Source organism: Ipomoea triloba, chromosome 10 (genome assembly GCF_003576645.1).
Source record: "Ipomoea triloba cultivar NCNSP0323 chromosome 10, ASM357664v1".
In the NCBI taxonomy this organism is placed as follows: Eukaryota; Viridiplantae; Streptophyta; class Magnoliopsida; order Solanales; family Convolvulaceae; genus Ipomoea; species Ipomoea triloba.
The window spans coordinates 18113546-18185192 of record NC_044925.1 but is presented as its reverse complement, the minus strand read 5'-3'; the positions used below and the strand labels follow the sequence as shown (position 1 = coordinate 18185192).

Here is a 71647-nt window from a genome sequence, read left to right as displayed (position 1 = left end):
TAATAGCTCTTTGAATGTGATTGTGTTATTTATGTCTAATGAAATGCTTGAAATATGTCTTGCAGGGAGATGCAGACAGTGCTCTTGATAGGCTGTGGCAGAAGAAGAAAGTCGAAGCCCGCCAACAGTAATGTCTTTTGGTGGTTGTGTTTTCCGTCTTTTACTGTTAGCTTATCTGCGCATTGTTAGGAGCTAGTATTTGGTTTTACAACGTTGTACACTCTAATCATATCCTTGATTTTGAAGTATGAGCTCCGCACAAATATTTGCCGCCTTTTGTGTTATATTCAACTTGAGACTGTAATGCAAACTTTGAGATCCTTGTGTTTTTATCAACTCAGTAGAGGTATGGAATACTAATTAAAGTTTCTCCTAAGAGCAAAGAATGAATATAAGTATGGTTAGTCAAGCATTAGAACAAGTAGAAGAGCTATTCTTTAACCAGATATGCCCACACTACATTGTCAATTAGAAGATGATTGGGGCACTGAAAGGAACTGAGGACACCATGATTGAAGCCTGGAGTTTGTAGGCAGCCTCAGAAATATGGAGCTGTGAATTATTGGTTCATATTCTGGTGCAGGTGGTTCCTATGTTTGATTGGGCATATGTGAGATCAACAAGGCCTATGAGATACATGCTTATTTTAAAAGAAAGAACTAAGAAGTTGGACACATGCACAACAGATAGAATTCAATAGGACAATTAGAAATGGGAACATTTTGTTTGAAAATGTAGTTCTTTAGTTCATATCTTGTTTTTTATTTTTCAATTTTTCATTTCTATAGTTTTTTTATTTTTAATTGTTCATGTCTCCAGTTTTTTATTTCTTCAATTTTTTATTTTATTTTACAAATTCAATTTTTAGATAAAATTAAATTCAATACACTAATGGAGAAGCTAACAAAAGTCAATAAGAATATATGAGTAAATACCAGTGGAGGTTCTCTGATTTTGATGACACTGTCACTTTTAGTCCTCAACTTTTAAATTAACCACTTTTAGTCTTCCGACTTTGATGACATTGCCACTTTTAGTCCTCAACTTTTAAATCAACCACTTTTAATCCTCTTACTTTTTGTTTCTAGCCATCTATGGTCCTTCCTTTACAATTGGACATTCAAGCTTAAGATGAAAGGCAAAAAAAGGAAAAAAAAAAAAAAAAAAGACACATGAATATAATAATTTGTTTAGTAATTGTTGTACGAATAGTTATATATGTATGCAAGTTTGTAGCAAAGGGCGATGTCATATGAATCTATGTTACCTTTATTGTAGTTTATTATGCTGGTTAAGTTTATTTTTGTTGTTAGATTTAAGTTATCTTTTGTTGTAAAGTGATTTCATCTATGGTGTGTAAGCATGGGCAAATCTAGAGCAGTTGTCCCCCCTCACCCCTCCCACCCCCTAATATATACATGTGTATATATATAACTATCAAAGTTTAACCAGCCATGGTCCTTCCAAGAGGGCCACAACTAGTTAAATTTTCAGGAGGACCACAATCATGGGTATATGTTCAATAATTATGTCAACTCTGATTGGGATGTAGTTCGAACCTAAGACATTCCTTATGGAAATCAATAAGTAAGCTAAGAATAATTAATAATTAATGAAATATTTCGTTACTAAAGTTTACATTGACGGAATGCAGGGCCGTTCCAATAAAAATTGGGTTCATGTGCAATATCTTAAATTGGATCCCTTTTTTTCAAGTAATTTGTATATATAAATAATAGTTGAAAAGCCGAAGGACAAGGGTTGCGTTTAAGGAGCTAAGGGCTATATTGGCTAATGATGTTTATCAATTAATTGATTATGCCTTATATACTATACTGGGCCTAAGGGTTGCGCTTAAGGACCCACACACACATATATAGAGGTTCCGGATCGGGTGAGGACGCTGTGAACTAATCCAGATCATCCATTTGGACTAATCTAACGGCTATGAATGCAACTGCACAACAAAGTGGGCGAGATACACAACATTCACACTATGAATGCACAACAAAGTGAGAACGAATGCACAACAAACTAAGAACGAATGCACAACACAATGAGTACAAATGCACAACAAACTGAGCGTGAAAAAGTAAATCTATTGCATATAATTAATCACAACCATTGAATTATCTAAAACAAAGGATCAGATAAGTCCACAAGGTCCTCACCTAACTATAGGTCCTCATTTTTTTTTTAAATAAGGGGGCCACAAATTTTGGGAGCCTTGTCCAAAAGTCCTGGGCAGACTTGCCCAGGGCCGACCCTGCTTATGGAAATTAAACACGTCATTTTTCCTGAGCATATTATATATTTAGGGTATTAAAATAAAATAGCATTTTTAATTGAAAAGATAGCATTCAACCAAACAAATTAGAGTTAATTTCATTTTTGGTCTTATATTTGTAGGCAGCAGCCCACTTTAAATCATTTTTTTTATAAGAACATCCACTTTTGGTTCTATATTATTATTGTGACATAACCATTTTGTCCTTTATGAACAAAATAGTTTAAATATCGTTTAATAGAGTGGTATTTCGATCTTCAATTATGAATTTTTTTTTAAAAAAATAACATAAAAAATATAGTGGGTCAACCTACTTTGTATAAAAAAAAAGATCAAAATGTCTTTGTATTTAATGACATTTCAACGGTTTTGTTGACACGAGACTAAAAATGGTTATGCCACAATATTACTAGGACCAAAAGTGGAATTAACTCAACAAATTAATATTACATTTTCCAAAATATTAACCAAACATAAACTGAACACATTCCTAATTAAATGAGCTAAGGTAATATTTTAGAGGTAATATGATGACTTAAGATCGGACGACCCTAAGTCCTAATCAAGATGGTCAAACGGTTAGCTTGGTAACTATAAGGTTCCAAGTTTGACTCCCACTAGGAGCGATCTATTGACCTTTTTGGTTGGCTTGTGTCACAAGATGATGTTTATCCAGTGTACACATTCGAATAGCGGCAGCATGTTTCCTTCGTCACCCAAACCCAAATTGAAAGTCTTGGTGGTAAGAGATATATTTTGATCTGTGTAGATGACTTTTTTTAGATTCTGTTGGGTTATGTTTCTTAGGAACAAATCTGAAGCATTTGAAGAATTCCAAAAGCTGTGTCTAAAGTTTCAAAAGGAGAAAGATACACATAAGATTGTGAAAATCAGGTTTGATCACGGAAAAGAATTTGAGAACCAAGATTTCAATTCTTTTTGTGACAAGCATAGTATCGGTCATGAGTTTTCAGCACCCAAAACTCCTCAATAAAATGGAGTGGTGGTATGTAAAAATCGATCCATTCAGGGAAAGGCAAGAGTAATGATAAACATTAAGAACATTCTACAGTTCTGCTGAGCAGAAGCCATATACACAGCCTGTCATATTATCAATAGAATTTATCTACGACTAGGCACCTCACAAACACCCTGTGAAATTTGGAAAGGTAGAAAGCCCAACTTGAAATACTTTTATATCTTTGGAAGCAAGTGCTATGTTCTAAATGACAGGGAAAGACTCGGAAAATTCGAACCAAAGAGTGACAAAGGAATCTTTCTGGGGTATTCACCTACGAGCAAAGCTTACAAAGTCTACAACAAAAAGGCTCAAGACTGTTCAAGAATCTGTAGATGTTGTGATTGACGATCAACCTCTTGAACTAACACCTCTACCAAGTACTGAATCAGTTTCAAGTACTCCAAAAGTTGAGAAAGTTTATGAACAAAAAGACGAACCCGATTCTGAACCTAAAGACACAGATGAGTTAAGTGTAGATAATACTCCCAAACCTGTTCCAACACATATACAGAAAAGTCACCCATCTTCAAATATCATTGGGACTCTAACAACATGTGTAAGAACCCGAGGGATGTTATGGGGCAACCTAGTTGAACTAGCAGGTTATCCATGTTACACTTCACAGATTGAGCCTAAGAACTATAAAGCAGCACTGAACGATGAGCATTTGATTCGTGCCATGCAAGATGAATCGGCACAATTTAAGCGGAATGACGTATGTGATCATGTACCATGTTTGCCAAATGTGAATATTGTTGGTACAAAATGGATATTTAGAAATAAGATAGATGAACAAGGGAATGTGGCAAAAAACAAAGTAAGATTAGTTGTCCAAGGATACTCACAGATTGAAAGAATTGACTATGATGAAACTTTTGCTCCAATTGAGTCAATCCACCTTCTCTTAGCTGTCTCATGTGTACTAAAATTTGGACTACATCAAATGGATGTCAAAACAACATTTATGAGTAGATTCTTGAACGAAGACATCTGTGTAGTTTAACTAAAAGGCTTTAAAGATCAAAATCATTCAGATTATGAGTTCAAGTTGAAGAAAAGATTATATGGACCTAAACAAGTACATCGCGCCTGGTACGAGAGACTAACACTCTATTTACTTAAAAATGGCTATGAGCGAGGGGAGCAGACAAAACTTTATTCGTTAAGTTTCAAGGTAGACACATAACAATAGCTCAAGTATACGTTGATGATATAATCTTCAGATCAACATCAAGAACTAGAAGTCCAAACTGTCTTTGTTAAACCAGAACCTCTAGACATTGACGACATTGACACTGATTATCTTGACTGACTTTACTAATTCTCTTCTTATGAAATATGCTGAGTCCCAACCACCACCAATTGAAACCCTGAAAGAATCCTCCTCAAGTCCATTCCCTCTATCAAAACATGAACTCCATTCTATTCTAAATAACTTTATTCAAACAGGACAACTTTCATAAGTTATTAAAATTTCATTACCCTAAGAACCTGAAGAAAGCCCCTCTACATAAACTTCTCATCCAGATTTTACTCTTTCTGTTGATCTCCCTACTATTCCTGATATCACACCAAATATTGAGCCTCTTTAAATGAAAATCCTTGAGGATTTCCATGTAAGGAATCTGCCAAGAAATCTTGATATAGGTGACATAGAAGAAACCTTGTCTAAGTTATTGGCTGCTAGGGCTAAAAAGAAAGGAAAAAAGCAAAGGGACTGATGAAGATACATACGAATCCTATCCAAAAGATCCAGGTGTTTCAAGATAGTCCTCAAAGAAGAAGAACTAGATCCTAGTAGTAGTCTAATCTTGTCACAAAATCAGTCCCTTAATCATCCCCTGGTTCAAAGAGAAAATAAAAAAGGAAGATTACCACTTAAGAACCAGAAACTAAAACTTGTTCCCGCTCAAATCAAGAAACAAAAGAAAATGCTCCTACATAACATGTTGCTGCATCTGAGCAACATGAAGACCTATAAGTCCAAACTGTCTATAGAAGAAATATGGGACTCAATTTCAAAGAGATAGATCCTAGGCGAAAGGACCATTGATATAGAGGAGTTCAAAGCAAAATGCCATATTGTCTCTCTTCTTAACAAAAATGACTTATTGAAGATTGTCACACAACTCAAGCCCTATCCTTCCACTGTTATTAAAGAGTCATATGCTAACCTACTCTCAGAAGTCAATAAAGCAGAACCACCACTATATGCGGCAGAGTCTGGATAAGAAATTGTTGGTATGACTTCAATGCTAGAAAAATCAACATGTATTTGGACATCTATGATGATGTTGAGAAAGGTGAGATCTTTTCAAATGTCATGACAAAAAGGCTAATCGGAGGGGTTATAAGCTACTAGCCAACGTACAGAGACTAATGTGCTGCAAGCTAAATCATTTGCAATCCTGCAGAAATTGGTTCTCACAAATTGGGTAACAGGAGAACATAGGGGAGACCTGTACCCACAAATGGCAAAAGTTGTCTATAAAATTGGACTACCTTAGTTTCCTTGAAGCCAAGGATCCAAAGGTAAAACTTCTCTATCCTAGCTTGATCTATGGCACTACTAATAGCACTACATGCCATCTGAGCACAAGGTGTTTGGCTTATTATTATTTTATATAAATTTCACAAAATCTTATATTTGAGATTTAAAAAAAAAATTAGATATTAAATGTCTTTAAATTAAAAAAAAATCGAAACTTTATAATAATTTCACAAAATCTTATATTTGATATTTAAAAAAAAAATTAAATTAGATATTAATGGCATGTTTGGTTGAGTGTAGTTTGGGAGGAATTGCAATTCATTGAATTGCAATTCAGTGAATTCCCAAATTACACTGTTTGGTTGGAGGGAATTGCAATTCTGCGGAATTGCAATTCCCTCCAAATGATTAATTGCAATTCATGGGGTACCCCATGAATTGCAATTCGGTGGAGAGGAGGGGCAATTATGTTGGTATAAAGACAATTTTGCCCCTCCTCCTATACCCTTTGTATTTTTTTTTAAATTAAAAAAATATTATTATTATTATTATTCTTTTTTAAAGAATTATTATTATTATTACTATATATTATTATTTTTTTAAAGAATTATTATTATTATTATATTTATTATTATTGTTATTATTGAAGGAATTATTATTATTATTATTATTACTACTACTACATATACTACAACATAAGGGTAATTTAGTCATTTTGTTGCTTCTTACCTTTCAATTCCCTGTACTCCTATTCCTGCATACCAAACACTGTAATTTCAATTCCTATTTTATTAATTGAATTTCAATTCCACCGAATTACAATTCTTTTTTCCTCCTAATTCCTTCGTCCCAACCAAACGTCCCGTAAATGGTTTTAAATTAAAAAAAATCAAAAATACAAAGTTAAAATGTTGGGACACAATGCTCAAAACCTGGGTCATTTTTGTCCATAAACCTTCTGATTTAGCACTTCTGATTTAGCACAATTAGGGTTTTGGCTGTGGCAGGAATATAAACGCGCCTCCACTCTTTTCTTCACAGTCGCAGACTCGCAGCTTCGCCATCTTCTTCGCAGTTCTCGCTCCCGTCAGCGGTACTTTTTCTCTCTATATATGCATCATATATTCACGCGTGTGCTTTTTAGTCTTTATGTTCTTCAATGACATATCCATCGCCGCAGGCAATTGTTATCAAACGGTGATTTACTAGTTAGGTTTATGTGTTTTTCATTTTGCGGTTTTGATCTAAGGCATGAAAATCTTATTTATATTCGCTTATTATTTTCCGGTTAATCACCGACTCGACTAAAGTATATCGTTTTGGGCATGTCTTATTTTGTTCAATTGGCCCAAATGTGATTGTGATTTGTGAAAGATGCAGCACAATATATAAGAAATTGATAAGCCATATTATCTCAAATGATAGGTAATATTATACAAAATGCGGCTCAATATACCAGTTAGAAGTTTTCTGTTTTCAGAATGCTTAGGTTTGGTGATTAGTTAGTTTTGGTGAAAAGGACAAATTAGTTTCTGTTGTTTGGAGCTCAGTTGTTAACTTGAAATTAGCTAAATTGGTTATGTTAAAGTAGGTTCTTAAGAAAGATTTATAATAAAGCTTAAGTTTTGAATTTGTGCGGTTCAAGAGCTTAAAAGCTTTTAATTTTAGGGGAGTAGACACTTTGATTATATAAATTGGGTAAGAAATATTGCAATACTTATTTCAAAAAATTAGGAAAGTATGGGATCTGTGGTATTAGTGCATCAGGTTTGTATTTATATCAAAGTAAATTATCTGACACTGAATTCGAACTCCTTAATTAGAAGGGGAATACTTTTTGCTCTTCTACTAACCGTCACTGTTTGTTGCTGTACTTAGGTGCTTTAACCTTTTAAGTTTTGCTAGTTCCAAATCACGTTGCTAAGATGCAGAATGATGAGGGACAAAATATGGATCTCTACATCCCGAGGAAGTGGTATTTATCTCTCTGACCTCTTTTTGATTGGATTGAGATGTTCTGTTTTGAATGACATATCATGATATTAAGCATAAGAAAATATGAGAAAACGGGGAACTACTTGTGGCTGATTATGTCATGTGCACAAGTTAACAATATTTTGTGTCAATGCAGCTCCGCCACAAATAGGCTGATCACTTCTAAGGATCATGCATCTGTCCAGATCAATGTTGGTCATTTGAATGAGAATGGTGTATATGATGGAAAGTACACCACTTTTGCCTTGTGTGGATTTGTTCGTGCACAGGCAAGTTAATGTTTTTCTTCAAGTTTGCTTGACAAATTAATGGTTGGGTGTTTATTGGGACTCTAGTGCTATAATTTATATGAGTTTGGTTTTATAATTCTCCCTTGTAACTACACTCTCACAATTATCTAGGCATTTCATCAGATTAAAATTAAAGATGTCATCTAATCAATATTCCCTTATTTTTTATTGGTTGTTTCACATGACTTTGCTATACTGCCCTATACTATATGGATACTGAAATTTCTATCTCTGTTTCTCTCCGCATTTTTCACACTTGAATTACTTTATTGTTTTTGCTGGTGCATGTGCTGTGTTTCTTTTTGTGTTCATTGTATTAAGCAGGCTGATATTTGGCTATTTGAAATTTTGTGAATTCCAGTCTTTGTTCTTGATGGTTTTGATATGCAAATGTGTATTAAGTCTTGTGCAAGTCCGACCGTCTCATGTGAAACTAAAAAAATGTAGTACTTCTCCATTGGTTCGTAGAAAAGTATTATATTTTAGTTAAAAATATATTGCACGTCTTACTTAAAACGGTCTCACATAAGACCTATTCCTGTATTCAAATAGCAACTTAATGAAATTTGGCCTTTCAGTTTTTTCCCCTTGTAAAATTGCTTAGTGGATGAGATATTATATTGTGCAGTTAGATATGGTGTCTAGTACAACCCTAAACTAACAATTCTAGCCTAATGATACACACACTTGAATTATGTTTTGCAGGGAGATGCAGACAGTGGTCTTGATAGGCTCTGGCAGAAAAAGAAAGTTGAAGCCCGCCAACAGTGATGTCTTCTGGTGGCTGCGTGTTGCACATTGTGATGTGCATTTGGTCTGGTTTTACAATGATGTACACTCTAAAATCATACCCTTGATTTTGAAGTATGAGTTTTGCACAAATATTTGTTGTCTTTGTGTTAGAGTCTACTCTACTTGAAACTATTATGCAAACTTTGAATCCTTAAAATTATGAAAACCATGATCTGCTCTGTCTGTTTTCAAGTCCTACGGTGGGTCTGTTCATCACTATTCATGTGGTAAACATACATTTCCAGCTTGCTTATGGCATATACCTATGTTTTCTTTGACTTTCTTATTTTCCTAGGGACATATCAATATTTTCTTGATTCCCAAAAGTTTAAGGTTTTCCTTGTTACCCAAAATAAATAATAAGATCCCTATCTTTTATAAGTCGAAAATCTCTGTAAAGCCTAACTCCTTTAGTCCTTTGTGATGTCGACCGACCGATTCCCACGTTTATTCGCACAATTTACTATATTTAGTTTATGGCTAGATTCATAGGAGTATAAAAAATTTATGGTGTAGCTCTTTAATAATTTCAAAAGACCTTTTAAGTTCTTTGAAGGCTTTTTTTTATTTAATTTTATTGCTCTCTCTAGTTCTTTAATAACCTTTCCAGCATTAAATTTCTTTATACTAGTTATTTTAATGAGGATATTCTAAATTTTTAAATATTTGTGTTTTAATATTTTTTTTCCTTTTTTGTACTGCTAGTTTTTCAAGTTCTAAGTCTCTTGGAATTTCAGTTCTTCAAAATTTCCGAAGGTCACCTAGGTATTTTACATTTTGTACCATCAGGAAGAAAGAAACAACACATTGAACAATATTACTATATTTTAATCGTTGTACAAGTGATTTATAGTATTTTTTTTTTCTACTAGCCAACCATTGAAAATTTGAAATACGAAATTACATTTATTCAGTTTCGTGAAATTTAACTTTTATTTTTTATAATTTTCTTTTTGGACCAAGCTACATGAAAAAAAAATTACCAAAATTCTTTACCATCTAACGTGACAATATAAGTAGATTTATGGTTGGATCCCAGCCCATGTGAATGGAGCAAACTATTTGGCCAGTCCCCTACCACTTAATGTGCTAACAGTTGAGATGGAGAATTAGTTTTCTGGCTATCGGCGGGAGAGATACATTTGGTGTGTGGTGAGATAAGTCAATTCATGATAATTAATAACAGGAATTTTATTACCATGTCAAATTTTAGTGATAATTTTTTGTCTAGGTAACTTTTATCATTTTTGTTTACCTAATTAAATGGGCGGTTAAGACTTTATGCCTTACGCATGAATGTTTCTACTTTTGGTTGTCTATTGTCATTGTGCAACACATACTATAGAGTAGAGAATGATTTGGAAAAAAGAAACTACTATACACCAGCAAGTCTTTTTCTCAAAACAGAAACCGTAACATTAAAATTAAGCTGCTGTTCAACCATCTATTTTTATATCCTATATTTGGTTGGAAGTTGGGACTAGCCTCATATCCTCTTCACCACACAATAATATATCTCCAACTCCAAATTAGGTCACTTTTTTTTTTTTTTTTTGAAAAAAAAATTAGTTCACTTTTTTACTGTGATAAATGATAATCTAAATTAGAGTTAATTCCATTTTTATCCTAGATTTATATGTGGCAGTCCATTTAAGTCTTTTTTATTAGAGTTTTTTTCCAAAATAGTCCCTCGACTATTGCTCATTCTCAATTTTGCATTTCGACTTTCAATTGCACCTAATGTGGTCCCTCGACTTTCAAAAACTCACCCAATTTGGTCCTCCGTTACATATTCCGTCAAATCAGTGTTAAAATGGAGAGTATTTTCGTCTATTTACCTATTGTTAGCCTAATAAACATTGAGAAATAGTTGAGGGACCTTTTTGAGAATAGTCAAGGGACCATTTTGGAAAAAACTATTTTATTTATTTCATTTTTGTTTATTTTCATTTTTTACACTCTCTAAAATTAGGATTTCTATACATTTTTTTCTTACAAATATAAATAGTTAAAATCGCACAATCCAACCTCAAAATTTTTAACTTTCTTTACAGACTTTTCCCCTCTAAATAGTAAATATACATTTTTTTTTTTAATGTTCATAGACAATTAATCACTATGTATCACATTAAATATTACTTTTACCGTTGAAAATAATATATATTTTTTCAATCGTAGACACCCAAAGAATGTAAAATGTAGGGAAAATATTGGACCAAAAGGTAAATTTTTCTAGTAAACTTCTCAGGTGAGCCGAAAGTAAAATCTCGTCAATGTTTCCTGCAATATTTTCTGTATTTGATTTCGAAGTAATTATTAAATGTTATATTAATTTACATTATTTAAGATATTGTATGACATCTTTTATATGTTTTCTCTTGTTTTTTTTTTTATTAATTATTAATTATTAAGGCAAGTATAATTTATTTTGTAATGTGGAGACATTATTTTTAATAATTTTGATTTAATTAAATTATACCTTAATTATAAAAAGCCTACCTAATAATTTTAGTATATTACACAGGACACAATAATTATTATAAATAATGTTTAATAATTGTCAATTTGTATTCAACAATAAAATTTATAGTTAATTTTTAAGTCAATCATAAAATCTTTTGTGTTGTGGGCACATTATTTTTAATTATTTGAGTTTAATAATATTATATCTTATTTATAAAAAAAATCCAAAGTAATATATTTAGTACTACGGATGTGACTAAGAATTATTTTACTCGGTGCTTAAAAAATGAGTATTTATAAAATTTACGAAACTTATTGTAAATCTGCATAGGAATAGTTTGTATATTTAGATAGAGGGAAAAAGTCTGTAAAAAAGTTAAAAAATTTTAGGATGGATTGCACGATTTTAACTATTTATATTTGTAAGAAAAAAATGTATAGAAATTCTAATTTTATAGAGTCTAAAAAATGAAATAAATAAAATAGTTTTTCCCAAAATGGTCCCTTGACTATTTCTCAATGTTTATTAGGCTAACAATAGGTAAATGGACGAAAATGCCCTCCATTTTAACATTGATTTGACGGAATATGTAACGGAGGACCAAATTGGGTGAGTTTTTGAAAGTCGAGGGACCACATTAGGTGCAATTGAAAGTCGAAATGCAAAATTGAGAATGAGTAATAGTCGAGGGACCATTTTGGGAAAAAAATCTTTTTATTATAACAACCACTTTTGGTCATAGTATTATTCTGGTATGATCATTTTTTGTCCTTTATCAGCAAAATAGTTTACATATCGTTAAATACAAGGACATTTCGATCTTCAATTATGGATGTGTTAAAAAAACATAAAAAAAATATAGCGGTTCAACATATTTTGTATAAAAAAGATTGAAATGTCATTGTATTTAACAATATTTTGACGATTTTTTTTATGGAGGACTAAAAATGGTCATGCCGCAATAATACTAGAACCAAATGAGGATGTTCTAATAAAAAAAGACTAAAAGTGAATTGTCACCTATAAAAATAGGATAAAAAATGGAATTAACTCATCTAAATTAGGTCACTTTTCTATGACTCTAAATGTCTATAAGTGAAAAGAGTTAACAAAATAATAATTAAAGGGTGAAACATGATGGTATGAAGAATTTAATGATAAAAAATGTCATCCTCTGTAAGTTTTAAAAACTTCTTTTAAGTTGTAATGGTTTCATCCCGTTATAAGTGAAAAGAGTCACTAAAGTAATAATTGAAAGATGAAAAGTCCTTATGGAAATAATTCAAGAACTTGGTCAACTAGTACGAAACAATTCAAGGGTTAAATTAAACACGCCATTTTTCTTGAACATATGTATATATTTAGGGTATTAAAATAAAATAACGTTTTTAATTGAAAATATAGCATTCAACCAAACAAATTAGAGTTAATTTCATTTTTTATCTTAAATTTATAGGCGGCAGTCCACTTTAAGTCTTTTTTTTTTTATTAGAACATCCACTTTTGATCCTAGTATTACTGTGACATAACCATTTTTTGTCCTTTATTAACAAAATAGTTTAAATACCGTTTAATACAATGATATTTTGGTCTTTAATTATGGAATTTTTTTAAAAAAAAAAACATAAAAAATATAGTGGGTCAACCTACTTTGTATAAAAAAAATCAAAATTTTTGTATTTAATGGCATTTCAACGATTTTGTTGACGCATGACTAAAAATGATCATGCCACAAAAATACTAGGACCAAATGAGGATGTTTTAATAAAAAATGACTAAAAGCAGACTGTCACCTATGAATTTAGGACCAAAAGTGAATTAACTCAACAAATTAATATTACATTTCCCAAATATTAACCAAACATAAACTGGACACATTCCTAATTAAATGAGCTAAGCTAATATTTTAGAGGTAATATGATAACTTAAGATCGGACAAACCTAAGTTCCTAACCAAGTTGGTGTGTTTATCCATTACACACATTCGAATAGTGGCAGCATGTTTCCTTCTTGACTCAAATCGAAACGCAGGGCCGTATCTGAGCATGTCTAACATGTGCGACCGCACAGGGTCCTCAAATATTTTTTTTTTTAAAATTAAATGTATATATAGTTTACAAAATTTTAGACTAAATGTATGAAGATTAGACCAATTTGTGACAAGATGAAATTTAGCCCAATTGACAATTGTTTTAAAAACTATATATATATATATATATATATATATATATATATATATATATATATATATATATATATATATATATATATATATATATATATATATTTCCAATTCCAATATATATATATTTCCTAATTCAAAAACATTGCCAATTCCGTTTGGCAATTATATTGCATAAATCATAATCTCACATCTCAATTAGACAATTAGCAAATTCTCAATTCCCAACCCTATAAAATATGACAATATCGTAACGAAATTCGACAATTCTCAATTCACAATTCGGTAATTTCGTAGATCGCATACCGCAACTCAACTGATTCTTCAATTCTTCTTGATCACACAAACTTTCAAGTCTCAAGTTCTTCAATTCTCTTAACAGGTAATTAAAATTATGTATTTTTCATAATTTTTGTTTATTGTTTTAAGAACTTGTTTCTTGCTTAATTATTTATTCATAGAGTTTCTAAATAAATTCTTTTTTTTTTCCTTAGGATTTTATAATTATGTCTTTTAGAAAATATACATTTGGGTCTGAGAAGTGTAAAAAGAAAAGAAGAATTGAGCAACTAACTCAATCTAAAAAATGAGCTCTTGAAAAATTCATTACAAAACAAACTCAAATAGATGAGCAAAAAGATGATGCCAAGGAAAAATTGTTAGATGATAATCTTCATATAGAAGATCAAGATGATTGTGATATTGAAAAACTTTTAATGATAGTGTGCACAAAGATGATAGGCATTGTGACAATGAAAATAATGTGAATGTTGATAGTTGATGTTTGTCACAATGATAAACCAAGTGATTCGCTTTTATTTGACATATATGATCCAAGAAATTGGGATGCTCTTGATTCTAAATTAATAGATATTCTTGTGAAAGATGGTCCTAGAATAGATTTATCAATAAGTAAAGGTCCTAAAGATAAATTCTCTAGAATATTTTTGTCACCATTTTACACAAATATTTGAAAATGAGCTTTTGGAAGAAGTTGATATCAAAAGTTTGATTGATGATTTTGCGTCTAAATGTGCACGACGCATGTCACTTTTTAAATAAAATTTTATATGTATTTTTTATACAATATTTATATTTTGATACAATTTTTTGAACAACTATTATTTATATATAGAAATTACTCAAAAAATGCCCAAATTAAAATATGGCACAGGACCCCAATTTTTATTGGAACGGCCCTGCCAAAATGTCTCTTGAAAATATTTTGTTTTGGGAAAAGGTACAAATAGGCCATCGAACTTTTTGGGGAATAGCAATTAAGCCATCGAACTCGAATAAGCTTCAAATTCATCCATGAACCTGTAAAAAAAGAGTAATTAGCATTTTTAACAAGTTACCAACAGATTTTTGCTGATTGGGATGTTATTGGAATGCCACGTAAATTTTTTATTTTATATTTTTATTATTATTATTATTTTCCTACTAAGCATTTGACCCAAAAAAAATTTAAAAAAAAACTAAGGATAGCTTCTTTATTTACGCTTTTTCTCTTCTTTATTTATGCTTTTGCTCAAATCTTTAAATTTTTTTTTGGGTCAAATGCTTAATAGAAAAATAATAATAATAAAAATATAAAATAAAAAATTCACGTGGCATCCCAATCAGCGAAAACATGTTTTGGAGCTTATTCCCTTTTGTTTTTGAATGCTACCGACTCTATTCTCTTTCCCTTTTGTTTTTGAATGCATTGTTCTCCCTTTCGTTTTTGAATGCTACCGACTCTATTCCCTTTTGTAGTATCTGTTCTCTTTCCCTTTTGTTTTTGAATGCATTGTTCTCCCTTTCGTTTTTGAATGCTACCGACTCTATTCCCTTTTGTAGTATCTGTTCATACATAATCTTGCTTTCACTGAGACTCGATCTCATGACCTCCCATAGAGGAGAGTCACTACATGCCATTTGAGTGCAAAGTGTTTGGCTTAAAAATATATTTAATTCAAACTATTACACTTCTAATTTCGCATTCTTAAAAATCTCTATCACACGTGTAATATCACATTTTTTAAAATCTTGTATTATCTTTTTTTGAAAACAAAATCTTGTATCATCTCAGAATTTAGAAGGTGGAGTTAAGTCAAAATTAACTGATAAACTAACTATGTTACCGAACAAGGCCAATATTAAATTGGTAAGTACATAGCCAAACACCCCTTAATGCATGGGATGGATATTGTCATAATTAATCTAATTGTTGAGATCACATGAGAAAGTGATGGACCATTTCTGTCCCTTTGTCATTTCCCATAACAATAAATTCCCATCCTCTTCCTAAGATTCAAGGGCAGTCCAACCAATTTGGACCCACCAACCAAAAACAAAGTGCAAGAAAACACAAGCACTTTTAGGTTGGTGATGACTAATCAATCAAATTAAATTTCTAGATCATAAGAAACTTTTAAACACTCCATTTCAGCTATACAAGACATAAAAACCCAACCTCAATCTAATCACTATGTCATCTGCTAAGAAAAAGAATTCTTTTTTAAAAATAAAAAACAAAAATCTGTTAAATAATCACAAGTACCCAAAACAAAATATTATGAGGCAGGAGAATTAATGCAGGAGAGAAGAAAGAAGAGGACAAGAAGCAAAGAGAAATAAAGAAGGCCCCCCCAGTTCACCTAAAACTGCCATTCAGGCAGGCTCAGGGGCTCCTTGGAGTAGCTTTAAAGCCTACCTGCATTTTCTTCTTATTCTCCATTTTCCCTCTTACCATCCAAAAAGACCCAAAAAATTTAAAAGATTCTTCAAGGAAGACAAAGAAGAAATTGGAACAAAATGTAGAAGAAAAGATGAATGATATCTGGGCTCAAGAAATGGGAGATCATGCCATTTTCTCCATCATCATGGCCTTTTTGCTTGTATCATTTTTCAGTGCCCACTTATCCAATGTGGATGCCTCATTGAGTAATGCCCATTCTGCATATCACTTGCCATCTCTTTCTCCTCCTCCGAGTCCATTGATTCACCCGCATTCTCCCCCACCTTCACACAACCACAACCCATCAATCCCAGAATCACCCGAGGCGAAGAAGAAGAAGAAGAAGAAAGGAGAAGGAGCTAACAGAAGAGTTGTGAGTGCAGTTCTCATCTCTGCTGGGATAACATGTTCTTTATGCGCGATTGGCGTTCTCTGGGGATGCCAAAAATTCAGAACGAAACGAAAGAATTTGGTGAGAGCCTTGTTGGTGCACTGCATTGAAGGAGAAACCAGAGGTGAATCATCTCAGAAATCAGTTGAAAAGGTAGGGCTAGTTACCTTACAACTTTCAGAGACAAATTTCCTTAAACAAGATCCTGAAACTGCCAATGCAATCTCAAACCAAACAACACATGATTATACATTGAGTGAGAAATCATCCCCATCATCGTCATCATCAGAAGTGGGTACTGGAGAAATAATCTGTGTTCCTCATGAGAACATAGAAGCAGTAAACTCTGATCACCATTCATCAGATGATCAATCTTTCCATTCCATATGCAATTCATTCTCATCTGATCATACCATCAGGTTTTCCAATGCTTCTGCTAGTAGCCTTTGTGAGATCATATCCCAAGATGTTTCCAAACAACCTCAAACTTCTGTGCCCTCCACAATCATAAATTCCAATTCAGAATCAACCAAACTTCCACCACCGCCGCCACCTCCACTTCCAAGACGGATTACTAATTCTGCGAAAGGTGGTTCACCTCCTCCTCCTCCACAACCATCTCAGATTCCTGCACCATTAGGCAAAGATGGAACTCCGCTCCCAAAACTGAAACCGCTTCACTGGGACAAAGTCAGAGCAGCTCCAGAATGCTCAACCGTGTGGGACAAGCTCAAAGCAAGCTCTTTTGAGTAAGACAACATTAAATTGAAGAAGCCGAGGGCTAGACTTGACCCTTTACTGGCTTCTGCCCAATAATTCTCTGACACTAATTGATGGACGGACTGGTCTTTTATCAGCCTCCGCTCAACAATTTCCCTTTTCAGCACCCGCCAGTCTTGGAATTGGCACTTTATTGGCCTCTGCCCAACTCAACACTTTGCATGCTATATTTTACTTCACCTCAAATTTGTCTAAATTGATAATGGATTGGTGCAGATTTGATGAGGAGATGATAGAGTCACTTTTTGGGTATAGCCTACAAAACCCATTAAAGAATGAGGAGGTGAAATGCAAATCCTCATCCCCATCTCCATCTAAGCATATTCTTGAGCCAAAAAGAATACAGAACATAGCCATCCTATCCAAAGCTTTGAATGCCACTTCTGAACAAGTATGCGAAGCACTATTGAATGGTAAGCTACCTATATATATATATATATATATCCCAAAACTAATGATTTCCCTCATTATAGTTAACTTGAAAACATACATACAGGAAGTGGGCTGTGTTTGCAAGAATTAGAGGCACTGGTGAAAATGGCACCAGCAAAGGAGGAAGAGGCTAAATTGTTGAATTACAAAGGGGACACCAACGAATTAGCATCTGCAGAAAGGTTCGTTAAGGCAATGCTAAAGGTGCCATTTGCATTCCTAAGAGTAGAAGCCATGCTTTTCAAAGAGACCTTCGAAGACGAAGTTTTTCTTCTCAGAAGATCCTTCTCAACCGCAGAGGTAGGTAATCCACCCAGCAATCCCCGGCTTTCATAATCCATATGATACCAACCTGGTTGGCAAATCTTCTCTTCACACTCAGTTTATTATGGGCTTAGTGTGATTAATTTGTAGGTTTAATTTTAGGTTACGTAAGGGATTTGTTTTTGGATTTTGAGTTTAATTATAGCCTTACCCCCGGGTTATAGAGGACTATAAGAACGATTTTGACGCTAAAAGTGGATTTCACACTTAATAAGTGAGAAGTGCCATGATCTATGAGAAAACTATTTCAACTTTTAATTTCAAAAATTCATCTGGAATCTATATTTCAATTGGCATGCAATAACTTTAAATAGCTATTAACTAGCCGATTACAATAACATAAATAAGATAAACTATTAAGAATATATAGGATGTATTATGTTCCCATGCAGACAGTGATTCTTCACTAATAAGTACGCATAAATGAACCATAAAGTGTACAGAAATGCACCATTAGTTGTGGTGCATTTCTGAACATGGTGCATTTTTACATATCTAATAGTGAATCTACACTGGCTACATGAGAAACATTGTCCACATTTAAACCAGTATCTATATAAACTAATCTTAACCAACAAACTAACGTGCAGGAAGCTTGCAAGGAGCTGAGGTCGAGCCAGCTCTTCTTAAAACTGCTAGAAGCCGTACTGAAGACAGGGAACAGGATGAACAATGGAACAGTTAGAGGAGGAGCAAAAGCATTCAAGCTGGACGCCCTTCTTAAGCTCTCAGACATAAAGGGAAGCGATGGAAAAACCACTCTGCTCCACTTCGTGCTCCAAGAAATGACGCCACCACAATTAGGATCAACAAACGCTCATCATCATCATCATCTTGTTTCTGCAGCTCTAAGCACTGAGCTGTGCAATGTGAAAAAGGCCGCAGCTTTAGACTTAGATTCTCTCATAAGCTGTGTCTCAAATCTGTCAGGTGGAATAGCCAACACACAAAATCTTCTAGTGCTCCTCAAGGATGATGATGAAGATAAGTTTGTGGATGCAATGCGGGCATTCTTGAAGCATGCAGAGAGGAATTTGAAGGAGCTGAGAGAAGATGAGCATAGGGCTCTGTTAGGTGTGAGACAAATTACAGAATACTTCCATGGAGATGATGTGAGCAAAGAGGAATCCAATAACCCATTAAGGATTTTTGTAATTGTTAGAGATTTTTTGGGTATGTTAGATCGTGTGTAAAGAGTTTATTACTTATTAGCAGCTCAACATCACAATTAAGTAGTACGTACAAACCACTTATCTGTTGTATTCTAGTAGCTAGCTTAGTGTTTTTTTTATTTTTATTTTTTATTAATTTGGTTTGGTATGTTAGTAATTTCTCCCTTTTTATCTGTGCTCGGGAAAAAACTGGCCGGACTTTCTTTGTATTCCAATTTATACCTGTACATAAAGATCCAGTTTATTGGCTATGAAGGGGAGAGGAGCTCTTGAGATGTAGCTAGTATTTCTAAGATTGATTACAATACATTTTTGCAAACTAGTTTTGCCTCACAATCTTTCAGTTCCAAAAAGTGCAATAATCAAAGTTTTTTGTGAGATATTTAAAAAAACAAAAACAAAAAACTCATTAGCCAACTGCACTCAGCTGGCCCGTGCCTTGCTCATCGCTATGCCTGTATAACAGAACTTTAATTTTTTTTTTTTCTAATTTTTGTCAGTGCTATAGAATATATAAGTAATATGGAATCTATATATATTAGGCAACTTGGATATATATAGGGATTTGAGTAAGTAGTCATTTGGAAACTTGTTTTCTTAGGACTGTTCATTCTCTTTTCTAAAATACACAATACAATATACAACTTATTCAAAAACTTTCTATTTACTTTTGTAACATGGTACATGAGCCTTTTCCATAATTTTTTTCGACTTCGTTGTCGTCACCACTGACCTAGGAGTACAGTGTTGGTGTCCGAAGACTTTGCTTGGAAATTCCGACGACGTTTTGACCCGCACGTGAGCCTGATGTGCCACCGCCCTCTACTGACACTCTCCCACAAGCTGGCACGTGAGGCTCCTCCGTCGATCGGGAAACATTTTGGTCGACTACTCCTAAGTTGCTTGAGTCCGTTTAGGTTATAGACTTGGTTTGGACTATTGTGCTGTTAGTGATTTTTGCTCTATGATCACTTTTTCTCTTACACATTCAGGCTTGAAATTTGTGCACTTTGTGATATGGTGTTTTTTTTTAAAGTCTGATACATTCACTTTTTTTTTTTGGGATGGCTCGATCTGGTGATGAGTTTGCTAAGTTGGAGTCCGTTGATTATTTTGGTGTTGTCACTCCTTTTTTTTTTTTTTTTTTTTTTTTATGTTCATTGTCGTTTGGAGCATGCTTCCCTTCCGTTGGTAAAGAAATTGTGTCCTCTTTTTCCGAGTTTGTCTTCTTCACTTTGTAAGTCATAGCTTGTTCGGCCCACTTTGTGTTCACTCGGTGTTTGTCTGTGGTATTGGTAGCATTCAAGCTTCCGGTTCAGGGGGGAGGGTTAATCCCAAACTTGTCCGACCCACTATATGTTCATTCGGTGTTTGTCTGTGATATTGGTGGCGTCCAAGCTTCCGGTTCAGGGGAGGGTCCAATCCTGACCTAAACTTATTTGGTCCACTTTGAGTTCACTCGGTTGTCCGCGGTATTGGTGGCGCCAAGCGTTCGTTTCAGGAGAGTGCACTAAATAGGATTTGAGTTAGTTATTTGTGTAACAAGTTGGGCATGATTTATATCTATGCTGAGGGGAAGTGTTATGGAATATATAAGTAATATGGGATCTATATGTATTACAGTATTAGGGAGCCTTGGAGATTTATAGAGGTTTGAGTAAGTAGTATGGAAACTTATTTTCTTATTAGAAGTCTTCTAACATGCATTTATAGAGCTTGCATTCTCTTTTATAAAATACACAATACAATATACGAAGTACAACTTATTCAAAAACTTTCTCTTTACTTTCGTAATAGTCACTCAATCATAATCTTTTTTTCCCCTTGTCTTTCTCTCTTTTGTTTTTGTCCTAACTGGCAAAAATTCTGACAAAAACTCCAATCTAATGGAGTTGTTCATAGGGACCTCATGGAGTAGGAAATAAAACCCTCTAGGTCTTCCTTTCATAAAATTAGGCATAAAAGTACGAATCAACTTTCTTTATCATTCAACGAGACTTTTATGGTAATTTTAACTGTAATTGACTTAAATTATATTCTTAAAATGCATTGCACCCTAATCTTGAGCACCACCACTTCTACCTTAGAGATCAATAGAAAAGTAAACCGCGTGCAATTATACAACTACTGAATTAAATAGGCTAAAAGAGGACGCACGTCGGAAAGCTCTCTGGCAATGACCGGCGAGACTCCTCCGGCGAGTTTGAATAGTGAAGAGCAAGATCAACTCGACAGAAGCAATAAGAAGACGAAAACGTCAACGGAATCACCAATGGGGGAGGCGATACCACCGACGGTGGCTACGGGAACGACAGCACCGACAAGTACACCTTCTTTCAAACAGATTGTGGCAAATGAATCGGTTCAGAATGATCCGCGGGTGGTGGATGAGTTAGACCTTGTGTCTGACGATGAAGAGGAGGCCGATGATGATGTTGATCCAAACTGTCCGGTTATCAGATTAACCAAGGAGGAAAAGGTCCGATTGCGCAGCAAGTGGAAACAGACCCTAATAGTGAAAGTGATGGGCAGAAGCGTCGGCTACGATTATCTTCTTAGAAGACTCACATCGCTTTGGAGACCAAANGTTGATTATTTTGGTGTTGTCACTCCTTTTTTTTTTTTTTTATTTTTTTTATGTTCATTGTCGTTTGGAGCATGCTTCCCTTCCGTTGGTAAAGAAATTGTGTCCTCTTTTTCCGAGTTTGTCTTCTTCACTTTGTAAGTCATAGCTTGTTCGGCCCACTTTGTGTTCACTCGGTGTTTGTCTGTGGTATTGGTAGCATTCAAGCTTCCGGTTCAGGGGGGAGGGTTAATCCCAAACTTGTCCGACCCACTATATGTTCATTCGGTGTTTGTCTGTGATATTGGTGGCGTCCAAGCTTCCGGTTCAGGGGAGGGTCCAATCCTGACCTAAACTTATTTGGTCCACTTTGAGTTCACTCGGTTGTCCGCGGTATTGGTGGCGCCAAGCGTTCGTTTCAGGAGAGTGCACTAAATAGGATTTGAGTTAGTTATTTGTGTAACAAGTTGGGCATGATTTATATCTATGCTGAGGGGAAGTGTTATGGAATATATAAGTAATATGGGATCTATATGTATTACAGTATTAGGGAGCCTTGGAGATTTATAGAGGTTTGAGTAAGTAGTATGGAAACTTATTTTCTTATTAGAAGTCTTCTAACATGCATTTATAGAGCTTGCATTCTCTTTTATAAAATACACAATACAATATACGAAGTACAACTTATTCAAAAACTTTCTCTTTACTTTCGTAATAGTCACTCAATCATAATCTTTTTTTCCCCTTGTCTTTCTCTCTTTTGTTTTTGTCCTAACTGGCAAAAATTCTGACAAAAACTCCAATCTAATGGAGTTGTTCATAGGGACCTCATGGAGTAGGAAATAAAACCCTCTAGGTCTTCCTTTCATAAAATTAGGCATAAAAGTACGAATCAACTTTCTTTATCATTCAACGAGACTTTTATGGTAATTTTAACTGTAATTGACTTAAATTATATTCTTAAAATGCATTGCACCCTAATCTTGAGCACCACCACTTCTACCTTAGAGATCAATAGAAAAGTAAACCGCGTGCAATTATACAACTACTGAATTAAATAGGCTAAAAGAGGACGCACGTCGGAAAGCTCTCTGGCAATGACCGGCGAGACTCCTCCGGCGAGTTTGAATAGTGAAGAGCAAGATCAACTCGACAGAAGCAATAAGAAGACGAAAACGTCAACGGAATCACCAATGGGGGAGGCGATACCACCGACGGTGGCTACGGGAACGACAGCACCGACAAGTACACCTTCTTTCAAACAGATTGTGGCAAATGAATCGGTTCAGAATGATCCGCGGGTGGTGGATGAGTTAGACCTTGTGTCTGACGATGAAGAGGAGGCCGATGATGATGTTGATCCAAACTGTCCGGTTATCAGATTAACCAAGGAGGAAAAGGTCCGATTGCGCAGCAAGTGGAAACAGACCCTAATAGTGAAAGTGATGGGCAGAAGCGTCGGCTACGATTATCTTCTTAGAAGACTCACATCGCTTTGGAGACCAAAGGCCAGGATGGAGCTGGTGACCGTAGATAATGGGTATTTTTTGGTAAAGTTCGCGTCCATTGATGACTATGAGTTTGCCAAGTATGGAGGACCCTGGATGGTGTTAGATCACTATCTCATTGTCAAGGAGTGGATGCCGAATTTCGATCCTTTCACAGCCAGGACTGAGAGCATGATAGTGTGGATTAGATTTCCATGCCTTCCAGCGGAATACTTCGACAGACAGTTCCTTCTGAGAGTGGGAGAGAAAGTGGGGAGACCAATCAACATAGATACTGCAACGAGCCTAGTCTCGAGGGCAACCTTTGCGAGGGTCTGTGTAGAGGTAGACATCACAAAACCGCTATTGGCTAAGTTCACATTGAGGAATAGGGTGCGGCCGATTGTGTATGAAGGTCTTCACCTTATTTGTTTCAAGTGCGGGATGTATGGGCATAGTGTTGAAGGTTGTAGTCTGAATCAGAAGGATGATACCACTCAAGGGTTGAACGAAGATGGTGGTGGCCAGCCGGCGAACAGCGCCGGTGGGGGTAATGGTCCAGTGGAGGGTGTGCATGGCAAGAGAAATAATATTATGGAAACTACCATAATAAGGCTGGAAATTACGGAGGACTACGGTACGTGGATGATAGCGCCTAAACACAAAAGGAACTATACCAAGAATCAAGGAAATAAGAATCAAGGCGGTAGAGATTATGGAAAGAAGGATCAGAATGACGCTGGAAAAGGAAAACAGATGAGCGTGCAATCGGGGTCAAGATATGCGCAGCTTGCTAAGACTCTGGAAGCGGAAAATGAGCAGTTAACAGCAGAACCGGTCTGTGACCAGCCCGTAAGTGAAACACAAGCCCATGGGCAAAGAAAAACAGGCCCGGCTAAGGGGAAAAGACCAACGACTCAAGTTTCAGAAAAGCAGATTAATGGAAACAACAAGCATGGTCTTCATAAGACGCATGTTGAGGTAGGAGAGACAAGTCGCAAGAAAACCTCAAGTAGGAAGACAATGGGGACGCAAGCTAACCAAGCGAGAGTAGCCAGTGAACACACTCTTGTCATGGGGGATAAGACTGGTTCCACTTCAGTCCGTGTGTTCGAATAAGAAACTGAGACCGAAGGGGAATGCATGACAGGTGCGGCGACTCTCACAGAGCATCATGGGGATCCACCGAACGACAGTCATGTTGATGAACTGGAGTTGATGGACGCGATGGGTGATCAAGGTGGTATGGGAGCTTCAGGCGTCGAGGCCGTGGAGCTTGAGTTGTGAGTGTTTTCTCTCGTTGCTTTCCTTTGGCTTTGCCTCTGCGATTTCCTCGTTGTTTTTCTTGGTGTTTGCTTTCGTTTTTTCGCCCTTTTGCTTTTGTTTTTTTCCATGAAGGTTTTTGTTTGGAATTGCCAAGGAGCAGCTTCTAAGGGGTTTATTAGAGCTGCGAAATGGTTTATCACACAACATCACCCTAGCATTTTCTGCCTTGTTGAGACTAAGGTCTCGGGCGAGAATGCAGACAACATTTGCGTTAAACTTGGTTTCGAAAAATGGGNGTTGATTATTTTGGTGTTGTCACTCCTTTTTTTTTTTTTTTATTTTTTTTATGTTCATTGTCGTTTGGAGCATGCTTCCCTTCCGTTGGTAAAGAAATTGTGTCCTCTTTTTCCGAGTTTGTCTTCTTCACTTTGTAAGTCATAGCTTGTTCGGCCCACTTTGTGTTCACTCGGTGTTTGTCTGTGGTATTGGTAGCATTCAAGCTTCCGGTTCAGGGGGGAGGGTTAATCCCAAACTTGTCCGACCCACTATATGTTCATTCGGTGTTTGTCTGTGATATTGGTGGCGTCCAAGCTTCCGGTTCAGGGGAGGGTCCAATCCTGACCTAAACTTATTTGGTCCACTTTGAGTTCACTCGGTTGTCCGCGGTATTGGTGGCGCCAAGCGTTCGTTTCAGGAGAGTGCACTAAATAGGATTTGAGTTAGTTATTTGTGTAACAAGTTGGGCATGATTTATATCTATGCTGAGGGGAAGTGTTATGGAATATATAAGTAATATGGGATCTATATGTATTACAGTATTAGGGAGCCTTGGAGATTTATAGAGGTTTGAGTAAGTAGTATGGAAACTTATTTTCTTATTAGAAGTCTTCTAACATGCATTTATAGAGCTTGCATTCTCTTTTATAAAATACACAATACAATATACGAAGTACAACTTATTCAAAAACTTTCTCTTTACTTTCGTAATAGTCACTCAATCATAATCTTTTTTTCCCCTTGTCTTTCTCTCTTTTGTTTTTGTCCTAACTGGCAAAAATTCTGACAAAAACTCCAATCTAATGGAGTTGTTCATAGGGACCTCATGGAGTAGGAAATAAAACCCTCTAGGTCTTCCTTTCATAAAATTAGGCATAAAAGTACGAATCAACTTTCTTTATCATTCAACGAGACTTTTATGGTAATTTTAACTGTAATTGACTTAAATTATATTCTTAAAATGCATTGCACCCTAATCTTGAGCACCACCACTTCTACCTTAGAGATCAATAGAAAAGTAAACCGCGTGCAATTATACAACTACTGAATTAAATAGGCTAAAAGAGGACGCACGTCGGAAAGCTCTCTGGCAATGACCGGCGAGACTCCTCCGGCGAGTTTGAATAGTGAAGAGCAAGATCAACTCGACAGAAGCAATAAGAAGACGAAAACGTCAACGGAATCACCAATGGGGGAGGCGATACCACCGACGGTGGCTACGGGAACGACAGCACCGACAAGTACACCTTCTTTCAAACAGATTGTGGCAAATGAATCGGTTCAGAATGATCCGCGGGTGGTGGATGAGTTAGACCTTGTGTCTGACGATGAAGAGGAGGCCGATGATGATGTTGATCCAAACTGTCCGGTTATCAGATTAACCAAGGAGGAAAAGGTCCGATTGCGCAGCAAGTGGAAACAGACCCTAATAGTGAAAGTGATGGGCAGAAGCGTCGGCTACGATTATCTTCTTAGAAGACTCACATCGCTTTGGAGACCAAAGGCCAGGATGGAGCTGGTGACCGTAGATAATGGGTATTTTTTGGTAAAGTTCGCGTCCATTGATGACTATGAGTTTGCCAAGTATGGAGGACCCTGGATGGTGTTAGATCACTATCTCATTGTCAAGGAGTGGATGCCGAATTTCGATCCTTTCACAGCCAGGACTGAGAGCATGATAGTGTGGATTAGATTTCCATGCCTTCCAGCGGAATACTTCGACAGACAGTTCCTTCTGAGAGTGGGAGAGAAAGTGGGGAGACCAATCAACATAGATACTGCAACGAGCCTAGTCTCGAGGGCAACCTTTGCGAGGGTCTGTGTAGAGGTAGACATCACAAAACCGCTATTGGCTAAGTTCACATTGAGGAATAGGGTGCGGCCGATTGTGTATGAAGGTCTTCACCTTATTTGTTTCAAGTGCGGGATGTATGGGCATAGTGTTGAAGGTTGTAGTCTGAATCAGAAGGATGATACCACTCAAGGGTTGAACGAAGATGGTGGTGGCCAGCCGGCGAACAGCGCCGGTGGGGGTAATGGTCCAGTGGAGGGTGTGCATGGCAAGAGAAATAATATTATGGAAACTACCATAATAAGGCTGGAAATTACGGAGGACTACGGTACGTGGATGATAGCGCCTAAACACAAAAGGAACTATACCAAGAATCAAGGAAATAAGAATCAAGGCGGTAGAGATTATGGAAAGAAGGATCAGAATGACGCTGGAAAAGGAAAACAGATGAGCGTGCAATCGGGGTCAAGATATGCGCAGCTTGCTAAGACTCTGGAAGCGGAAAATGAGCAGTTAACAGCAGAACCGGTCTGTGACCAGCCCGTAAGTGAAACACAAGCCCATGGGCAAAGAAAAACAGGCCCGGCTAAGGGGAAAAGACCAACGACTCAAGTTTCAGAAAAGCAGATTAATGGAAACAACAAGCATGGTCTTCATAAGACGCATGTTGAGGTAGGAGAGACAAGTCGCAAGAAAACCTCAAGTAGGAAGACAATGGGGACGCAAGCTAACCAAGCGAGAGTAGCCAGTGAACACACTCTTGTCATGGGGGATAAGACTGGTTCCACTTCAGTCCGTGTGTTCGAATAAGAAACTGAGACCGAAGGGGAATGCATGACAGGTGCGGCGACTCTCACAGAGCATCATGGGGATCCACCGAACGACAGTCATGTTGATGAACTGGAGTTGATGGACGCGATGGGTGATCAAGGTGGTATGGGAGCTTCAGGCGTCGAGGCCGTGGAGCTTGAGTTGTGAGTGTTTTCTCTCGTTGCTTTCCTTTGGCTTTGCCTCTGCGATTTCCTCGTTGTTTTTCTTGGTGTTTGCTTTCGTTTTTTCGCCCTTTTGCTTTTGTTTTTTTCCATGAAGGTTTTTGTTTGGAATTGCCAAGGAGCAGCTTCTAAGGGGTTTATTAGAGCTGCGAAATGGTTTATCACACAACATCACCCTAGCATTTTCTGCCTTGTTGAGACTAAGGTCTCGGGCGAGAATGCAGACAACATTTGCGTTAAACTTGGTTTCGAAAAATGGGCTAGAGTTGAAGCCATCGGGTTTAGCGGTGGCATCTGGATTATGTGGTCGGATATCCTGCACATTGATATTCTCCATTCACACCCTTAGTTCGTACATATGAGCGTCACTGAACATACAAGGCGGATGTGGAATTTCTCGGTAGTGTACGGTAGCCCGTCTCTTCAGCTCCGTCGGAGGCTTTGGAACTCTCTATCTAGAAATAAAATTCCCATTGAGCACCCTTGGTTGATTGCAGGGGATTTTAATGCTATTGTGAACAGTGAGGAATCCTCAAACCCCAACAATTCGGGTCATCACAGAAATGTAGCTTTCAGAAATTGGATATTCACTGAAGCACTAGTTGATCTTGGATTCGTGGGTCCGAAGTTCACGTGGAGACTGGGAAGGGAGGAAGACACTTTTAAAGGTGCCAGACTTGACCGGGCTCTTTGCTCCATGGATTGAGTGGAGACGATGTGTGAAACGAGGGTGATTCACCTTACGACCATTGCATCGGATCATTGTCCTATTCTCATTGAACTCGACACTAAAGACAATAAAAGGCAGCACAGGTTCATGTTTCAGGGTGCCTGGGCTACTCATCACTCATTCATGAACCTAATCAAGGATAATTGGAACATGGATGACACTGTGTGGAATAACAGGGAGCACATGGCGGCTACATTCAAACAATGGAACCGCAGTGTGTTTGGCAACATTCATCACAGGAAAAACAAATTGCTAAGACGCTTAAATGGGATCCAAAGGCAGCTAGATCACGCAAATCATGCTGGGCTCATCAAACTGGAAAGGAAAATCCGAAAGGAACTAGAAGATGTCCTCCATCAAGAAGAGATCCTTTGGTTCCAACAAGCAAGAGAGGAATGGATTGCTTCTGGTGACCGGAATACCAAATTTTACCATGCTTCTGTCAAGAATAAGAAGGCTAAAAAAGAGAGGCATAATTTCCTGAATGAGGAAGGTAACCTTATGACTGATGATCAAATTGAAAAGACCATTCAAGAGTACATCACTGGAATTTTCACCAAGGATACTGAAGTTGACACTACTTGTATTACGAAAGGCAAATTCCCATCTCTTGGTGAGGAGGAATGGTTGTCTTTTAACAGAATGTTTTCTAGTGAGGAGATCAAGTTAGCACTATTTGATATGAGCCCTCTGAAAGCCCCAGGTCCGGATGGTTTCCATGCGTCTTTTTACCAGAAGGCTTGGCCAATAGTTGGAAAATCAGTAGTCGAGCAAGTAGATTTGTTTATGAGGACTGGAAAACTTGAAGAGGGTATCAATGACACTCTAATCGCCCTTATTCCTAAAAACAGCTGCCCCACCAGTGCCAGTCAATATAGACCGATTAGCTTGTGTAATGTGATATTTAAAATCATTACAAAAGCAATGACCAATCGTATAAAACCGGTGTTGAGGAGGTTGATTGGAAAAGAACAGAGCAGTTTCGTTCCGGGCAGGCAGATCAGGGATAACATTTTGATCTACCAAGAAGTTGTTCACACTATGCATACGAAGCAAGGAAAGAAAGGAATAATGGCCCTCAAAATTGACCTCGAAAAAGCTTATGATAGACTCAACTGGATTTCATCCGGGACACTCTCAAGGACGTGGGAATGTCATATGAATGGGTTCGGAACATTATGGCCTGCGTTGAATCCCCCAGATTGAGTATTTTATGGAAGGGAAGGCAACTGGACCAGATTATACCTTCTCGGGGTATTCGTCAGGGCGATGCTATATCTCCCTATCTGTTCGTTCTTTGCATGGAACGCCTCAGCCATACAATTAAAGACGAGGTTGCACAAGGACGACGGAATGGTGTGCGGCTCTCCAGGCATGGTCCTAATCTCGCCCATTTATTTTTTGCTGACGATCTTGTTTTGTTTGCTGAGGCTTCACAGGAACAAATCACTACCATTGCCCAATGCTTGGATCGATTTAGTAAGGCCTCGGGCCAGAAAGTAAGTCTGAGCAAATCACAAATTTACATTTCCAAAAATGTGGATGGGGAAGAAGCTCGTAAGATCTCTGACATTGCCGACATTCCGGCATCCACCAACCTTGGTAAGTATCTCGGGGTCCCCACCTTTAACGGTAGAGTTACAAATAACATGTTCTCACCGATGCTGGATAAGATGGATGAGAGACTTAGTGGCTGGAAAACTAAGTTCCTCACGCTAGCTGAGAGGCAAATCCTAGCACAATCGGTCCTCCAAACAATCCCTTATTATGGCATGCAAACAATTTTCATGCCAGCTGGTATTTGGGAGGAAATTGATAAACGTATTCGTCGTTTTATCTGGGGAGGCACCTCGGAGGTCCGAAAGTGTCATCTTGTGTGCTGGGACGTTGTCACTAAGCCAAAGAGCGCGGGAGGTTTGGGAATTCGATCTGCAAGGGATATGAACATGGCTTTCATGGCCAAACTTGGATGGCAAATTGCCACCAATGCGGAGAGCCTTTGGGTTAAAATCCTTAAGGAAAAGTATGCACATGGAAAATCAGGAGTTGAAGCCTTATGCTCGAAACAATCCTGCTCGAATGCTTGGAGAGGGATTGTAGCTGCCACGCCCATTGTTAGGAAGGGAATTAGAACCCAGGTCAGAAATGGCAAATTTACTCGCTTCTGGACCGACGCTTGGATTCTTGAGGAGCCGCTTGCTAACATGTTCCCTAACCATGCCAATATGCACAACACTGAAGACAATGTCTGTGACTACTGGCACAACGATGGGGGATGGAAACGAGAGATAATTGCACAACTACCGCTTGAGATCAAACACAAGTTGGAGGCTTTGTCGCTGCAAGATGGAGAGGAAGACGATGAAAGCTATTGGAAGACTGAGGCATCAAGTAAATTCTCTGTCAGCTCTGCGTTTTTTCTAACTCATGCCTTTGAGACTAATGTGCAGGAAAGTTTCTGGAAAAAACTATGGAGATTAAAGGTCCATAATAAAATCAAAACTTTCTTATGGACCGCTATGCATGATCGTGTCATGGGAAATGCGGAAAGAAAGAGAAGGGGCCTCAGTTTGGAAGACGGCTGTGTGGAGTGCCCGGGGAAGTCGGAGACAATCGAACATATCCTATGGAGATGCGAGAAAGCCGCCGAGCTCTGGAGGGCATTTGCATGTGCGACAAGACGAAGACGCTGGAGAAGCTTACAGTTTAAGGACTGGATGATAGACAACATAACCAACGAGCATGGGGAGCGGGGTGATACCATGTGGCCTAACCGATTCGCCATTATTGTCTAGTGGATTTGGAGATGGCGTTGTGACAAAATCTTTAATGATAAAGAAATGACTGTGCAGCATAAGATAAATTGGATCAAGGAAGCTGATCATGAGATTAGCAAAGCCTCTACTCGACCCGAGGACAGTAACACTACAGTAGGAAGGAGCAGAACAATTTGGCTTAGATGGAGGGCATCTACGGACCACTGTTTCACACTAAACGTTGATGGCAACGTGAAGTATGGGACTCAGAAGGCTGGAATCGGTGGTGTCATCAGGAATGACAAGGGAGAGTGGATTGGGGGCATCATGTGCAGAACATGTTATGAAGACCCTACCATTGTTGAAGCAAGAGCCATTGTTGAATGCTTAGATTGGGCATGGAAGAAAGGCATTTGTGACTTAGAGGTTCAATCGGACGCTAGTCAAGTTGTCCAGTGGATTCAAGATGACTTGGATGGTCGAAGACCCATCCGTCAATGTATTGAAGAGGTCAAACGGTGAAAAAGTAGAGACTGGAAGATTTCTTTTCGAGCGATCTACCGTGAACAGAATAGAGTGGCCGACCGCCTCGCGAGGAAGATAGTGATATTTGCCCCCTCGTGAGCGAGGAAGCTTACCTCGACGACCTTGCGCATGTAGTGAATTTGCGCAGAGTGATGGAACCAGCTTAAGAGGCGGTTCCACTGGGGTCCCCCCCCCCTCCTGTCTGATATAAAAAAATAGGCTAAAAGAGCTTAATCGTTGTACAGAAGTCTAGTGGTTGGTCTATTGAACCAACAATACTTAGCAACCTGAAAAATCCTAACCCATCTCTCTAAAAGAAATTTGAACTCAAATTTATAACACCAATATTTATATTTTTTTCAAATTTTTTAAATAAATGTACACGTTCATAAAGTCACTACTGCTAGTTCGTAAAATCATTACGGTAGATTCATAAAGTCATTATAGGTTCATTACATCATTATTACATGTTTATTAAGTTACTATTGTTGTACGTAGATTGTTGCTTTCGTTGGTCTGTTAACTCCTAAACGATCAAGTTGAGAAAGTGATAATATCGTGAAGAAAGATGAAAAGTATAGAGAACATGAATCAAGGAAAAATCTCAACCTTTTATTCAGTCAATGTATGTATACAATACAATCCAGCGAGGGGATTAGTCACTGTGTCCGACGGTGGAAACCCTGGGCTATACCAAAAAATGTATGTATACAATATATATAATACAGCTGTTAAAAAGAATGTAATCAATATGATAACTGTCACAAACTTTATTGCCATGAATAGCCATAATGTCCATATAGAAAATTCTTTATAACAACGACGTGGAACTACTACATATTCATAAAGTCATTACTTCAAGTTCATAAAATCATTACTGCAAGTTAGTAAAGTCACTATTGTAGCTTCATTAAATTATTATTATAAGTTCATAAAGTCACTATTATAGATTCGTTAAATTACTGCAGCATAGTAATAACTATTGTAGCTTCATTAAATCACTACTGCATAGTAATTAACTATTGCAGGTTCATGAAGTAATTAACTATGCAAGTTCATCACACAATTATTAAAATAATATGTTAAAAAATATCAATATAGGTTTAATTTAAAAGATTTCAACGAACATTTTTTAACATGTTTTTTATACATTGATTTTATTTATATAAAAAGAAATAAAAAATATTTATTTAAGTAATGATTAATTAATCAAATGGAGTCATTTTTATGAACACACATTTTTCTTTAATGAATCTTGTGTAAGACATGTAATACTTTTTTATAGGTTTATTATAAAAAGGGGAGTTTATTACCGAAATGGTCCCTCGACTATTGCAAAATTATCAATTTAGTCCTCAATAATTTTTCTTGCCCAATTAAGTCTTCGACTTTGAAAATTTTAACCAATTTGGTCCTCCGTTTATTTTGGTGTTAAACATCCGTTAAATCGGGATCAAATTGGTAATTTTGCTATGGTCAAGTGACCATTTTGGTAATTAATTTTTGACTGAAATGGTCCCTTGACTATAATGACTTTACTAATTTGGTCCCGATTTAACAGATATCATGTTGGAAAAAATGGCAATAAATGGCATTTTAAGTGGTCATTTTGTGGTATAAATATATGTAGGGTCCACATCCGATTTGGGTCGGGTCAAAGTGGATTCGAATTCTTCGTAGCGAGACGAAGAGATCGATATATTATACGCTCAAAATGGATAATGGGTGAATGAGAAATTGGTTCTCAAAGTAGACCCATTTAGATGGAAAAATGTGGGAAAAGCTTTAAGGAAAGCCTTTGTCCCACATCGGTTTGGGAAGGGGATTTCACCCACTATATATACAAGAGGCTTTTTTAAGCTAATTGACTTGTATGGCATAGAGGCTCTCTCTTGCGCGCAGGGGGGGCGGTGCAAATCAAATCCCAAAAATGAGTTTGAAAGGCTTGAACTCGTGTGCGCCGGCACCTGCTACGAAGGTTCCATTCCCAGAATTGAATGCCATGTTTATGATGATATTTATTCCTTAATCTCCTATATATTTCCAGGGGAGCAGTAGCATTTTGCGTGAAGCCGTACACACTTGCGAAAATCTGGTTTTGCACCTCGAAACTCGTTTGTGTGCTCAAACGGCGGATCGTAGTACGTTTTATCCTGGGAAACCTAGACCGCAATGCTCCAGCACCCCGGGAGGCGGTAAATAAGGTTTTAAGGACAGAGGCAACTCGACTCATACTTACAACTACCCCAAAGTCCGTTCTTCACCGTCCCTTGTACTCCATGTTTATCTGACCCTTGTTGTAGGTTTAAATTCCTGGAATTTCTTGTAATTTTGTTTTAGAGGATTTTCCTTTTCGTCCATTTTCTTGGGTCTTTCGAGAATTGTTTCCCAACATATCAAACGATAAAATAAACTGAGGACTAAAATGGTTAAATTTTTCAAAGTTGAGGACTTAATTGGGTAAGAAAAATTGTCGAGGACCAAATTGGTAATTTCACAATAGTCAAGGGACCATTTCGGTAATAAACTCTCGAAAAGGGATAATTGTTGGAGATGGCCGCCATCTCCAGTCGATTGGAGATGGAGACCAGTTTGGTTGCCATCTCCAACAGAACGCAACGTCGCCGATGATGATATTTTGACTTCATTTGTCGAAATTTAGTCAGATGTTCGCCGGAGGTTCACCGGAGTTTGCCGGAACTTTAGTTGATCTGCAATTACAGGTCACAAATAGGTTAGAGGGTTTGATTGCTCCAAATTAACAAGTTTGAGGGCCTAACTGGAACTTTTTGAAGTTGAAGGACCTAATTATATTGCACAAATCAATATACTTTGAGGGTCTATTTGACCCTTATTCCAATATATATATATATATATATATATATATATATATATATATATATATTACATTTTAATTTAAAAGTATTAATTACACATTTCACCAGAGATAGTTTTACACAAGATTTATCTACCTCATTTTTAATGAACCTAGTATTAATTTTATAAACATGATACCATGATGTAACGTGGACTTTGGTCCAATATGATATAATTTGTTTTGAACAGTGCAGTGGGATATTACCCCATCTAATTAATATCTAAGTGGACATTATATTCATATCACCATCTTCTTGATGGTGTGAAGAAACCAGAAAAGACTTTGGATATGATTTGTCAGTTGTTTGAATGAAGACCTTGTAACCAAAATACCTAACTTCAACGTCATGGATAGATGTATGACAATTTCAAACATGCCAAAAAAGATGTGAATAGCTAACCATAATATAATGTTGGGTGAAATGCCCCTAGCAAAGGCAACACACAAAGAAGGGAATCACCATATCCGATAATCCTTCTGTAAATACATGCACAACATATATCATCTCATCTCCACCTAATGTACCACATTTAGGATTGCTGTTGGATGGCATGAGTTCATAGCTAGACCTACTAGACAATGCACAAGAATCAACATATATATATGTTGAGCATATAATGTATAAAATATAAAAATACATCTAACCATCAATTTAGACTTTTAGTTGAGACATAATATACTCCGTATCATTTAATTTGATATTACAGCCAAACTAATGCAAGGTGCATGTCACCCGATTTTTTATTTTATTTTTTAAAAACTACAAACCACTCAAAAAGTATTGAGCATATAATATATATATATATATATATATATATATATATATATATATATATAAAATCCAACTATTAGATTAAACTTTTATTTGAAACGGAATACATTCTTTAATTATATAGCTTTAACTACATTCTAGAAACTCATAACTACAAAGCATTAACCCCCAACTAACCAAGATTCATGAAATTAAATGTTGATGCAGCCACTGAGGAGCCCCGCATGGGATTTGGGTGCGTCCTCAGGAACGATCAAGCTAAGGTCATTTTGTGGCAGCAAGAGGATCCCAATGGCTGGATATCTATAACTCCAGAGAGGCGGAGGCAGTAGCAATTAGAGGCTCAATTTCCACAACTTTGACAATGTGCTTATTGAGACAGATGGACTCACTCCAAGTTGTGCAAGGTTTCAACTCTTCCAGGGGTGATTCTTCCTTTCACTTAGTATTAAATGATATTAAAAGCTTGATGAGTTTGTTTACTAATGTTAGTTTGTCATTTGTTAAGCGATCCACAAACCACACACTTATTAGGTAGTCTGTTTCAATGTCGGATTGCTCGGAGTGGTTTTTAAACCCGCCACATATCATTTGTAATGTTTTATCTTCGATCGGAGCTTATCTAATTATATTCTTCGTTTTCTTAAATTTAAAAAAAAAAAAAAAAAAAAAAAAACCTCATAACTACGATGGTGACGTTTCAACACCTTAACCAAAGTACCGAACAAATCCTGATGGTCCCAAAGGATGGCTTGGCAAACTGAAACATTCTTTTAATTCATGATGTTCATCTTCCAACAACTGTCTTAACAGTTTGCCATATTAAGTAGTTAGTCTCAAGTTGAAAGAGTTACCAAATTAAATATGCCAATGCCTCATTGGGTTACTGCAAATTATGTTAGTCCAGCTTTTGATTGTTAGTGTGCCTAATAATTAGTATGGAAGTAATTTTTCAAAATGGTATTTGTTGCTTAGAATCACAATTTCTCACTTCTAGAATTACTAATAGAGTCACGAATGCAAAGTACAGGTATATATATGAATGTGAAAAATAGCTTGACAGTATAATGGACTATAATGAGCTTGGAACATTGGAATTATTAGGGTTTCCTCTTACTCATAGGGTATGTCATGAAGGTTAATTACTATTGGTTTACACAGCTGAATACAGAGGCCCTAGTAAGACTCAATTTCAGATCATTGTTCCCAAACTTTACATCCATGTGATCAATTGAGCTACCAATGCGGTTGATGAGAATGCCATTTGAGGTTGATGAGAATGCTTAAATACATGCCAAAAAAAAAAGTAAAAATTTTCATGCAATCATACACAATTGTACACCACTACATTAGACCTTACTCATCTTTAGTGGTTCAAAGAAAAAGGGTCATGTACAATAACTTAATTTCCATTTTTTTATAAAATAAATAACATAATATTTATTAAATTTTTTGTCATTAATATGTTAATAGATTAATTGATAGATTAAATCTTACTTTTTAAATAATTAAATTCTCAACCATTCAAGATTATACCATGTTGAACTTTTGAAAGTCACATTTTAGTTGTTAGAGTTCTAGTTGTAAAGTTTGGGAAACGTTATATAAATTGAATGGTTCTATTGTGAAACTGGATGTATCCTCGCATGAATAACGATATAGATAAAACTCTTAAAGTGAACCTTGCGCACTATGATATTTAGAAGTTCAACCCTCCAAAACTCTAAATTGAATATACTCTTATTCAAAAAAAAAAAAAAAAAAACAAACTTCTACCTAAATATATATATATAAAGTAAAAGTATTACATTTTTCTCATATATATATATATGTGTGTGTGTGTGTGTGTGTGTGTGTGTGTGTGTGTGTTGGCTCCTATGAGAACCAACTCCATGTGAGAATTGTGGATTGATATGGACTATAGATTTTACAAGATCAATGGCCAAATGTGGCTCCCAAATTTACAGCTGGAATCCCAAAAATTCAATGGCGCATGCACAACTTAATAACTAACTAAGGGCAAATCAGTAAATGAGGAGCACATAAACTATCCCAAAAATATGTTGCAGAACCCACAAAAAAAAGGGTGCACAGTGCAACTCACATGCAACAATGGGTTGCACAACCAACACAAGCGAATACGCAATCTTACCACTCGTAACGCATGCTCCATTACAAGGGGTTCAATACCTAAACACAAGAAGATTTGAAATTGAAATATGTTGCACAACCCACAACACTGAGAAGAAATGAAATCGAAATACGTTGCACAATCCACAACACTATATTGCATATACTAAAAAAAAGCGAGAAAAAAAATGCATCACTCTCCGTGGATGAACTAGCGATTGACAATGACGAAATAGCAGCTCCAATTCCGCATCAGTAATCGTTGGATAAAATAGAAATAACATTAGGTGCATTCAGTATTGATGCTTAGTGTACAATTTATTTGCACTTGTAATACATTTTACCCTTGTTAACATTCGTGCACCTGGTTGCACCTGGTGCTGTGATTCGTCCACAGTTCTCTCCTGAGCGGCCCGTAAGGACCTGAACGCCATCCTCTCTATGCGTGTACACATTTTCACCATGCACCTATTTTCACTTACAAAAGTGAGCGGCCCGTAAGGACCTGAACGCCATCCTCTCTATGCGTGTGCACCTACCTTCACTTACAAGCGCACCCAGGTGCAGTGATTTGTTTGCAGGGGTAAGGACCTGAACACCATCCTACTTTCTCAACCTACTGAAGCACAAAGAGTAACAGTTGCCTCCACTGAGGCTCGAACCCACTCCCATTATCCATGTGGGGTGTAAACCGGGACACCGGGTGCCACTAGACCACAAAGTCTTTGGCCATCCCCTCTCTCTCTCTCTCTCTATCTATATATATATATATATATATATATATATATATATATATATATATATATATATATATATATATATATATATATATAATGTCGGGGTAGCTTCGTTGGTAACAAGTATCTTGTTATTCTAGTATGTCTAGGGATTGAATCTTATCAACAATGTATTTTTACAAAAAAATAAAAATACAAAAAAAAAAAAAAAGGCTAGCTCGCCAGGCCACTAGCGGCCCACCCCGTTGGCACGTATTGACAAATCTAGATGCAACTATTAGAGCTATGGTGATTTTAATGTTTTGCTCTTTACTTTTCTGTATGTAATTAGAAAATGATAAGTGTATTCTTAAAACGTAAAACTCTTTCACATGTTTATTTTAAAAAAAATTAGAGTGAAAAGTAAAAAGGTAATATTACTTTATATATTTTAATGCATTCTTGGTTTTTTTATGATTGCTTTTTAGATCTGTATTGAACTGCATTCTTTGGGTTGTGTCTTATTAGTTATCACAGGACAGGCCGTCGATTGATGAAATTAGGCTAAGTTCAAGAAGATGTTCGTGATTGGTGGTGTGGCTCACATTAGAGTGCTAGATGCTCGCAATATTTTGGTTAAATTCACAGAGGAACAGGATTGTATATGGCAGTCTTGGCGAGAAACCAAATAGAAATTGATGATAGGGTGGTGCAATTTGTGCGGTGGAGGTTTGGGCATAATCTGATTGAGTGTCAAAGGGTGAGGAATCGAAGGCCGACGATGGAAGAGAGGTCGGTGGAGGTTGGGGATAGTGTAGAGGTGGTGGTCGACGACGAGGCGGAGGTGAGTGTCCGGAGCAGTCCGCAACGTAGGTTTCAACATAGGTGAGACGGAGTAGTAGAACAACTAGGAATTGAATTTTTGATTAATTAAGAAACAACTCAATACTTTCCGAAAACTTCAATTTAGGAGGAATTGAAAAAAAAAAAAAAAAAAAAGCTCCACATCAGATAATAGGTGCAATTGTTGTAGCTCGTTGTGCAATTGTTGTAGCTCGTCAATAAAAAATTGATATTCAAATTTTCAAAGAATTCAAATAAAACTTTTACCCCATTCATTTTCCTTCAAGTCTTTTTTTGTTGTATACTGTATAAATCTAAAATTGAAAGCCTTTAGCGTGAAGTAAATCTATTACCGCTAGATTTTGTTGTTACATATTTGTTACACAGTAGTCAATCGAATCGGTTGAATTGTTTTTTCTTATTGAAACAAGTCAAGATTGATAAGGAGTTTTTGAATGATGCTCGAGCATGCCCTTGTGTTGAGTGCCTTTTTATTTTGTATCGGTATCTATGGATTGATCACAAGTAATACTTGCACCATGTCATCAAGAAAACAGAAAAACCTGTAAAAAAATTCTAGACCAAAAAAATTGAATGGCTTGTAAATCAAAACAACAGTTATAAAAGGTCATGGTGTGGCATGAAGAATCAGTTTTGATTCATGGTGCGGAAGGGCACTTTAGTCTAAAATTTTATATACCATTAAATAAAACCCCTAAAAATAATGTCCCATTGTTAATTGATGTTGATCCAATCTATTTTATTCTATTACACTTGTGATCAATCTTGAAGACAAATCGCTGTAATATACTGAAAGAATTGGTGTCATTTCTTTGCAGAGAGCTTTGCGGTTAACCTTCCTCGAACGGTATTCGTACTGGGCAATGGTTTATGTGATTTTCTTTTCTTGGGTGATTTCCAAGACCGCTTTCTTTGCAAACGCTGGCGCCTGATCTCCGGATCAGCCCAACCTTTTCCCCATTCTGCAAAGCTAGAATATGACTTGCCCTTTGCTGTGGCTGTCGATAGTAGCATATCTGCTTCAGGATATACATTAAATGCTTCTTCTCCTGAGTCACACCTCAGAAATCGTCTTCCCAGTTCCGTTAGTTCTGGGCATCTTATCTGCACATGATTCTGCAATGTTCATAGCCAACCAAATTGTTAATCACACAAACATCATAAATAATTGTTTGAAATGAGGTTTTGAATATAAATGTTATAATTTAAGATTGGGGCAGAGTCACTCAACTGGGTTATAGTGCACATTAGCCAAACCACACTAAAAGGCCATTTTGAACTGAAAGAAAAGCTCTGGATTGGATGCCACCAATACCCACTTTTATACCATGTACTCCGTATAATCTAAGATTGGGCCAGAGTTGAGACTATAATGCACATGAGCCAAACACCACTAAAAGATTGAATCCAAAAAATCAGCTAGTCAACCTATAGCCTTATAAAGTTATAAACTCATATATGCTCCCTTATTTTATCAATGTGGGACTCTTAACCATAAACAAAAATGACACAATAAAGACTTGAGCATTGGACAAAGACGAGTGTGTTTGGGGGGACACTTGGAACTGCACTCGGAACTCTTCACTAGAGATAAGTTCATGGCCAAAACAAAAACAGTTGCATTGCTGTTTAATATAGGAATAGGTAGGTATTAATCTAAGTCTTACCTTGCCATCGCTCTCCCTTATAAATCCTTTTGCTTCTAAAATTCTGGCAAGACCTCGCCACCATAACACTTCACTTGTGGTAAATTCTTGATGCTACATAAAAATAAATAAAAATCATATGCATTTTCCTGACCCATTATCACCATGTATCCAACCAACTAGACCTAGGTGTACAAACTCATGGTTGTCTACGCAATCTTGTTGAACTAGAATTTCATGGTAGAAATCTTTTACTACTCCACATTTAAAAATGAAAAGAAAATTAAAAAAGAATCCCAAATGCAAAGTGGTAGACCAAACTGGTACAAGTTCAATAGAGCCTGCACCGCCTTAGCCCAAGTGGCCAAGTGTATGTGAAGCTAGAGCCAGGATTTTCCAATTGAGTTGACCATTTAAGGACCCACCCGTGTGTGAGGTAAATGTCATATAATAGAAATTCACAATAGTTACAAGAGACACCTAAATGTCTATTAATAGACAAACACGTATTATGGAATGAAACTGCAGGAAATTTTTAATGCCTACATCCAATTTCATGAAACAGAATTAAAGTTGAAAAGATTATTAGAGGGTTACTATGACAACTATTTCATTGAGGATATACCTAATAAATTATACAAATTATAAAATTACATTTATCTTGAAAGAAACTGTGGCATATAAAAAAATATGATGTGGAGGGAGTATTAACTTTTCATTCCATGTACTAGAGAAAGATTCCCAAGTGTTTGGCATTCCTATTATAAATAATGACAATTATCAACGAAATTTTCAGTTGAAGCATCATGAAGGGAGATAATCAATTAAACAAATTACCTGTTCCCTTATTCTACTGACAATCTCCCTGATATTTGGCTTTTCATAAAGTTTACTTCTTTTTCCATTGTGGCGTATGATATCACCATCATACGAGATGTCTGCACAACTGCTTTGACCCTGAGACATTATAGATCTAATAAAAACTGAAGTCCTAGGAGTACTACCTATTTGGTAGAAACCAAGATGTGAACATAACACAACTAAAAGAAGGGGAAAAGGTGTAAGCGGTACTCACATAATGAGCATAAACAATTTGCATGAGAATTGCAGCCTCGGCCTTTAGATTCTGCAATTCAGGAGGTCCATTAATGCAGACATCACACCTGCAAGCAAGAAGGATGATTAAGATATGTCAGAAGGAAAACGGCATTAAATGAGAGATTGAAAACCATGAAATAATCCATGTCAACAAGCTGATAGTCAAACCCACCGGCAACACCACTACCCCACCACCACCCAACAAAATAAATAATAATAATAATAATAATAATAATAAATAAATAAAAGGATGTTGAAGGATCCAGCATATCCAGTACACAAGCAAAGTGGTAAAGCATGATAGTTGCAATTTAATGACATACAAGAGACACTTCTGCAAGCCAAACTTCTCGCCAAAGTACTCCACAAGCATTTTGGCCCGACATTGAGAATTTTGCATTCCATATCTGTACAGAACAATCAAATAAAATTATGAGATGAGAAATCAAACCACTGCTGAAAGCAGCACATCGATTCAAATGTAAACCTGAAGCAATCTGATAGCATCTTATATGCTTGTCTTGTCTGCTCTTCACTTCTTTTACTTGGTAAAAGTGTTGGTATTCTTGATAGGTTGGCATATAAAACTGTTCAAATAGCAAACAAATACCCTCAGTATACATCCACTATCTAACCTATGCTGGCTGGATATGACTTCTGGATAATATAGGGTGCATAGAATATAACTATTAATAAAAATGTATCACTATATTGCTGTGAAAACAGAACACTCAGGTTCTAACACTTGTCTTCCTTCTCTTTCAAATAAGATGTTTATGTATCAAGATTATGATAATAATGAACAGACCACAATCTGCCAACTTTCCATCACGTCCAGCTCGTCCAGCCTCTTGATAATATGCCTCCAAACTCTATAGACAAGATGATAATTTAGGATGATGAAGTAGCACTAAGTCAAATTGAAATTGTTTCTTAGAAAACATAGAAATAGAAGATTATGATGTGCATGAAATCAGATAGAAGTCTACCATTTAAAACATTTAAAAGAAAAATAAATGAGCTCCATTACAGGATTGAGGAATGAGAATAATATTTAAAATCACTTGCACTGCTATAGAAGCAAAAGGTGGCAAAAGTAGAGACACGATAAGTTTTCCAAGAAATTAAAATAAATAAATAGAAGTGTAGGGGTTATAAGGAAATCTATCACGAGTCATTAGTCATTACATGAAAGTTGTGAAATATACCTGCGGCCAACCATAATGAATGATCCTACGAACATTTGACTTGTCTATTCCCATCCCAAAGGCTATTGTTGCAACAACAACCTGGTACCAAAGAGAAAAGTGTTCTTATCTCAATGCAATAGTAAAGTGAGTAAATTAATATCCAAATATAACAGTTGTATAATTAAGGTAGATGCAGCTGTGTAATCAAGACTTAAAATGCAACATGTAAAATACGGTCCAAAAGAAACAGATTGGAGTACTGGACAAGAAGCATCAGAAAACCCTTCCTATGCTACCCTCAAATACCAATGCAAAATGCTCAGCTTCCATCATCTCAAACATAATAGAACCATTACCTGCAAGTAGTCTTCATGAAATTCCTTGTGCACCTGTCTTAAATGTGATTTTGGCAACTGTAAAAGAGAAAAGGGAACCAAAACTGTTACACTTTGACTACCAAAACATCTATTTCAAAAGAACAACCTTCTTTGTCAGTCTATATTGGTCTAGAAAAGACTTTACAGATGATAAGATGTACAATTCTAGCCTTCGAAATTCAACTATCATGATTAAAACATATTCACCTTCCTCAAAACTACTTATATATTTTAATCCAATTTAAGGGGTTTGTGCATCCTCCAGCCTAGGATACTATGCACCATGCAGAATTTTGATCATAAAATAAAGCCTTGCAGGGTATGGAAAATCCTCAAACAGAATTCTTATAAGAAAAGTGAATAGCTCATGCATCATGCAGGGTCTCGGGAAGGAGGATACTGCAAGAATACCTTTATTTTCAAAGAGGTTGTTTTTAGGGCTTAAACCTATGATGTACCAACAAGAAGTACTTGCCCAGTACACCAAACACAACCTTCTTACATCTCAAATGATTGCATGCATACGAAATACCTTTGCATTATAAGCAGCAGCCTTTACCCCAAACTTCGATAGAAACTTTGCTATGCTCAATGTTTCTTTCCTAGTGGGAACATATATTATTGTTGGTCCATATTCCAAGGGTTCATGCTGTAGCTTTAGTCTCTCTTCTGGTTTACTGGGTAGATCAACAGTTCTGAGTGGTACAGAAGCACAGAAGTCCTTGATTGGCTGTCCATGAAACTCGCCACAAGAAACTGCAGCAATATAAAATAAATTATGTATTTTATGAATTTATTCACAATTGAAACCTTAGCTTTCGTATCTAAAAGGGATGCGTAGCCTTAAGAGCTCTTTAGAGCCAGAAGTGGCTTACTGAAAAAGTAGGAAAGATTTATGTTTCACAAATTAGCTCAAAGGATTTAATAGTTAGGAAAATAGGATCAGTTTCCTCCCTATTTCTCCAAACAAATTGTTGGCAATTGCCAGAAGAATTATTTTTAACACAATATTCCTTTGATCTCACATTAACTGTCCTATTTACTTTTTTTTTTTGTCAATTAGACTAAAGTTTTAATAAGTTTTGGCACCCCTGAGTTTCATATTAAGAAAAAAAAAAAAGAATTAATATTAAGAAATAGTCAAATAGCATAATAAGTACTACCTGTCTCAAGAATCAGAACTCAAAATTTTAAACAAATACAATAAAATGTTGGTCACAGATTGTGTTGAGACAGGAGAAGTGAAATTAGATAATTTGTTTGGAATAGAGGGAGTGTTTTTCAAAGCTTTGCACCTCATTTAGGTGAGGATTAAGGGATTTGTTATTCAACTTAGAAAAGTGCTCTGAGAAATACAGTCAAATCTTATATTTTAATTGAGTATCTTGGATTCAGATTATCATGAATTCAGTTCTTAGAAAGAAGTACTTAGAGGTCAGATTTTACCATCTAAATCATCGACATCTTGGAAAAGATCACTTTCATCTTCTAGAAATTCAACTGATAATTCTCTTTCCTTTGAAGCAGGCAAGGAATGTCTCATGGGAAGACCTATTTCATCATCATTTTCAGAGAAAGCATCATCATTAATGTCGTCTACATCATTCTCAAGCAATGCTTCAAGTTCAGGAATGCTGCAATCTGAAGTGCTACTAGAGATCGCAGTGACATCATCCAGATCTGGAGAGATTAAATTATTTTTTCTAAACTTTTTCATTGTTGAGTAAGTACTTATTATTTCTTGAAAGTCCTTCTGATAGGATGCCAAGGACGATGTTCTAGAATGCTTTACCTGCAAATGGGGGAGAAAAAAAAACAGTTAATGCTCCACAGAAATAATCATGAACTTGCATTAAAGCTATGACATAACATCATCAACAACAACAATAATAATAAGTACAATTTAATGCTTCAACTGCATCCTATAAACGTATTACCAAGTAAACTATAAAGTAAACAGAAATGTAAGAATAGACAAAGAAACAAACAGATAGGGAGTGAACTAAAGAACTTACAGAGAATCGAAGGTTTGGCCGGAAAAATGAAGTGCAAACAATCTGGGTTTCATTTGACATTTTTAATGACTTAAGAATGTCTTCACGAACACAATTAGTAGCAGTAGCAGTCAATGCCATTAGTGGTACATCAAACTTCAAGGACTTCAAAGTGTCAACTCGAAAGTTTTCCCTCAGAATAGACAATTGCCTGAAATGCATGAAATATTCAAAATTTATAATTATTCATTAACAACAAGAAAGGAGTAACACTTCTTTGGTTTTTTTTTTTTTTTTTTTTTTTGCACTTTGTTAAAGATTTCAAAGAAATTTTGCATGAAAAATGAATTCACACATATACTACATATATATAGTATACACAACCGCACAGAAAAGTCAATATAGAGTAAGATTGTTTTTGTTAGCCCAACCTAGTGCATGCACCATGTGCACATTATACAATTGCATCAATTACAAATATGAATACTTGCTATTTTAAGAAACCTGTAATAGTCTAAATTTTACAACAAAGACAAAGTTTTACCACAGGCTTATGAAATTTTACAGAAAGAGACAAAAAAAGCTAAATAAGGTTTATAAAAATAAAATTAAAAAAAAGGTCGAATTGTTGAAAATGAAATATATACCTATAATCCGGCCGAAAGTCATGGCCCCACTTAGAAACACAATGAACTTCATCAATCGCAAATAAAGCTATTCCACGGCTTTCAGCAAGGTTTTGGAGTGGCTTTATTAGTCTGCAAGAAATGCAAAACATTATAACTTTCAAAAAGCTTGTAAGTATTGTAAATATGAATATCAGAACATTGGCATGCCCGTTACCTTAAAATTGTCTCTGGGCATACATATATAATGCTATACAAACCATTCATTGCTTTCTTTTCAACACTTCGATCAATTTGGCCAGATCCAAGAAAGCAAGCTGATATTCCATGTTTTGCTAGCTTCAAGCATTGGTCATGCATCAAGCTTATCAATGGTGAAATAACAATGACAACCTCACCAGTGAGCAATGCTGGAATCTGAAAACACAAAGATTTCCCTGTGGAAAGGTCATTATTTCAAGATGCAGAAGCTACTTTTTTTGAAAGCAGATGCAGAAGCTACTTATTTAAATCAGATGCTAAAATTGCTCAAATTAGAAAAGGGAATGACAGGTACCAGATCCAGTTGCTGCAAGCACAAGGCAGTCTCTGTGATTTAACCAAGCTTCCAGAGATTGCTTCTGAAAACTTTTCAAGGACGAAAACCCAAAGTGCTTGACCAACAAAGTCTTGACCTTCTTTTCCCAATCTTGGCCAAAGACCTCTTCATCTTTGCAATTCGATGGTACAGATGTTTCATGTGCATTGCACATATCACTATCCATCACAGGAAGAAGCTCAGTAGGACCTTCTAGAGTCCTCTGCAATGCCTCTGATTCACAGAGTGATACAGGTTCATCATTGTACTTTCTTTTTATGGGCTTGCAAGCTGATTTCAGGCTTTCTTTTATATTTGACTGCCTCATTCTATCAAAAGCATGCAAGGCATTAGAGGCTCTTTTCTGCCTAGAATTGGTGTTGGGGGCAACACATGTACTACTAGTTGATGTGCCCTTATTTCTATGTGAACCATCCAATATATACTCAATTGCATTACTTACTGATGGACCAACTGCTTTTACAGCATCTGTAATATCAGAGAATTCAAACCCCATTCCAACCAATTCAGCAATAACCTGGTCAGAAGCCATGTTCCAGGAACAAACCTGCTCAGGGCACAGGTATAAACACAAATTTAGTGCAAAAAGTTACCAAGACACCAAATCTAGACTAATTTGGAAATTGGAACACGGCAGGAAATTTCATAATACCAACACAAGAACAAGTAATTTATCTCTCTGGAAGATTTTGGGTTTAGTTTAATGGTAAGCTACTCCCCTTTCCAGTCATTAAGCCTGGGTTCCAATCCCACCTCCCCCATCCCCTAAATTAAATACTCCGTATTTGTTTACATGTCCAAAAATGATAGCCCAAAATCTGAATTTACCAACTCAGTATTGCCAGTAAAACTGGAATATAACACTAAAAGAAAATTACACAATTTTTCAAACAATGTATAGCTGTCAGCAAGCTAGAAAAAACAACAATACCCAAAGAATCGGCTGAAATTTTTATATGGTTAGACATAACCCAGAGACAATGAAATTCAAGCAATCAGACCGAAATTTGTTATGCATACAATAGCAATTCATTTTCGGAGAATAGGGGGAATTTTTAAAATGATAATTTAAGGAAAATAATAACTAAACATAATTTATGTATTTGATGAACATTCATTTACGGAACTACAATTTACGAGGAAAATTTGAAAGAGGATTATTGATTACCTTGTGGAAACAATAGGAATTGGGGAGAGAGTGAACCCTAGAATCGAAGAACTTTAAACCCTCGCATTCTCAGTGTCCGAGGCTCCGCGCCAAGAAGACTGTCTCGCCCCGCCTAATTGGGATCAGGAGAGGAGTTTAAACGCGAGATAGAAACGGCGTCGTTATTTCATAAACGAGAGTGAAAGCATTTTTAATTCTTCAATTATTTACAATTAATTAATGGAAAAATTATCATTTTAGTTTCAATTTTAACTAATTTGATCATCAAATTGTTTAAAATTTCGTCAACTAAAATCTTTTAAGAAACTAAAATGGTGATTTTCTCATTTTAAAAATTTCGTCAATTTGATCTTCGAAGTGTTAATTGACGAAATTAGGACTACATTACCTTGTATTTTCAAGTCTTTCATTTCAAACTCCGTCTTTAAACACGAGCTAATATCATTAAGGTCTTTATGTATCTCAATGATGTTCATACCATCAGCCAAGATTGAGATAATAAGGGTGTGTTTGGTTGGTGGGTTTAGGCATAAGGAATGGGTATGAAAGTGATTGCTTGTGTTTGGTTGATAGGTTTTGTGAATGCTACTATGGGTTTGAAATACCCCATTAATGACAAAACCCATTCCCTTATTAAATAAGGGTTTCATCTCCCTTCTTCCTTTCTTCCTCAACTATTAATAATCATTCTCATTCCACCCAACTACCAAACATGCTAAATACTTTCACTAAAACCCATTATCATTACCAAGTATTTGATACCCATTCCGATTTCGATTCCCATGTGTGAACCAAACGCATCCTAAATAAATAATTACATTAACAACTCTTTAATAAGCACATAATGGTACATATTCATTTCTACATTTTTCCTACTTCACGAGGAATTTATTCAATCAATTGCTTGCTACTTAAAGTTATGTAAAATCTTTGTACTTCAATAACAAACATGTTTGCGATATTTATTTTCTTTCATTCCGAGAATTACAAGCCCATAAAGGATTTTGCTAAATAAACATTAGTGTCTAATGATCCATAATTATACGATCATGAATTTCATCAGCTGCATATTTAAATTTATTATTCTGTCAATTATGTAGGGAAACTTAATGACGTCTATTATGGGAGAGTATATTTGATTAAAATCAATTCTAGGTCTCTACGTAAACCCTTAGACTACAAACTCACTTTATATCACACTAACCTCATCGTTTTTGTTTCTCTTTCATACAAACACCCATTTGTAACCTACAGGGTTAATATTTCAATAGTGTACATGTTATAAAGAGAATACATTGATTAACAAGCGGAGCAATATATACATTATAATTACTTCTTTTATACATTAATCAATTAGGGTGCTTCTAGCACCTAGCTCTGAATCTAGATTGTCATATAATATGAGCAATTTTGAAGGCAATTGTGTTTTCGACAACTATAATATTTTTAAAAATTTCTCCCACATATATATAAATGTTCATAGTAATTTATAAGTCAATCAGATGCTAGTCATTTCCCAAAGATCGATATTAATATCTGGTTGTTCCACATCCAGTATTGTGATTATTTTGTGCACCTATAAATTTACTGACGTTTCTTGTCTTTTGGACGAACGTTTTAAAAACATAAATTTTAAAGATTTTTCAAGAGTGATGAAAATTCATTACTAGATCTAGTTGTTGTGTTTACTCTTGTTTTTTCTACACCAATGTGTTTCTCGCACTTTTAGAGCTAAGGAGCATCGGTGGATATATATGGTCCAATTTGGGGAATATACATGAGACCTAGTCACTCTTTTCTTAATCACCATTGATATGGAATAATCTCACCATGCATTCAGTTGTATAACAATAAATGTAAAGTATGGAGTAGAAGGAAGAATTTAGCCCCAAGAAACCATCGTATTCATTGTTCTTCCATTCCAGAGAATAGAGAACATTAAGGGTGTTTTTAGAGAGAAATAGAGAGGGAAAAAACCCCGTCAAATGAAAGACCAAAGCCCCTTCAAATGAAATACCAAAGCCCTTTTATACGCTAATACCGTATAGTACACTGAACATACATATAGTCTACATAGAGCGGTATCCTCGGGGTATATTTCATATCAAGTAGCCCCCTCCCCCCCCCCCCACACCCAATCCGTGCCCTGACGTCGGGTCAATGAGGAAGGGTTCGGGCTGGAAGACTGGCCTTACGGTTCGTGACTTACGCTAGTTGCCTCGTTAAAAACCTCGGGCTAAGAAAAAACTCAATGGGAAAAAATCCTAGCCAAGGAAAAAATAGCACAACTTTATGCGCCAATGAGGAAGAGTTCGGGCTGAAAAAATTGATCGTATAGTCCATGACTTACGCCGGTTGCCTCGTTAAAAACCTTAGACTAAGAAAAAACCCGATGGGAAAAAATCTTAGCTAAGGACAAAAGAGCACAACTGAAATCATTTGAACGGAAAAATGCTCGGCTTACGAACCGAGAATCCCAAGTGGAAAGACGCTAGGAGACCCGAAAGTCTAATGAGACTGGGAAAGTCCAATGAGACCGAAAGGTTAGTGTGCTCGGGAAGTGTACTATAGTTGGGAATTACTTTAGTGAGCTCCATAGGTCGAGGGGGTTGCCCTACAATCCTATCAGTAGCATCTCGCTCCCTATGCTGCGAGAATCGTCAACACAAGGGAGTAGATACGATAGCTTCCCGAGTTCGTTTTCAATTTTGACTATGGTCGGAAAGTGACTCGGTCGAGTTTACGGTGTCGATGCATCGGACCGTACTTATAGTATCGATGGTCGATTTGCCTAATTTGTAGGTCTTTAGAGATTCACGAGGTTTAAATTTCCCGATCAAGGGATCATACCTTTAACCTGGGGTGGGAAGTCTGACCTAGCGGACTTGATTGCCTACTACGTAGGGCTTACACCAAGATATGGTATCGGGCTCATTGCCGATGGTGGCGATGCCGACCTAATCGGGCTTAAGGTGCCGGTGGCGGTAATGCCGACCTAACCGGACGTTATGGCCTACTACGTAAGAATTATGCGGATATATGATCTCGGGTTCATCGTGCCGATGGTGGCAATGTCGACCTAATTGGACTTAGGGTGTCGGTGGTGGTAATGCCGACCTAATCGGACTTCGTACACGACTAATTTTGCATAAACGATCATGCTAAAATTTTCAAGGCGAATTAAAAAATTTTACAAACTTCTAAAAGTTTAGCTTCGAATATGTGGGTTCGAGCATTCGATGGAGTTCGTGGATCTTAATGATCGTGAAAGGGCACCTTGCTCCCATGGCCCTATAACCGGACGAATTGGTCTGAGGACTATAGCGTGCACCTTGCTCCTGTAGTGGGCACTAAACCCAAAGATCGGTTCGAGGACCGTAGCGGGCACCTTGCTCCCGTATTGGGCGCTAAACCCAAAAATCGGTTCGAGGACCGTAACGGGCACCTTGCTCCCATATTGGGCGCTAAACCCAAAAATCGGTTCGAAGACCGTAACGAGCACCTTGCTCCCGTATTGGGCGCTAAACTCAAAAATCAGTTCGAAGACCGTAACGGGCACCTTGCTCCCGTAGTGGGCATTAAACCCAAAGATCAATTCGAGGACCGTAACGGGCACCTTGCTCCCGTATTGGGCGCTAAACCCAAAAATTGGTTCGAGGACCGTAACGGGCACCTTGCTCCCGTAGTGGGCACTAAACCCAAAGATCGGTTCGAGGACCGTGACGGGCACCTTGCTCCCGTAGTGGGCACTATACACCCAAAAAGATTAGTCCGAGGACCATAACGGGCACCTTGCTCCCGTAGTGGGCACTATACACCCAAAAAGATCAGTCCGAGGACCATAACGGGCACCTTGCTCTTGTAGTGGGCACCTTGCTCCCACAAATTGGTTCAAGAACCGTAGTTTTTTCTGACTTTTTTGTCATAGCATTTTTTTCCAACCGCCATCGTAATTATGCCGGGTTATGACCCTGGGCTTACAATGTCGGTGGTGGATGGACCGACCTAACCGAACTTATTACATATGTATTCTGCTATTACAATTTTCGAAGTATGAGCTTATAACTTATACAAATTACAATTCAGGCTATACATTTTGTAATTTAAACCTACTACTGTAATTTACAAATCTTAAAATTTGAACAATATGCCTGCAGTTTTGGAGAATTTCTGACCCTTGGATTTAATTGGCAGCCCCCCCCCCCCCCCCCCCCCCCCCCCCCCCCCCCCCCCCCCCCCCCCCCCCCCCCCCCCGCATAATCATATCCGATTAAATTCGACTCATCCCACAATAGTCACACGGGAGTGCAAACCACGGTTGAAGCAAATCTTTTATATTTCAAACCACTGATCAAATTACGGGGATAACTTGTTGTGGTCAATAGAGACTTCTCAGTTCGAGAAATGATCGGGAACCTCGTGTCCTCATGTGGCTTGGTGACGACGATCAATGGTGCTCTTGGCTGGTGGTATGATTAAGGTTGAGCACAATTCTGGAGGTTCATGAACTTCGACCAACTTACTCGGTGGTCGGTGAAGACAACAGCTGTGAACACATTAGAGGCTGTGTAGGCGTATACCAAGTAAGGTTCGGCTGGCCGGATAGTATAGGTGCGAAACCGGATAACCAACCGTTAGTTGGTGTGTTCATACTGAAGACCAACGAGGTGAACGGTTACGGAACCATGCACAATAGGTCGGGAAGTTGACCTGCAAAGAATGCACGGGGGCATTTGGTTGATCGGCAGGTCACTGATTTCCGGCCTTCTCTAAACGGCAACCAAAGCTTTAATTGTTGCTGCTAACTTGGAGAAGGACTGATTGTTTTGATATGCATGGTTTTAACTTCACGAAGCTGCTTGGTGATGCTGTAGTAGGTTCCGATGGTGTCGACCACCAAGACAGTCAACTAAGCTGGAATAGATTTGGCTTAGTTGGGAGCGTGATCACACGTTGGCTGGTGACTAATCACCTCTTACAATTTGTAAAAAATAATCTGAGCAAGTGGAGTCCTTGGCCGGATGAGAAGGAGAGAAGGAGAGAAGGGGAAAAACCCCATTCAAGTAGGACTAGAGTCCCTTTTATACGTTAATACCGTATAGTACACTGAACATACGTATAGTCTTCGTATGGTGGTATACTCGGGGTATATTCCCTATCAAGTATGATCAATTGATATATTTGGCATATTTATTTGCTAAAAGTTGCAAATTGATTACCGTCTAAACTTTCAATTCAATCTAACTAGTATGTGGTTTAATTATTGACGATCCTTCCTTTCATTCCATGAAATTTCTCGGTATTCCATTAAATTTAGGCTCATATCACACCCTAATGTCGTGAATCAATCTTCACAAAGTACGCTGTTAGCGTATCTATTAATCCCCTATTATGGGTTGCCCTAGGTATTTAGACAACAGGCGGAGGTTTAAAACCAGCATGTATACCCAGTTTCATTTGATAGCCGCTAGAGATACGCTATGGTGGTGGTACAGTAAAATGGATTGCATAATAAGAATATAAACTGTAACACCCCCAAATTTATAAGCCCGAATAATCCAAAATAAAAAATCTTTCTTACTAACCATACTGAAAATAAATACGGAAGCGAAATCAAAACTTAAACGATGGGGTGTCATGCCACGCTTGGGCCAACTCACTAAGCCCAAACGCACAGACTATAAAGGTTTCTAACTACAATCCATAGTACAACGATTCACTATCAATATACAAAACCATTATAATACAACATATTGGAAACAAACTAAACCATTATGCCAAGAATTTCTTCAAGAGGTAATTAGTTCTACGTCGTGCTCTCAAACTAGCCACAAACTTCAGATCATGAAAACATTAAGGTTGGAAAACACAAACAAACAGAATTAGCATAAAATGCTAAGTAAGCTCCACTTCGCCGGGTAAAATAAATATGCTTATAGTTTTGAAAAAATATATATACTTTGTAAATAGATTTTGATACTTAAATAGACCATACTCCATAAATCATTTAGTCAAAAGCTTAAAAAGAGTGTTTCCAAAATGATTTTTCCATCATAGATAGTAGTTCTCGAAAGATTTAACTCACACCAAAGATAAGCAAGATATACAATTTCTCAAAGTATAATATTAAATACGTTTGAAGCAATATAGATATTCTTGAGTAATCATTTCTAGTATAGACTTTCTAATAAGTCATTCTCAAAAACATATACGTCAATAATTATAAATAGGGAAGAGTTCAAATCATATTTTTCAAATATCAATATATAATAATAAATAAGTGGAGGTATCTCAATCATAATCAATCTCAATCTCAATCTCAATCTCAATATTACAATAGTGGGGAAGAGACATCATCTTAGTGAAGCCCTAAGTGAACAACACAACCCCCACTTTACCACAGGTGGAAACAGGACCACTACCTTAAGTGTGCACACCCCCTAACTGGGATTCCAAGCCCAGCATGTAGTAAACTAGCCCTAGTAACTCAAGATGATTTCTACCAAGTTTAATTCCAACATTGGGCATGAGCCCTCATCACAATTCACGTCACAATCAAACACAGAAAGAGATAAACCTTCAAAATAATACATTTATTACATAATTCCTCCAAAAATAATAATAGTCATTCAAAATAGGATTTTATAAACATTCTCATTTGCCCGTAAGCTATTTAAACATAGTTTCTAAAATAACATCGAGCATATATATGACTCATCAATATTTATACTTTCCAAAAATATACTTTATATCCAAAGATAGTATTTATCCTCTAATTATTAAAATATATTTTCTAAAATAGCATTTGTCCTCCAAAATAAATATAGTTTCATATAATAAGGATATAGATTACACACCTCACAATATATAAGTTCAACCCATATAGTATTCATAACATTCCAACACATACACACATGTAAATATACACAAAAGTTGTAAATTACGAGTTAACACTGAAATATACGCATTTGACTATTTATCACACTTTTAAATCCAATAACATTTCCAAAATAGTTTAAGGACACAAAACAGATAAATAACACATTTTAGATAGGGGAAAATAATTTTGACGGACATAAAACTTACTTCGAGCTAAGCTCTAAGAGTAAGCATTCTAATTTGATAGTCTAAAAAATGAAAGTAAACAAAAATGAAATAAATAAAAAAGTTTTTCCCAAAATGATCCCTCGACTATTCTCAAAATGGTCCATCAACTATTTCTCAATGTTTATTAGGCTAACAATAGGTACATGGACGAAAATGCCCTTCATTTTAACACTGATTAGACGGAATATATAATGGAGGACCGAATTGGGTGAGTTTTTGAAAGTCGAGGGACCACATTTGATGCAATTGAAAGTCGAAATGTAAAATTGGGAATGAGCAATAGTCGAGGGATCATTTTGGGAAGAAACTCTATATTATATATAAGATATTTTATTTAAAACATAATCAATGCTTACTTGAGAACATAATCAACGTTCACAATTTAAAAACTCTATATTCACAATTTTAAAACTTTATGTTCACAATTTTAGAACTTTATATTCACAATTTTAAATCTCAATATACAAACTTACATTACTCAATATTCACAATTTTTGAACACTATTAACAGTTTTGTTATATAGATTCAAAAATTGTGTTATACTATTGAATATAGAGTTCTGAAATTGTGAATATAGAGTACTGAAATTGTGAACATAAATTCTAAAATTATGAACATAGAGTTCTAAAATTGTGAACATGAACCTGGGTCCACCTTGCAAGGTGGACCTGGGTCCATGGCATAACAAGGGTTATGTGATGTTTTCTTGTTTGTAATGTTTGAACATTGGATTTGAACTATGTGATGCTTGGTAATTACTACTTAGTTGTATGTTTGAACTTTGAATTGCTATTTTGTTATATAATGTTTAGATTTTAGATATTGATTATGTGAATATGTATTGTTTGGTAGTATGTTTGTAAAATTAGGAAATGTTGAAATTTAGGGTCTTAAACCGAACCGAATTAAATTCGAACCAAAATCAAATCGTTTTAAACCGAACCGAAACCGACCAAACTCTAATGTAAACCGAATGGTTTAACTTTTTTAAAATCGAAAAACTGAAACCGAACCGAAGACCGAAATGCCCACCCCTACCCAGTGGCGGAGCCAGAAAAAAATTTTAGTGGGGGCGAAAAATGAAACACTTAATATAGTCATATATATTGTTAGATATTATGGACGAAAAATAATACATATAAAAAATTTATAAAAATATTTATAACAATATATGAAATATATTTAATTTGATAAAATAATTCAAATACAAAACACATTATAAATTACGCATGATAAAATAATTCAAATACAAAACACATTATAAATTACGCATCTCATTATAATTCAAATACAAAACACATTATAAATTACGCATCTCATTATTAAATTTTAAAAAAGAAACTTTATAAAAAGGAAATTAAAAAAAAAATTTTAAAAAAGAAACTTTATAAAAAGGAAATTAAAAAAAAAACTTTATATATTAAAAAAGCTATGAAGGGGACCTACTGGCAAACTTTATATATTAAAAAAGCTATGAAGGGGACCTACTGGCTACTACCTTAAGATTTGAATAAAAAGGCTTTGAGCATCTCATTATTAAATTTTAAAAAAGAAACTTTATAAAAAGGAAATTAAAAAAAAAACTTTATATATTAAAAAAGCTATGAAGGGGACCTACTGGCAAACTTTATATATTAAAAAAGCTATGAAGGGGACCTACTGGCTACTACCTTAAGATTTGAATAAAAAGGCTTTGAGCATCTCATTATTAAATTTTAAAAAAGAAACTTTATAAAAAGGAAATTAAAAAAAAAACTTTATATATTAAAAAAGCTATGAAGGGGACCTACTGGCTACTACCTTAAGATTTGAATAAAAAGGCTTTGAAAATATCAACATGGGGCAAATGAGGCTATCATGGTTCGAACCCTCGCCATTTCACTGGTGAAACTGTGCACCAACCAACTACGCTAACAATCGTATGTTTACATATATCTGTTTTCATATACTTATATCTAAAATGTAATTATATATACATATATACATACAAAGGCTATAATGGGGGNGGGGGCAGCTGCCCCCACTGCCCCCATTGTGGCTCCGCCACTGCCCCTACCTAGTAACAAGGAAAGGTAGGTTGGACTTAGGACTTAGAGAACGAAGCAAAGTCCCAAGAAAGATTAAAAATTTGTTAGGATCGTGTGATGTTTAGCAATTGTAACTCAAGGATTTTAACGCAGTTCGGAAAATCTCTAATTTTCGAGGCAATTCTCTTATTAGGAGAAAAGCTTAAATTCACTACGAACACAATTTAAAGTACAAAGGTTTGAAACACTTTTACACAATATACTTGATTTCTCTATCTCTCTATTGTAACCTACCTCTCATACTACTCCTTAGTGAACTTAGAACAGTATAAGAAACACTTAAACTTTTCTCTTAATACACTGAACTCCCAAAACAGTATATGGGAAATTTTGTACGTTGTCGATCCCTTGGGAAGGGGATCTTTTTATAATCTTCTTTGATGTCTTCACCTTGAGGTATTGGGAATATGAATCTCACTTTGTATGAGATTTATTATTTTGTTTCTTTCTTTGACTAATCTTCATATTCCTTGTACTAAAAAAAAATCTTCATATTCCTTGTATCCTAGTAGGATTGGGATAATGTTTCTGTCAATATTTTAGATAACACTATTTTGGGCCAGCAAAAATATCTACACTTCCGCTCGAGGAAACCATAGAAACATGTAAGCATCTAAGCTGAGGTCCCTGGTAGTCTGATCTCCACATCGATATGGTTTTTTGAGTAGTTAACATCTATATCTGTGGTTTTTTTGGGGTTATTTTCATAATATAAACTCAAGCTTGAAGAATGAAATTGATGGGAAGGAAAATTAATTGTGGGTTTCTTCTCCTGCAAAATCCCGCAGAAGAAAGAAAAAAATAAAAAATAAAAAGCAGCGCCAAGGGTTGCGATTGAGCGGCTTTCGCGCCCAACGTTAGAGTTGGCGGCCACTCTGACATTAACATTATTTTTTTAAAAAATTTCTTTTGTCAGATTTTTATTTTTGTTTCTTTTCTTTTTTCCTTTTTTTTTTCTTCCCATACTCTCTTTCATAATCACACTTATAAAAACTCCTTAAAAACCGCGAAATATTTCCATTGATAAGGATGCCCTAAGCATGCTTAATGAATTTCTATCTTTCCAGAACAAAGCCAAACCACTTCCTATTCCACCTCTATTAACATAAAACACACCATCAAAACCCATTTTATATTTTTCAGCCTATCTGCATGAACACACCTAACCTCGGTTTCCATTAAATAGATGAACTTGGGCTTCTTTTTAGCTTCCATAGCCAGAATTTCTTGATCGATCACCCAAGTCACAATAATTTCAGCATAATATACTCATTGGGATGGGCGAGTCTAAGGCACTCCTAGGTTCCATCGCCTGCTCATTCTTTTCCGCAGAATTATCTGTGCGTTGTCATTTCTGGTCAAGTACTATTAATTCCTCCTCACTTTTGATCACATGAGTAACTTGATAGATAAAATTTGTCGTAGTATATGTTACATTATTACCCTTAAATTTAATGTTTATTAAATTGATATTTAATTGGATGACAAAATTTGAAACAAAAAGGACTATGTATGGTCAAATTAAAAATCGATGATAAAAATTAATAAATGTCAATAGTAAAAAATCATTTATGGTCTAAGAGTTAATTCCCAAAATGATCCTCCGACTATGACCTTTTATTAATTTAGTTCCTTGACTTTTAATTGCAACCAAAGTGGTCCCTTAACTATTGAATTTTAAGCCAAAATAGTTATCCGTTAGGTTTGTCGTGAAGTAGGTGTTAAAATGAAGGGTAAAGCGGGTAATTCAAGTTTTATTCTCCAATTTAATGAATTTGTGATCCCATTTCAGCAGGTTGCGCAAGTGGCGTTATTCAATTTTCACCTCTATAGAAATTTCAACATTTTTTCTGCTGCCTTCTCTTTGCTCTCTCTCTCTCTCTCTCTCTCTCCCTCCTCAAGATGGGGGTAACAAAGTCAGGGGCAGATCTATTGTTGTTGTCGCCGTCGCTGGACTGCCGGAGCTTCAGACTGCCATCCTGCGTCCCTGCATCAGACAACTGTGATTTGCGTTCGGTGCGTAGAAGTTTTTTTTTTTTTTTTTCAAGTTTAGCAAATATCCACTCAACCAAACAATTTCGTTCTAACAAAGGAGATTCTAAATTTTAAGTGCCACAATTAAGACAATGGTGATCTGTTCCACGAGCTTCGCACTTGTAACAGAAGGTGCACTTACACCTGCACATCATGAAAGGGCAACCAGAAACTCTCTCAACATACACCCTGCAATTAGGGCACCTCATCCATTGCTTTTGATTTGCGATATTCAGCAGCAGTATATCCTCCTTCTCCCTCTCGTTCTCACGCAACTTCTGAAACTCAGAGCAAACAATGCCAGCATGCCATGGAACCTTACACTTAGCGCAGAACAATCTGCGGCATTCGGGGCACTCAGATTCCACAACTTCAATCTTTTCATCGATGAGAAGCGCAAAGCAATCCTTGAAGGGGCAATAGAATTTTTCAAAAGCCAACACCAAAGCCTCGCATAACGCGTCCCCCCAACGATCATACACTTGAGGCGGCAAAATCGAGCAGCAGTTATGAGGCTCCACCACCCCCGTGCACCCAGAAACAGGGCAATTGATTTGGGGGACGTTTTGTTGGAGCTCCAAAGCTACGAATTTTGAAATGCAATCGGAGTAGTAGGAGTGTTTGCAAGCTTTGATTATGAAATTGTCTCTTATTTGCTTCGCATCGCAGCATATTTCGCAAATGAAGAGGGAAGCAAAGGTCTCCATGGCGTCTTCGACGTCTATATTGACGGGTTTGGAGTTGGAACACTCGGGTTTTATCCTCGCCGGCGTCGGCATTGCCTCTAGAATCTGAATTTCGTCGTTCGGGTTGTCTTGGGTGAGGTCGATTACAACTCTGGGGACACCTAGGGTTCCTTGGCCCTAGGAGAGGTCGATCACGACCCTGTTCATACCATAACCACTGGATTCCGCAACTATGATGACGCTTTTGCTCTTGTAGTCTTCCACTGAAATTGCTTTCATCATCGCCGTGCCATCTGCTTCCCTCGTAAGTGTTGTCCTTTGAGCATAGAGGAGACAATTCATCCTGTACTACCTTTTCCTTTTGGATCAAACGCTGCGTAGAAGTGAATTTTGGGAATTGGGGGCTTGGGGCTAGTATCGTTAATTTGGAGAAAAACACAACTGGTCAATCCTCTAAACAAGAAACAATATAAAATGTCCATTTTACCCTTCTATTTAAGGGCATGTTCACGCCAAAGCTAACGGAGACCATTTTGGCTTTGGGTGCAATTAAAAGTTAAGGAACTAAATTAAAAAAAGGTCATAGTCGGAGGACCATTTTGGGAATTAACTCTATGGTCTAATTAAAAGTCAAGAATAAAAATGGATAAATATCAATAATCAATAGATCATTTTTTTTGGGAATTAACTCTACTAATAAGCCAAGGACCTTGTGATCCAGTAACATCAAACCCTTCCCTTTATATGGGAGATGGTGGGTTTGAACCTCAGTGGAGGCAATATTGATTCTTGTGCTTCGGGAGATGGTGGGTTTGAACCTCAGTGGAGGCAATATTGATTCTTGTGCTTCAATAGATTGAGAAAGTAGTTATGAATAGATACTGCATTGTAATAGAGTCAGTAGTATTCAAAAAAAAAAAAAAAAAAAAACTCTACTAATAAAGTCCATCAACATTAGTGGGAAAGTGAGAATAAGGACGTTAGCTGGAAGCTTGACTAGATTAAAGGTTGAATTAGGGATGTTTCTAAAGCTTTCGCCAAGGTTATGCATCCTGGAGGAGGTTGAATCAGCTTGCCTGGGAAACAAAAAATGTCGTTAAACAATATCGTTCAAATAACGTTTGAAATTTTAACTGATTAATATCAATTGACTAAGGCAAATAGTCATTTATCAAACACTTATTTTAGCTTATTGATCAAATCAATGACATTTTCCAAACAGCCCATGAAAATTTACCAAACTTCACATACTCCAATACTACTATAATCAAGAAATAATCAAGAAACCAAAGTGGAATAACCTCATTATAGTGGCTACAGAAAGCAAATTGATTCAAGAGCATTTGCCAAAGACATTTATAGCTATTAGGCTAATTGCAGAAACATAATTTATATACAGCCCCAATCTTAAGATAAAACTGACCCAAATGTCACCACTTGTATATTTACAGTTCATGTTCGTTCACAAGGTAAATAAATTAATATAATCTCAGAGACAGGTCATAATAGTAGAAATCGATGGCTAATATTTATGTTCCAATTCGTGATCAGAAGCTCTCCTCAGGTTGCAAGAAATCAAGATGTTCAAGGAGGGTCATCTCCCCACCGGCTGCTGGATCAAACTGGCATCGGTAGAAACTGCAAAATTTACATGATTAGAGATGGAAACAATTCTTTGAGTAAAATCAGGTGGTTCAGCAAATTATTAAATGAAGTAAAAGTTATCAGAGGTCTTTAACTGTCCAGATAGAGATGGCAAAGCAGAGAGAAGTATAGAACTTGTTAAATATGAACAATGTGAGTCAATTCGTTCAGGTTGACAAATATGAACAAAGTGAATATTGATCCAGTCTTTCAATTAGCTGTGATACTCGATACACTCATACACCAAACTAAATTTGTTCATGCATCTTGGTTCTTTTGGCACAAAATGAAAGCAATGGACACACCAATTGCAACCTTGAAGCTAAATTTCAAACGCAAACTTGCACAATATGAATGTCAGTAAATATGAATTCTCTTAGACAATAAACAAAAGCCAAAGAGTGCATGATGCCCAATGGGTTTAGCATTCGTTATGATTTTCCTTATACTCTTCCGTTTGTTAAAAGTAAATCTATATGGGTTTAGCATGAAGAAGTAACGGTGATCTCACCAAAGGAATTAGTCCAGCGTAATCCTTGAATTACATTAAGGTTAAGTAAGATTTCCCAAACTGACATCTTACTAGTAGCCCAATATCTCATGATAAGTAAAGTCTGCAGGAAACACCAAAGAGTGCACTCTTTTTTTTTTTTAAATACTCATAATTCTTTACAAAATAGTATTTGTTCTATACTTTCTCAAACATTTTCAGCCCAAAAAATCTAAGCCTCTTCCATCGGGGTTCGAACTATGACCACCCTTTTGGAATGGTAATTGGGATGCTATCACACTACATGGTAGTTGGCAAAGAGTGCACTCCTAGTACAACTACTAACTGATAATTGAGAAAACAAAAAAGATAATTTACCAAACTTCAAATGCTACACAAAGTGGAAATGATTCAAAATATCAGGACAAACAGTTAATTACTAAACGAATGATTTATATTATAGCATAAGAAAACTATTACCAGCAACAACAAATACTTTCATACCTGCCATCCATGCCAAGTATAAGAACTGTATTTTTTTGGTGTCCAAAGGCAACAATGTGCTGTAAACCTTCTTGCAAACGAAACTGGGCCACAGACCACTCAGAGCTGAAATATTTTGGCAGCACACCTGCATGACAAATATTGAAGAGTGAGATAGCATGAACATATATTCACTAAAAACCTACATCTAAGAACTATGTTACAGTCTTCTCAAACTTTGTGCATGGATACATGACATCTTTTGCTCATCCGGAATACTGGAAACCCATAGCTCCTAGGTCTTTGGCTTTGGCCCTAATGAATTACAGATCAAAACTTCCTGTGCTATTAACGCATTAGAAAATAGAATGTTTACCTAAAAGGTAATAGGTATTAGTTTTACCAAAAATTAAAGGAAACAAAACTTTATAAAGAAATAAAAATTAGTGGAGTATTAAACTTTTAACCACCCCCACCACCATATTCAATTTGTGTGTTTTTTTAGTTTTATATGAGAATAAAAGCAGAGGATACTCAGTATTAAAGTCAAATTTGTAGTGACTACAATTAGGGGAGAAAGTCAGCAAAATAGGATAGGACATTTACAAATCACAGATCAAACTAACCTTTAATGAAGGAGAGATGGGAAACAGCTGATGGAGTTGTTGCACTTGTATCAGTTGGATCACGAGATCTCTCAACCCCTAGAGATCCTGATTCAACCTTTAGGTTGAAAACATGTACAGTTCCTTTATCACTTGAGACAGCTAGCCATTGGGCAGTGGAAGAAAAAGTAAGGCTGTAAATCTCAGCTCTGTCTGCACCTCTCCTAAGCTACATTGAATAAACAGAGCAATAATCTTATCAAACAAGTAAATGCAACCCTGCTGTAAGTACTACATTCATGCAGGTTAAAACTAGAGTTTCTACACTATGAAACAAGTGCATATTTATGATTATAAATATCAGATAGATGTAGAAAGGTGAAAAGTGAAAACCCTAATTTTCTTGAACTATTGGCAAAATGAGTGCAAAAGAGGACCACTGCACCAAAACCAAACCTCATAGTAAGCAAAACTTAAAATAAATGCTACTTCATTCATATATAATGTACCTCTTGAAGCAATGATCCATCTAAAGTATTGAACACCCTCACAAGAGTCCCTTTACTACTTGTTGTAGCAAGCAATTTCCCATCGTTTGTTATAGCAAAAGATGAAACCCTCGAATCGTGAGCCGCTATAAATTTTGTCCTCTTTGAGGCATAGTGTTCAACCCTGACCTGGCCCTTTTGCAGCCCGGGACAAACCAGCACCATAGACCCTGAAACCTGCGAGACCTCACACAATCCTTTAGGGTTCACCATAGTCTCTATCTGGTGTACCAACTTCAAATCAGCGAAATTGTACACAAATATCTTCTGCGCCAAAACAACCACAATTCTATCCCTCCGAAGCCGGACGGACTTCACCTCGGAGCGAAAGGATAGCTCTCCGATGCACCTGGACTGATGATCGTCCCAGATCATGACCTTATTCAAAGGATACTGTGGTTCCGGGCCTCCCCCAACCAGCGACAGAATATTACAACGGAATAGCATCTGAACAACCCCAATTCCGCCGCCCACGCCGCCACTATTGTTGGCGAAATCGCGGCGGAAAATCTCTCGGACGGGATCGCAATTGTAGATACGGAACCCTCGATCGGTGCCAGCAGCGAAACAGCTATGGTCCTGGTTGAAGGAGAGGTGGAGGAGGGTAGGGCGAGAGGAGTCGACGATTTGAGGAACCGGATTAGGGTTAACATTCTGCGAAGTAGTGGTGGGGGAAGAAGTTTGAGAGCGGTGGTTATCGTCGTCGGGGGAGACAACGGCGGCAGAGATACCGGAGAGGTCGGAGAGAGGGGAGTGATCGTCGCCGTCTAAGGACGGAGGAGAGTTGGCGTCCATGAAGATCGGTGAAGGGAGGCGGCGATTGGGGGTGGGACTTGCAGGGTTAAGGGGCCAAGGGGAGGAGGAGGGTAGAGTTGAGGTCATCGGAAGGAAGGAGGAACGGCGCGGAATACGGCGGAGGAAAGAGGGGAATTAATTGCGTACAAGCGGTGGCAAGGGACAGACTGCAGAGGGTAAAATAAACTATTAAATATTTGGGATTTGGATAAATTAGATTTGGAATCAAAGTCTATTAACAACTACAAGGGATAATTTCGCCTACATCCCCTAATATGTACTAAAATAACAAAACCACCCCCAAATTTCAAACTATTAAACTATATCTCTATGCCTCTTGTATATTTCTTTTTAATCCAAAAATTCTTTTGGCTCGTTGCCATTAGGTTATTTGTGAAAAATAAATAATTCATTTTTTAAAAAATATATATATTTTCAAATTTGAGTAACATGTAAGAAACCTGCAAATTGGACAAATTGTATGAAATTAATTAGTTTAGGGACGTAATTATAATTTTTTTTTTAGGTTTAATAGCCCAATTACAGGGTCAAGTAAAACAATTGAATTCTCCCTCTAAAACAATTCTCCCTCGCCTCTCACTAGAAAACTCTTGACCAGAAAAATAAAAAACCACCAAAAAAAGAAGATTTTAGGCCTTATGATAGGTGAATAAACTGGAAACGTTGGGAGATCGTATGGAGGCTCAGCCTCAAAGACTGTCGTCTGAGGGCGGTCCAGCGCCGACAATGACGCCTAAGGAGTAACGTTCGAATGGAAAAATAGAGAACAACATCAGGACCACGAATCTGCAAACTAATCATTCAAACAAGACGATATACAGAAGCAATCTAGAGACGGAGAGTCAGATGAATGAGGTTTTGTCGAAGGATATAGGTGGAATCCGAGCTCAGCATGCTGCGGCGATGGGGAAGAAGAGTGAAGGTAACATTCCAATAGCTAACATTGATCCGAAAATGGCAGAGGAATTGGCAAACAAAAAGGAGGAGGCTCTTGATCTGGAAAAAGGATTCTCGTCGCTCCCATCGGCAAGGAGTGTCACATTTCCAGAAACATCAAAGGTTCCAAGTGTCTGGGTGAAGAAAGCGAATCCAGGTAACAAATCATGGTAAAGGAGAAGGGATTGGGAAAGGAATTCCTAAGGATCGCAATGTTGATCCGAAGGAAGTTCAAGGGAAAATCTGCTAAGAGGGCAGTGGTCCTCAAACTGTTCGAGAAAATGCTCCAAAGAACACCTAGGGGCCTAAGGCTCATTCGGGTGATGCAAATGTTGCTAGCACTAGTGGAGTGGTTAAAAGAGGTGGCCAAGGAGTCTCGCAAGGAAATTAGTGGGCAAATCCAATGAGATTTGCTTCTCTGTTCAAGTGAGACTCTAGTAAAACTTAGGGAGGAATTTTTGCAGGCTTAGAATAGCCTATGATTGCTTAAAAGAATACAAAAATGCATAGGGGAATGCCTACGATTAGATTTGAAATTGATGAGGTGAAGTAGATGAATGTTATTGAGAACTATTTACTGATTGGGAAATTTTCAAAGGGGAAGTCCTTCATTAGAGGAGATTAGGAGACACTTTGCTGCCAAATTCATACTGAAAGGAGTAGTGGAGATAGGATGGATTGATCCTAGGCATGTGACTTTGGCTTTCTAACAAGAGGTGGACTGTGTTAACATTTTAATGAGAGAGTAGGGGGTTTCCCTATGAGGTTGTTCAAGTGGACATTGAGATTTTCAATTGATAAGGAATCAAGATTAGCTTCAATTTGGGTTAAGCTGCCCAAATTGAGTGCAAACTGTTACACATTGGCTGCTCTGAAATAGATTTGTAAGCCATTGGGGAGATTTCTAGCTCCGGATTATGCAACTATGAGAGTGAAGATAGAAATAGATTTGTTGACGCCCAGGGTAACTGAAATGTATATTGGATTTACTAAGGAACCTAGGAAGGAGGATATGAGATATGTGCAAGAGATTAAATATGAGATGGTGCATTTCTATTGTTCAAAATGTTATAAACAAGGGCTTATTACAGAGTTTTGCAGGGTTGGGGTAATGGCAGGGGGTCCTAATTTCATGGGTAGAAGTGAGGTGAGGGAAGGTAGTAGAAGTGGGAGGGTTAGGAGTAGAAGTAGAGGGCAGAGTGGAGTGGAGGGAAAGAGGGCTTCTGAGGTGCAGAAGCAGAAAGAACATGAAAAACAGCAGGCTAAGCAGGCTGAAGTTGCAGAGCTAAATCAGAAAGAGAAGGCATATCTAAAAGGGAAAGGAGTGATGAGGGAACCAAAGGGAGTTGGAGGTGGATATGAGGACCCTATTGCTGAGAAAAAGAAGGGCCTTGAGCCAATAGGGCAAAGCCCAATGAACTTAGAGAAGTTGGAAAGGGTGGGGAATACTGAAGGAGATTGGACTACTGTGGGGGTGGAGGAAAGGGTAGAGCTGTTAGGGGAAGAGGATATGCAAAGGAAGAGTATAATCCAGGGAAGGGTGGACATGTTGGTAGTAGACATGGGGAAAGAGGGGCTTATAGTAATGGAAACAATTTTGGGGTCTTAGAAGGGATGGATGACAGTCATGAGATGCTAAGGGAGGGTAGGAACTTAGGTGCTGATTGGGACCTTAGGGAGGCACAAGAGGAGGGTGAGGAAAGTAAAGAGGGTAAACAGGGTTCCTCAGAGGAAGTCAGTAATGATAAATCTAGGGAGGAAACAATGATGAAAGAGATTGAGCTTGATGAGGCTCTGAACAAGGAATATCAGGCTAAACATGTCACACCACCAAGGGTACAAACAAGGCTATAGAAGAGTAAAACTGAACCTTCCATGGGGGGTGGGGCCTCCCAGAAAAGGAAAAAAATGAAGATTTTATATTGGAATGTGAGATGAGTGGGGTCCTAAGGCTCTTCTCACAGAATTAAAAACTTGCTGAGGAAATTTAAGCCAAAGATTGTCTCTCTGCTGGAGCCTTTTAAGGAGGTTGCATAGATGGACCAGTTTGTGAGAAATCTGGGATTTGGGGATAGGAAGTGTGGTAATAGAAAAATTTGGGTGATGTGGGCTGATGATATATCAATTCAGGGCTTGGAAATCAAAGAACAGATCATCAGCCTAAAAATTGAGTGGGATGGAATTGGTTTTGAGGGATGGGTATCCTGTGTGTATGCAAGCTGTAATAGAACAATTAGGCAAGGGCTCTGGGAGGATATAATGGAATACTCTAGGATATAGATGGAGAATGGAAAATGGGTTATTGTGGGAGATTTTAATTGCATATTAAAGGCTGAGGAGAAGAAAGGAGGGCTGGTTTATGATATGAGGAAAAGTAGAGAGTTCCAACATTGTGTGGATGAAGCTGGATTGAGGGAGGTCTCCTATTATGGCAACACTTTTACTTGGTGGAATGGGAGACATGGTGAGCAGGCTGTGTGGAAAAGGTTGGATAGGTGTTTGGTTAATGATAAATGGGAGTCTGAAATGAAGACTTATGTTCAGCATTTGTCAAAAATAACTTCTGACCATTCACCTTTAGTGGTAGTAGTAAAACCTCATGTTAGAATTGGAAGGAGGCCCTTTATCTTTTTGAATGTCTAGGCAAAGCATGATGGGTTCATGAGGGTGGTAAGGGAGGCTTGGGAGGTGAGGGTTGAAGGGAATGCAATGTATAGGTTTGTTTCCAAGCTGAAAAATGTTAGAAGAGTGTTAAAAAACTAGAACTGGGAATCCTTTGGTGACATTTTTGAGAAAGTGAAAAAACATGAGGGAATGGTGATCCTTCTGAGGAGAATTTAATTAGATATAGGGAGGGGCAAGCTCAATTGCAAAAACAAGTAGTGATTGAAGAGAAATTTTGGCAACAAAAGGCTCACATACAATGGGTAGTGGAAGGGGAGAAAAATTCAGGATATTTCATGAATTGGTGAGGGAGAGGATGAGGAAGCAGTACATACACAAAATAAAAAATGAAGAGGGGCAATGGGTGGCTGGGCAGGAGCAGGTTGCAGGTTTGGCGGTGGAATACTTCCAGAAGCTGTTTACAGCTGAGGAAGTTAACTTTGATTCTTCTGTCTTTGATTGTTTGCAGGTACAAGTTACAGAGGAGGAGAACCAGAACCTTGTTGCAGTCCCAACCATGGAAAAGATAAAGGACAATGTATTTAGCATGAAGGCTGCTAGTGCTGCTGGGCCAAATGGATTTGGTGGTGGATTTTATCAGTGTTGTCGGGAAATAGTAAAGGATGACCTATTCAAACTTATTGAGAGATTCATTAAGGGTAAAACTCTAACTAAGGCTATAACCCACACAACCATTGTTTTGGTTCCTAAGGTCTCCAACCTTTCACAGTTTTCTGAGTTCAAACCTATTAGCCTTAGTAATTTCTGTAGCAAAGTGATAACTAAGATCATGGTGATAAGGATGGCTGATGTATTGGCAAAAGTAATTTCCCCTAATCAAGCAGGGTTTGTCAAGGGCAGGAACATTGTGGATAATATTCTCTTAGCACAGGAAATGTGCAAAGGCATCAATGTTGCTAATGAGGATGGATTGATTTGGTTAATAAAACCATCAATAATATATTGTATTTAGTGATTGTGAATAGAGCACATGAAGGATTTTTCCAGTCTACAAGAGGTCTTAGGCAAGGAGATCCATTGTCTCCTAGCCTATTCATTGTAGCTGCTAAACTATTGCCAAAGTTAATTAGTCTGAACGGGGCATCCTTTACACAACCAGTAGGAAGACCACAAATCCACCACCTTGCCTTTACTGATGATATGGTGGTTTTCACTTCAGGGAAAGAGGGAGCAGCTGGGAATAAGGTGATGGAACCTTTGGGGAAGTATGAAGGGCAGTCTGGACAACTAGTGAATAAAAGTAAAAGTGGGTTCTACATGCATCCAAAGGCATTAAGGGAGGCATTGGGGAGAATTGGAAGAATTACAAGGTGTCAGCACAGGGAATTCCCACTCACTTACTTGGGATGCCCAATCTACATTGGAAGGAAGAAAATAAGGTTGTTTGCAGCATTGGTGGCCAAAGTAACTGCAAGGTGTAAGGGATGGCAGAACAAAATGCTATCTCAAGGTGGCAGAGCTGTTTTGATCAAATTAATACTACAAGCAATTCCTACCTACATGTTCTACTCAGTGGACCCTCCAAAAGCAATGGTGAGACAATGGGGCAGTGTTGAGGGCAGAGCTAAATACCACTGGAGCTCTTGGAATACCCTAGCAAAACCCATAGAGCAAAGAGGAGTTGGGTTTACAGATTTGAAAGAAAGGATTGATGCTGTTAGCATGAAGCTTTACTGGAATTTCAGAACTAAGGATACACTTTGGAGTAGATTCTTAAAGGCAAAATATTGCAAAAGGGCACATCCTATTTGTAAGATTTGGCAACATGGGGATTCACAGATATGGAAGAAAATGTTAGGGGTGAGGGAGGAGGTGGAAGAGGCATTGGTCTGGAAAGTGGGTAGAGGTGAGGTGAATGTTTGGTGGGACAACTAGACAAGTGAGGGTGCATTAGCAAGATGTTATAGGATTGAAGGGAAGAGGTTGTCCAAAGAAAAATTGAGAGAGTGTGTGGTGGAGGGTAGGTTGGATGTTCAGAGGTTGGGAATACCAGCTGTAATAGGGGAACATAGAATATGCATAAAGAATGGGAATGGGGATCTGCCTTGGTGGAAGGAAAGTGCAAAAGGAGAATTTAGCTTGGCAGGGGCCAAGGAGTTAGTGAGAAAGAGGCAAGTAGGTGATGGAAGTGGAAGCATCAAACAATTGTGATATAAAAAATGTTGGCTAGAAGGGGATCCTTGGAAAATGTCAGTTATGCCTTGGAGACTATTCAAGAACAAAGTACCAAATGATGGTGTACTACACAAGTTTGGTATTAATTTGGTATCAAGGTGTCATTGCTGTGCAAATCCTAGTCAATGCAAACTACAACATGTTTTCTACACAGGAGAGTTAGCAAGGCAGGTCTGGACATACTTTAGCCAAACAATATGGGTGAAATTGCATATGTATCACTACAAAAAAACGCGTTTTTAGCGACGGACAAAATCCGTCTCTAAAAGGGCAAAATCCGTCGCTAAAAGGGCAAAATCCGTCGCTAAAAGGGTTTAGCGACGGAATCTGTCCGTCACAAAAATCCTTCTCGCTAGAATTTAGCGATAAAATTTTTTCCGTCGCTAGATTCTAGCGACGGAAATATCCGTCGCTAAGTAAAATAAATCCATCGCTAAATTCTTTCCGGCGACGAAATTATGGTGAAATTTGCGAGGGAATAACGACAACAACATTTGTCGCTAAATCTAGCGTCGGAAAATCCGTCGCTAATTTCTTAATTTGAAGATCTGGTGACGAATTTGAAAGGGAATAGCGACGGATATTTCCATCGCTAATTATATATTTTATATAAAAAAAATATTATTTTAATTAAAATCCCTATTTTTTAATTTACCTGTTAACGCATTAAATCCATAAACACAATAATATATCATCAAACTTTAATACAATAATATATCATCAAAACACAATATTGTAAAATACATACAAAATGCAATTACATAAATGCACGGTATGAAAGTAACATTTTTGACTGATTTTGGTAGAGTATTACAAATCCAATCCAATAAATGATAAAAATCTATTGTGTGTATACAACATTGATGGAATTTAATGAAAATGGGAACCGTTAACATGATACTCCTCTACCCACCTGCAAAACATCATTACATTATTTTCACAAAGCATCAAGCATCAAGCATCATCAAGTAAATAGGCACAAGTAAATAACCTCTAATCACATATATATAAACAATCCCATGTAGAATAGCTTTGACATAGTTAAACAATCCCAATAATCAACTAACTAATCAACAACAATAGGCACAAGTAAAGGTAATATTGTAATAGCATATCTTAATTGTCATCATTCAATACATTATAGTATATATTCATTCAATAACATTATAGTATATATCATTAGGAAAACTAATCACTATAATTAACAATAGACTGCTAAAATCATAGATATACTCCAACACACCTTGAAATACAATTCAATAAAAGCTAAGTGTAATGCACAAACCTCCTTAGCTTCAAATACAATTTAGTAAAATGACTTAGAAGCACAATTAGAACAAAAAGCATATGAAAAATGTAGAAACTTTAGAAAGTCATAACTTTTGACTCGGTTATCCGTTTTGGACAAATTTTTTTTCAAATCACGTATTTTTTCGAGATCTATACAAACCAAACGGCCGAAGATGGTTTGCCCCCCTAATTTTTCAAAAAAAAAAAAACTGCTTCTTTTGCATTGTTTTTTAATTTTTTTTTTATGTATTTACATGGTTTCAACAAGTAAAA

General features: G+C 36.9%; 7 protein-coding genes across 9 annotated transcripts in view; 4 read left to right on the top strand and 3 right to left on the bottom strand.

Annotated features, from left to right (window-relative positions):
- The window catches only part of LOC116031714 (40S ribosomal protein S21), a 2254-nt gene extending 1881 nt beyond the window's left edge, over positions 1-373 (top strand). Inside the window, exon 4 of the mRNA XM_031273991.1 lies at positions 66-373. Coding sequence (XP_031129851.1) covers positions 66-131 — 66 coding nt within the window. The 3' untranslated portion in view covers positions 132-373. The remainder of the gene's footprint in view (positions 1-65) is intronic.
- A 6381-nt stretch (positions 374-6754) lies between these two features.
- LOC116031427 (40S ribosomal protein S21-2) lies at positions 6755-9154 on the top strand. The gene is made up of 4 exons (XM_031273630.1): positions 6755-6892; positions 7678-7774; positions 7931-8063; positions 8790-9154. The coding sequence occupies exons 2-4, from the start codon at positions 7725-7727 to the stop codon at positions 8853-8855; spliced, it is 249 nt and encodes an 82-aa protein (XP_031129490.1). The 5' UTR covers positions 6755-6892; positions 7678-7724; the 3' UTR covers positions 8856-9154.
- Positions 9155-16335: 7181 nt separating this feature from the next.
- LOC116033244 (formin-like protein 11) lies at positions 16336-19513 on the top strand. The gene is made up of 4 exons (XM_031276000.1): positions 16336-17384; positions 17632-17828; positions 17912-18147; positions 18762-19513. The coding sequence occupies exons 1-4, from the start codon at positions 16336-16338 to the stop codon at positions 19362-19364; spliced, it is 2085 nt and encodes a 694-aa protein (XP_031131860.1). The 3' UTR covers positions 19365-19513.
- An 11776-nt stretch (positions 19514-31289) lies between these two features.
- On the top strand, positions 31290-31727 carry LOC116033243. The gene has a single exon (XM_031275999.1). The coding sequence runs from the start codon at positions 31290-31292 to the stop codon at positions 31725-31727; it is 438 nt and encodes a 145-aa protein (XP_031131859.1).
- A 7978-nt stretch (positions 31728-39705) lies between these two features.
- Positions 39706-47898, bottom strand: LOC116031596 (ATP-dependent DNA helicase Q-like SIM). 3 transcript variants are annotated; one of them, XM_031273832.1, is made up of 16 exons: positions 47788-47898; positions 46578-47166; positions 46239-46458; positions 46043-46153; positions 45417-45606; positions 44848-45193; positions 43934-44157; positions 43381-43437; positions 43043-43123; positions 42643-42706; positions 42322-42421; positions 42158-42241; positions 41812-41899; positions 41574-41693; positions 40758-40850; positions 39706-40206 (listed from the first exon to the last, which is right to left on the bottom strand). In XM_031273832.1, exons 2-16 carry the CDS (start codon positions 47149-47151, stop codon positions 39895-39897), a joined length of 2664 nt encoding a protein of 887 aa, XP_031129692.1. In that variant the 5' UTR covers positions 47152-47166; positions 47788-47898; the 3' UTR covers positions 39706-39894. The 3 variants fall into 3 exon arrangements, with proteins under 3 accessions (XP_031129692.1, XP_031129694.1, XP_031129693.1); XM_031273834.1 differs by having other exon boundaries at positions 46239-46438; positions 47062-47166; XM_031273833.1 differs by lacking the exon at positions 47788-47898 and having other exon boundaries at positions 46578-46927; positions 47062-47166.
- An 11002-nt stretch (positions 47899-58900) lies between these two features.
- On the bottom strand, positions 58901-59795 carry LOC116033242 (probable E3 ubiquitin-protein ligase RNF217). The gene has a single exon (XM_031275998.1). It carries the CDS (start codon positions 59793-59795, stop codon positions 59088-59090), a length of 708 nt encoding a protein of 235 aa, XP_031131858.1. The 3' UTR covers positions 58901-59087.
- A 1182-nt stretch (positions 59796-60977) lies between these two features.
- On the bottom strand, positions 60978-64464 carry LOC116032655 (autophagy-related protein 18a-like). The gene is made up of 4 exons (XM_031275325.1): positions 63434-64464; positions 62946-63153; positions 62341-62467; positions 60978-61340 (listed from the first exon to the last, which is right to left on the bottom strand). The coding sequence occupies exons 1-4, from the start codon at positions 64352-64354 to the stop codon at positions 61250-61252; spliced, it is 1347 nt and encodes a 448-aa protein (XP_031131185.1). The 5' UTR covers positions 64355-64464; the 3' UTR covers positions 60978-61249.
- Positions 64465-71647: the final 7183 nt, after the last annotated feature.

Bases quoted from the DNA above. Each gene is read 5' to 3' on its own strand.
- LOC116031427 (XM_031273630.1), top strand. From the start codon at position 7,725: ATGCAGAATGATGAGGGACAAAATATGGATCTCTACATCCCGAGGAAG. The intron at 7,775-7,930 runs GTATTTATCTCT...GTGTCAATGCAG, and splicing joins CTCTACATCCCGAGGAAGTG to CTCCGCCACAAATAGGCTGA. The intron at 8,064-8,789 runs GCAAGTTAATGT...TATGTTTTGCAG, and splicing joins GTGGATTTGTTCGTGCACAG to GGAGATGCAGACAGTGGTCT.
- LOC116033244 (XM_031276000.1), top strand. From the start codon at position 16,336: ATGAATGATATCTGGGCTCAAGAAATGGGAGATCATGCCATTTTCTCC. The intron at 17,829-17,911 runs GTAAGCTACCTA...ACATACATACAG, and splicing joins ATGCGAAGCACTATTGAATG to GAAGTGGGCTGTGTTTGCAA. The intron at 18,148-18,761 runs GTAGGTAATCCA...ACTAACGTGCAG, and splicing joins GATCCTTCTCAACCGCAGAG to GAAGCTTGCAAGGAGCTGAG.
- LOC116033243 (XM_031275999.1), top strand. From the start codon at position 31,290: ATGACTGTGCAGCATAAGATAAATTGGATCAAGGAAGCTGATCATGAG.
- LOC116031596 (XM_031273832.1), bottom strand. From the start codon at position 47,151: ATGGCTTCTGACCAGGTTATTGCTGAATTGGTTGGAATGGGGTTTGAA. The intron at 45,194-45,416 runs GTAAGTTCTTTA...CCCCATTTGCAG, and splicing joins GGCCAAACCTTCGATTCTCT to GTAAAGCATTCTAGAACATC. The intron at 44,158-44,847 runs GTAAAATCTGAC...ATATTGCTGCAG, and splicing joins AGATGTCGATGATTTAGATG to TTTCTTGTGGCGAGTTTCAT.
- LOC116033242 (XM_031275998.1), bottom strand. From the start codon at position 59,795: ATGCCGACGCCGGCGAGGATAAAACCCGAGTGTTCCAACTCCAAACCC.
- LOC116032655 (XM_031275325.1), bottom strand. From the start codon at position 64,354: ATGACCTCAACTCTACCCTCCTCCTCCCCTTGGCCCCTTAACCCTGCA. The intron at 63,154-63,433 runs GTACATTATATA...TATTCAATGTAG, and splicing joins ATGGATCATTGCTTCAAGAG to CTTAGGAGAGGTGCAGACAG. The intron at 62,468-62,945 runs GTTAGTTTGATC...TTTGTCATGCAG, and splicing joins CCATCTCTCCTTCATTAAAG to GTGTGCTGCCAAAATATTTC.